This window comes from Rana temporaria, chromosome 1 (assembly GCF_905171775.1).
Source record: "Rana temporaria chromosome 1, aRanTem1.1, whole genome shotgun sequence".
Taxonomy (NCBI): domain Eukaryota; kingdom Metazoa; phylum Chordata; class Amphibia; order Anura; family Ranidae; genus Rana; species Rana temporaria.
In genome coordinates, this window is record NC_053489.1 from 689,662,734 (window position 1) to 689,734,822 (window position 72,089).

General features: G+C 46.4%; 2 protein-coding genes across 2 annotated transcripts; both read left to right on the plus strand.

Annotated features, from left to right (window-relative positions):
• Nucleotides 1-15,046: 15,046 nt before the first annotated feature.
• Nucleotides 15,047-30,253, plus strand: LOC120924746 (E3 ubiquitin-protein ligase TRIM8-like; the record flags this gene model as incomplete). The annotated part of the gene is made up of 2 exons (XM_040335769.1): nt 15,047-15,350; nt 29,759-30,253. Coding segments are annotated over exons 1-2 (759 nt in total), but the record flags the coding sequence as incomplete, so codon positions are not given.
• Nucleotides 30,254-53,932: 23,679 nt separating this feature from the next.
• On the plus strand, nt 53,933-55,424 carry LOC120924747 (probable E3 ubiquitin-protein ligase TRIML1). Its single transcript, XM_040335770.1, has one exon. The coding sequence runs from the start codon at nt 54,019-54,021 to the stop codon at nt 55,126-55,128; it is 1,110 nt and encodes a 369-aa protein (XP_040191704.1). The 5' UTR covers nt 53,933-54,018; the 3' UTR covers nt 55,129-55,424.
• The last annotated feature ends 16,665 nt before the right edge of the window (nt 55,425-72,089 follow it).

Below are 72,089 nucleotides of genomic sequence, written 5' to 3' on the forward strand. Positions count from 1 at the left end.
ATTTTCGCGTTCGCTACGTCGCCGCTAGTCTAGTTTCCCGTCGCAATTTTAGTCGTCGTTTGACCTGCCTTAACTTTACACAGCAATCGTATTGCTGTATAAAGTATGGCCGTCGTTCCCGCGTCGAAATTTAAAAATGAACGTCGTTTGCGTAAGCTGTCCGGGAATACGGAATTAGGCTACGCGCGTCGCCGTTCGAAAAAATTACGTCATGGCGCGCAAAGCACGGCGGGAATTGTGAAACTGATCATGCGCAGTAGGTCCGGCGCCGGAGCACGCCTAATTTAAATGGCACACGCCCATTTGAATTGGCCCGCCTTGCGCCGGAGGCCGCCGGCGTAGTTTTCATCGCAAGTGCTTGGTGAATCAGGCACTTGCGATGAAAACTTGCGGCGGTGTAACGTATCTACGATACGTTACGCCGCCGCTCACCTACGTGAATCTGGCCCATTGTTCTGAATCAGGGACAGTCCCTTGAAATCAGGGACAGTTGGGAGCGATGTATGTGTCCAGCACCAATCAGGAGGATGATGATGTCATAGTTGGTTTTGTAGGTGTAGTAATGGATATGAGCCTGTTGGGCGGCACTGATGAGGATGAAATCAAGGGCCCAGATTCAAGAAGCAATTGCGCCTGTGTAACCATAAGTTACACGGCGCAAGTGCTTACTTGCTCCGGCGTAGCGAATGCTCCTGATTCAGGAACCTCGTTACACCGACTGCAGCCTAAAATCTGCGCGGCATAAGGCTCTTATGCCACGCAGATTTTAGGCTGCATTCTTGTGCTTGCCGCTAGGGGGCGCTCCCATTGTGATCAGCGTGTAGTATGCAAATTGCATACTACCACTGATTCACAAGCTTGCGCGCGCCCTGCGCAAGCCAGGTACGGAGTTTCCGTACGGCTACTTTTAGTGCAAGGCTGCCCCTTCTAATAGTAGGGGCAGCCAATGCTAAAGTATAGTCGGCCTTCCCGCGCCGTGAAATTTGAATTTCACGGCGTTTGCGTAAGTGATTCGTGAATGGCGCTGTGCACGTCGGGAAAGTTTCCAGACGGAGCATGCGCTCTACGCTCGGCGCGGGAGCGCGCCTAATTTAAATGATTCCCGCCCCCGGCGGGATCATTTACATTGCGCGCGCTTACGCCGGGCAATTTTGCCGGCGCGCCCTCGCAAGTTACGGAGCTACTGCTCCGTGAATCGAGGGCAGCGCAAAATATTTGCGGGGGCGCAGGGCAAAATCGTTGCCCTGCTCCCCCGCAAATATCGCGCAATTCTACTTGAATCTGGGCCATTGTTTTTGTTGTATATTTCTCTCCCTATAATACATTAGGGCCAGGAAAGTTGTATGTAGTTGTTGGTGGTCAGCAGACGATCAGAGGACGTGGAAAGTCTGATAATATCTCAGCTGATCTTCCTCTGACTGACTTTCTGTATCTGGAAGATCTGAAGCTGCTCAACGTCTGTCTGTAATCTAGATGAAGAATTCTGAGTAAATCTGGTGATGAATATCCTCCGAGGTCTCAGACATTGTCCTCCTATTATTATTGTCCTTCTATAATTCTCCGATCACCATCCCTGGGGTCTCCCCACACTCAGCACTTCACTAGGGTCACTCCTCCTGATTGGAACTTCCAACCACCACCCGCACCTTATTCAAGGCTGGATGTATTATGCTTAAGACTATGAGAGTTTATTACAATTGCCCTGGGGTCAGGGCCGGTGCTACCACTAGGCAAACTAGGCAGCCGCCTTCTGCCTAGGGGGCGCCCGGCCACTGGTATTCCTACTCTCTTCTCTCTGCAGCAAGTAACTAAGTCTCGGCATCAGCAGGCAGCCACCGCTCCGTTCGCACATAGTGTCAGAGGCGCAACAGCGGCGGAGGCCTGTGTCTGTGTCCCGACTCCCGAATGAATAGAAGCAAGCAAACATCAATGCGCTGGTGAGGCAGCATTTGATGGGCGCTGGCGAGGCTGCATTTGATGGGCCCTGGCGAGGCTGCATTTGATGGGCCCTGGCGAGGCTGCATTTGATGGGCACTGGCGAGGCTGCATTTGATGGGCGCTGGCGAGGCTGCATTTGATGGGCACTGGCGAGGCTGCATTTGATGGGCCCTGGCGAGGCTGCATTTGATGGGCGCTGACGAGGCTGCATTTGATGGGCCCTGGCGAGGCTGCATTTGATGGGCCCTGGCGAGGCTGCATTTGATGGGCCCTGGCGAGGCTGCATTTGATGGGCCCTGGCGAGGCTGCATTTGATGGGCCCTGGCGAGGCTGCATTTGATGGGCCCTGGCGAGGCTGCATTTGATGGGCCCTGGCGAGGCTGCATTTGATGGGCCCTGGCGAGGCTGCATTTGATGGGCGCTGGCGAGGGTGCATTTGATGGGCCCTGGCGAGGCTGCATTTGATGGGCGCTGGCGAGGCTGCATTTGATGGGCCCTGGCGAGGCTGCATTTGATGGGCGCTGGCGAGGCTGCATTTGATGGGCGCTGGCGAGGCTGCATTTGATGGGCCCTGGCGAGGCTGCATTTGATGGGCGCTGGCGAGGCTGCATTTGATGGGCGCTGGTGAGGCTGCATTTGATGGGCGCTGGCGAGGCTGCATTTGATGGGCTCCTCATTAAAAAGGAGCTTACAGTGTCTTCCCAAGGAACCTAAGGACTCAATAGGCTCAGAACTTGATGTGGAGCGGTAACATTGCACAGATCCCACGCTCGGTAGAGTAGAGAATCCTGGATCAAACCACTTAGATCCTTCAAGTGTTAAAAAGCAGTTCCACGCCCATTTACTTCAACTCTGGCCGAGGATAAAAGACACACACTCTCCTCACCCATCTCCCCCTCACCCATCTCCCCCCACCCATCTCCCCCCTCACCTCCTTTTTAGGAGATCCGAGACTCAACCTTGCCTATGGCAACAGGCAGCGCTTTTCTTTTTGGATAGATAGCAATCTCACCACACTTCCCTCACTTTTGCAACAATACCGAGGGAAAAAGGCCTCCCCCTCGCAGAATTAGAAAACTATTGGGTAGATTCAGTAAGATCGCCGCAACTTTGCGGCGGCGTAGCTTAAGGAATTTAAGCTACGCCGCCGTAAGTTAGCGAGGCAAGTACATGATTCACAATGTATTTGCCTGCTAAGTTACGTCGGCGTAGCCTGAATCGGCGGGCGTAAGGGCGCCTAATTCAAATGACTTGGAGGGGGCGTGTTGTATGCTAATAGTGCTTGACCTCACGTTTTTGACGTTTTTTTTTAACTGTGCATGCGCCGGGCGACTACATTTTCTACTGTGCATTGCCGCTAAGTACGTCGCACGGGCCTATTGATTTCGACGTGGACGTAAACGACGTAAATCCCGATTCGCGGACGACTTACGCAAACAACGTAAAAAATTTGAACCTCGCGGCGGAAACGGTGGCCATACTTTAACATTGTTATTCCACCTAATAGATGGAATAACTTTAGGCCTGCTAATGCCTTACGGAAACGGCGTAAATCGACTGCGGCGGCCGGGCGTACGTTCGTGAATCGGCGTATCAACTCATTTACATATTCTACACCGGCCGCAATGGAAGCGCCACCTAGCCGCCATCCAAAATATTGCAATCTAAGATAGGACGGCGCAAGCCATCGTATCTTAGATATGTTTAAGCGTATCTCTGTTTGAGAATACACTTAAACATAAGTCGGCGTAGATTCTGAGTTAGGTCGGCTTATCTACTGATAATCTACTGATAAGTCGGCCTAACTCTACCTGAATCTACCTAAATGAATTAATGAAATCCTTTTATGCCCAACACTTCTCTCTCACCATACCCGCCACGAACACGGTATTTGAAAGAATTTGTCTTCATCCAGAGATAAAGGGATGATCTCCTGCTTGTATGTTTACCTCAACACTCGGAATATACAAGACAAATCTAATCAGAGGCTTCCCTGGGAGGGCGATCTGAATGACACTATTCCTCCAGACACATGGTGCACCATGGCAGAAAACCTCAGAAAATGCAACAAAGCTACAATGAAACTTTATTCCAGATGGTACCTTACCCCCTCCAAACTACATATATTCTACCCTTCAATCTCTCGAACTGCTTTAGCACAGAACCAGGCACATTATTACACACTTTCTGGAGCTGCCCTCTTCTGGACCATATTTGGAGGTCGGCAGTTGCTAGATTCGAGAGGTCCTCAGGCCACAAAATGACCTCCACACCTCAAATATGTGTCTTGTATGCCAAGATACCAGTAGGTAGATTCACAAAGAGTTAGGCCGGCTTATCTGTACTCTGAATCTACGCCGACCTATGTTTAAGTCTATTCTCTAACAGAGATACACTTAAACATACCTAAGAGAGGACGGCTTGCGCCGTTCTATCTAAGATTGCAATGTTTTGGCTTACCGCTAGGTGGCGCTTCCATTGCGGCCGGCGTAGATTATGTAAATTAGCATTTACGACGATTTCGGAACGAACGCGAGCCCGCCGCAGTCGATTAACGTTGTTTCCGTAAGCGATAGGCCGCCTAAAGTTATTCCACCTATGAGGTGGAATAACAATGTTAAGTATGGCCGCCGTTCCCGCCGCAAGGTTCGAATTTTTTACGTCGTTTGCGCAAGTCGTCTGCGAATCGGGATTTACGTTGTTTCCGTCCACATCGAAATCAATGGGCCCGTACGGCGTACTTAGCCGCAATGCGCACTGGGAAATGTAGTCACCCGGCGCATGCGCAGTGTCCAAAAACATCAGAAAACGTGAGGTCAAGCGTCATTTCCATACAACACGCCCCCCTACAAGTCATTTGAATTAGGCGCGCTTACGCCCGCTCGTTTGAGGCTATGCCGCCGTAGATTAGCAGGTAAGTGGTTTGTGAATCACTACTAGCCTAAATAATTTACGGCGGTGTAGCCTAAACAGGCTAGGCTAGGCCATCCTAAAGTTAGGCGCCCCTACGTGAATCTATCTACAGGTGTCCCCATCCATTGCACCAGATTATTCCACTCCCCATGTAGCTCAATTCAGTGGATGGTTGCACTCAGTTGGAGATCCAGTAATATCTCCTGGCCACAGGTCCTTGGGAGAATGGAGACGTTTAAACTTTCGGAAAGAGTTTATCACACACTTAATGATAGCCTACAGGTGTATAACTCTTAGGCCTCGTACACACGACCGAACATGTCTGCTGATATTTGTCCGCGGACCAGTTTCAGCAGACACGTTCGGTCGTGTGTACGGCCGACCGGACAATTTTCCGGCGGATCGGACAGGTTTCCAGCGGACAAATGTTGCTAAGAAACATGTCCGCTGGAAGCCTGTCCGTCGGACATGTTCGGTCGTCAGTACGACTTACCGGACATGTCCGCTCGGCCGAAAGCCCTCGCATGCGTGGAAGCATTGACCTTCCAGGGTCGCGCACGTCGCCGCGTCATCGTCGCGGCGACGGTGCGGCCACGTCACCGCGTATCCTGTTCTCGCGGATTTCGGTTTGATGATGTGTACAACCATCAGACCGAAATCTCAGAGCGGACATGTCCGATGAAAACGGTCCGCGGACCGTTTTCATTGGACATGTCCCCTCGTGTGTACGAGGCCTAAATGGTCAAATTGGACCATTCTTCAACAAGATTAACCTTATTTTATATGTTTTTCATATATCTTTTCTCCCTCATGTACCACTGAGCAACATGTTTACTTTTTTTATTATTACCTAAAGATATGGCATGCAATGTTACCTTACTCTGGACCTCACAGTCCATTCAGCGATACTCTGTTGACTTCTGTACTATGTCAATTTCTTTTTGATAAGTATGTATGTTTTCACTAAAATATTCAATAAACTTTTGTAAACAAAAAAAAAGCAGCTCTACATGTTTCGCGATTTCAAACATATCGCTTCTTCAGGAGCTTCTACATTTTTTTAAGAAATAAACTTAAATTAGAATATATAATGCTATTCTACAAGAAAGAGCTATCAGGTAGCTTGCACTTTAACCCCTTAACCACTTCCCTACCGCCTCATTGTGAAATGACGGCGGCAGGGGCCCCTTCTCGATCCGGGTGGACGTCATATGACGTCCTGCGTTCCCGGCGATCTAGGGTGCGAGCCCGCGGTGACGCTTGTGACCCGGCGCGGGTGCCCGCGATTGCCGGTAATCACGGCAGGAGTGTGGATCTGTGTGTAATGATGGGGTGTAAACACACAGATCCACCTCCTGTCAGCGGTGAGGAGACCAATGTGTATTCCCAGTACAGAGGAACACACATCGGTCTCCTCCCCTTGAGAGTCCCCTCCCCCCTACAGTTATAACACACCTTAGGACACATATTAACCCCTTCCTTGCCCCCTAGTGGTTAACCCCTTCCCTGCCAGTCACATTTGCACAGTAATCAGTGCATATTTATAGCATTAATCGCTGTATAAATGTGAATGGTCCCAAAAACGTGTCAAAAGTGTCCGATGTGTTCGCCGCAATGTCACGGTGACAGTAAAAAAATCGCAAATCGCGGCCAATACTAGTAAAAAAATTAATAAAAATAAAAATGCCATAAATCTATCACCTATTTTGTAGACGCTATAACTTTTGCGCAAACCAATCAATATATGATTATTGCGATTTTTTTTTACCAAAAATATGTAGAAGAATGCGTATCGGCCTAAACTGAGGAAAAAAAAAGTTTTTTTTAAAAAAATTGTGATATTTATTAAATAAAAAAGTAAAAAATATTGTGTTTTTTTTTTAAATTGTCGCTCTTCTTTTGTTTATAGCGCAAAAAATAAAAACCGCAGAGATGATCAAATACCACCAAAATAAATCTCTATTTGTGGGAACAAAATGATAAAAAAAATTGTTTGGGTACAGTGTAGCACGACCGCGCAATTGTCATTCAAAGTACGACAGTGCTGAAAGCTGAAAATTGGCTTGGGCAGGAAGGTGCGTACGTGCCCGGTACGGAAGCGATTAAGGACCCCTTCACGCCAATATACCTCGGCAGAATGGCACGGCTGGGCACAATCACGTACCTGTACGTTTCTCTTTAAGCCCAGCCATGGGGTCGCAAACGCTCGCGACCCGGTCCGAAGCTCCCTGACCGTGCCCACGGGACCCCGTGAACCCGATCGCCGCCAGTGTCCCGCGATCAGTCACCGGAGCTGAAGAACGGGGAGAGGTGAGTGTAAACACAGCTTCCCGTTCTTCACTGTGGCAGTGTCATTGATCGTTTGTTCCCTGATATAGGGAAAGACGATCAATGACGTCACATGTCCAGCCCCGCCCCACTACAGTTAGAAACACATATAAGGTCACGCTTAACCCCTTCAGCGCCCCCTTGTGGTTAACTCCCAAACTGCAATTGTCATTTTCACAGTAATCAGTGCATTTTTATAGCACTTTTCGCTGTGAAAATGACAATGGTCCCAAAAATGTGTCAAAATTGGCCGATGTGTCCGCCACAATGTCGCAGTCATGAAAAAAATTACTGATCGACGCCATTAGTAGTAAAACAAAAAATATTAATAAAAATGCAATAAAACTATCCCCTATTTTGTAAACAATATACATTTAGCGCAAACCAATCGATAAACGCTTATTGCGATTTTTTTACCAAAAATAGGTAGAAGAATAAGTATCGGACTAAACTGAGGGAAAAAAAACGTTTTATATATATTTTTGGGGGTTATTTATTATTTATTTATTATAGCAAAAAGTAAAAAATATTGCATTTTTTTAAAAATTGTCGCTCTATTTTTGTTTATAGCGCAAAAAATAAAAACCGCAGAGGTGATCGAATACCACCAAAAGAAAGCTCTATTTGTGGGAAAAAAAGGACGCCAATTTTGTTTGGGAGCCACGTCGCACGATCGCGCAATTGTCAGTTAAAGCGACGCAGTGCAAAATCGCAAAAAGTGGCAAAGTCCTTAACCTGCATAATGGTCCGGGTCTTAAAGTGGTTAATATGTAAATATAGAAACATAAAATGTATTAATATATAACAACTCACCAAAGATGGTACTATAGATAGGAGATGATGATGGTTGCCCTGATTCACAAGCCAGCCGCTGTCTACAAATCACACCTCCCTCTGGTGGTATTGAGGGAGGTGAAAAATGAATGCCACAGATCCTAGACCACCACGGAATAGTGTGGTACCGTGCAGTGTTAGAGAGTAAGTGGGGGTACACCGGGTAATTCTAGATAAAAATATACAAAGATAATATAAACTTAATGCTATATAAAACCAAGGTGAATAAGTACTATCACCATATTTTTCAGCTTACTCTATTGCTCCTCAAAGAAGAAAAGTCTGGAGGGGAGGCCCCTGGGTGTCTTCCTATAATTTCCCAGTTATAATATATGTAACGGTCACCACCGTTTACGATATTCCCATTCCATCAACCACGACAGCTTATCTGACACTCCAACCATCCAACAGACACGATCCATTCCATTCCCCAGAATAACCGAGACTCACACAGCTCTGGTACTGGTTTCAAAATGTATGAATGCTTTTAATGGTATCCTAGCTTTCTTATATACAGTACAAGCATGTTAAAGTTAATCACAGGGACAAAGAACTCTCCACCCACACATCACACAATGGGGGGGCTTCAATACACCTCTTAGACCAGCGTTTCTCAACTCCAGTCCTCAAGGCGCACCAACAGGTCATGTTTTCAGGATTTCCCTCAATTGAAACAGCTGTGGTAATTACTAAGGCAGTGAAACTGATCGAATCACCTGTGCAAAATAATGGAAAGCCTGAAAACATGACCTGTTGGGGCACCTTGAGGACTGGAGTTGAGAAACACTGTCTTAGACAATGACATCCAGTTGAGCTAATCATTAGTCATCCCCCAGACGTCCTGTCTCCGCAATTAGAGGAGGTAATTACTACAGCTTGACAAGACACATTCCACATACAAAACAGTGTCATTAGCATCACACAATGGAATAAAAATAAAAAAGGTAAAAATTTGTATTAATGTCCATAACGAAGCCAAGGAAAGATGGAAAAATCTCCAAAAGGCCTCAAATTACAGATTAGACATTCTTATAATATGTCAGAAAAAGTTACATTTTATTTCCATCATTTACACTTTCAAAATGACAGAAAACAAAAAAATGGCGTCTGCAAAAGTTTGGGCACCCTGCAGAATTTCTAGCATGCCCCGCCCCCTTTGCAAAGCTGAGACCTGCCAGTGTTATGGATTGTTCTCAATCATCGTCTGGGAAGACCAGGTCATGTCAATCTCAAAGGTTTTATATGCCCAGACTCATCTGACCCTCCCCCAACAATCAGCACCATGGCTTCTTCTAAGCAGTTGTCTAGAAAAGTGAAAGTGAAAATAGTTGTCGCTCACAAAGCTGGAGAAGCTATAAGAAGATAGCAAAGCGTTTTCAGATGTCAATATCCTCTGTTCCTCGGAATGTAATTAAGAAATGGCAGTCATCAGGAACAGTGGAAGGTAAAGCAAGATCTGGAAGACCAAGAAAAATATCAGACAGAACGGCTCGCAGGATTGTGAGAAAAGCAATTCAAACCCCACGTTTGACGGCACGATCCCTCCAGAAAGATCTGGCACACACTGGAGTTGTGGTACACTATTCCACTATAAAGAGATACTTGTACAAATATGGTCTTCATGGAAGAGTCATCAGAAGAAAACCTCTTCTACGTCCTCACCACAAAAATCAGCCTTTGAACTTTCCAAATGAACATATAGACAAGCCTGATGGATTTTGGAAACTGGAAACAAGTTCTGTGGACCGATGTGGTTAAAATATTACTTTTTGGCCGGAATGAGCAAAGGTACGTTTGGAGAAGAAAGGACAAAGAATTGAATGAAAAGAACCTCTGTCCAACTGTGAAGCATGGGGGTGGATCAATGATGCTTTGGGGTTGTATTGCAGCCAGTGGCACAGGGAACATTTCACGAGTAGAAGGAAAAATGGATTCAATAAAATGGCAGCAAATTTTGGATGGTAACTTGATGCCATCTGTGAAAAAGCTGAAGTTTCTAGCCCAGGGCAGTTATTAGAGAGGCGGGACACGTTTCTGAACCCTTTACCCTGCATAGGGGCACTCGTTAGGGGTGCCCATTGTCCCCACTTCTCTTCGCCGTTGCTATTGAGCCCATGGCAGCCTTGATTAGAGCAAACTAGAGGGTGAGAGGCTTACAATATGGGGGGATTCAGGAGAAAATTATGTTGTAGGCCAATGACATCATGCTGCTTTTGGGAGACACTGATGGCTCCTTGAGGGAGGCTATGGAGGTGGTTGGCAGGTTTGGGTCCTACTCCGGCCTTTTGATTAATTGGACCAAGTCTTCGCTACTGTTGCTGGATGATTTTCCGGGCAGTGGTGAACAGACAATACATGGGGTACCGGTGTCCTCTGGTTTTAAGTATCTCGGCATTCAGATTACTTCTGAACCGCGTGATTTTATCTCACTTAACTTAACGCCATTATTGAATAGAATCCAAGATAGAGTTAAAATTTGGTCCTGTCTTAAGATGTCCTTGGTGGGGAGGGTTAATCTTATAAAAATGATTTTCATGCCCCAGCTCCTATAACTCCTATACAACACTCCTCTGGTCATCCCTCTAAAAATGTTTAGAATAATAAATTCTTAGGGCCTTTATATGGCTAGATAAGTCCCCTAGAGTGAAGTTGGAACAGCTTCAAAAGCCCAAGGCAGCGGGTGGCCTTGCCCTCCCTTGGGTATACTACTTGGCAGCTCAGGCGCAGCATATTGCCAGGGCTATGCTAGGTGAGCAGGATCTTGAGGGAGGTACCAGACAGTTGGACCCCATTAGGGCCCTGATGTGTTACGCCACTGGCTTCGACAGGGTACCCACTGGTATGGAGGCCTTGGCGTATGCAAAGTCAAACAAATGGTTTCCCACGTACGTATTGATGCAAAAAATTTGGAATAAATTTCGGCAGTTGCAGGAGGTAGAGGGATTCACTGGTTACAGCCCGATATGGAACTATAGATATTATGAGGAGTTGCTCTCATTGGATTGCGGGGCACGGTGGAGGAGAGATGGGGTCACGCATATGAGTCATAGTTGTGCTCCTTGAACGTGGCCCAGAGGCTGTATATTGTTCTTGGAGTTCATTACACGCCCGGCAGGCTGTTCAGGATGGGCGTGAGACCTGACTCCAGCTGCCCTAGGTGTGCGAGAGATCATGGCGATCTAATCCATTTGTTGTGGCGGTGCCCCAAACTTCATCTATTCTGGTCAGGGGTTTTGGCTAACATTGACATGGCAAAATATGCTGTATGCAGAGCACACCGCCATTTTGCCCTGTGCTAAAAAGCACATACTCCGTCTTAATGAAATAAGCCATGTTAAAGCTAAATAAGTTCACTCACTATCCATTCTCTGCCCATCCATACAAGTCAAGAGACCTCACCAATTGTTCTCATTCCATCCTAGCTCCCAGTCATCACTGGTTTGCCGACGCCCTCACAGGCAGTTTTATTAACACAATAGGCTTCACAGACCACATCTAATTGGAGGAGATCACAGCATGTGACCATAGGAAGTGATGACACAGCATGTGACCTCCTCCATGGGAAGTGATGTCACAGCATGTGGGCTTCTCCATGGGAGAGTGGACGCACCCGGAAGGCGAATATCTGTGCATCACACAGGGGCCCTTTCGCCGGCCGACACCCCCCCTCCAAATCAGGAAGTGTATCTCAACCAGTCTGTCTGCCCCAGTCAGCTTTCTAGAGCGGGCTGAGGGAGAACCAACCATGGGTGACACTATGACAATACATAATAAATACATCTTTAAATTTCCACAACAATCGGACAAACCGATCGTGTGTACAGGGCTTAACAGGCGTGTTTCCCTGAAAATAAGCCCGGGTCTTATATTAAATTTGGCAACAAAAGATCCACTAGGGCTTATTTTTCGGGGTAGGTCTTAATATATTCGCTCTCTCCCTGCCTGTCAGGAATCCCCAGTTTGAACAAACTTAAAATGCCCAAATTCTTTAGTTTACAGTAGCACACAATACAGAATGTGTGTGCCCCTGCAATCCAACAGGGCTAAACACCTCAGCCTTCCTCCACCTCTACCAGCCACCAGCGAGAGCCCCCAACCTTCTGCAATGCTCAAAGCAGGGAAGAGGGCACACCAGCATGTGAGAAAAAAAAACTGTAAATACCTTGTGGAGACCGGAGTGTCCACGCTGCATACCACACACATGTTGATTGCAGAGGCTCCGCACCGTAGATTCAGTGACCTGCCAAAGCTCTGTGAAGGGAGGGGGACCAATCTCCCCGCAGACAGGCAGGAGAAGAGACCGGAGTATCTATGCTGCATACCGCACACATTGATTGCAGAGGCTCTGCACCGTACGGTACTTTCAGTGACCCGCCGAAGATCTGTGAAGGGAGGGGGGGCCAAGATCCCACGCAGACAGGCGGGAGAAGAGGAGACCAGCGGGGAGATCAGCTGAGCGTCACTCTGTATCAAAGGCACCTGAAACCGCTAGAGACACACAGCACACTGCACACCGCCGTAACAGGATTATACCGCGTTTCCTCAAAAATCACACAATCACCTCGAACTAGGTCTTATTTTCAGGGTAGAACTTAGATTGCAGCCCTCCTGGAAAATAGCGCTAGATCTAATTTCTGGGGAAACACGGTATTTATACTTTTTGAATTCCCAGAATTTCAATCGTGAAGTGTTAATGATGTAATGTTGTTTATTCATCAATGTTTTGTTTGTTGCTGATGATCAGATATATTTGCAAAGTTGGGAGGCTGACTATGTGTTTGGGTAAAATGTTCTGTTCGGAGACCCTCGGGTCCACTTGGGTCCCGGGGATAGAAGGAACTAAAGGGGTTTAAGTTTTGTTGAAATCCTGCTGTAATACTGGATTTGAAAGAAAAAATGTTTAGTTAAATATATTGGCCCGGATTCACAAAGCACTTGCGCCAACGTATCTCGAGATACGCCGCGTAAGTGCAAATGTGCGCCGTCGTATCTGTGCGCCTGACTCAGAAACTAAGATACGCCTGAAAATAGGCTTCATCCGATCGACCTAACTTGCCTACGCCGGTGTAGAGTGGGCGCATATTTACGCTGGACGCATTTGGTGTCTGGAACACCTTGAGGGTTAGTCAAATGTCACACGCCCAAGGTCTACGAAATTCCAGTGAGCATCACAAGGGAGAGATCCAGATACGCCAACCCAAAGGCCCAAGTCTAGCCCAATGCATCAGTTCCAGTCTGTAACGAGAGGGTCCGTGGGACCCAGAAGCTCTTACAAAGTATGAGCCAGGAAATAAGGGACATATGTTGGATTGCTTTAACATGGGTCTGTAATCCACAATATATTCAAGAATGTCTGGAAGAACTATTTACAGGAAGTTGATTCTGAACTCTACAGGTTAATTGAAAGAGTGACTCATTCAATGTGGGAACACAGACTGTTAGGTGTTAATGTCGTCTGTTGTGATGTAAATGAATCTTAGTATGGCTCCTAAGAATCTTTCATTGTGCTGTGCTAATGGACACTGTATTGTGTGAGGTTCTATTGATGATAAATGTGAGTTAACACAGTCTAAAGGTCAGATGTCTGACTTATCAGCTATAGTTAATTAGCTAATGTAAATTATGTCTACTAAAGGAATGTGTATTGTATTGAAGGTGTCTATCTTGAAAGGTCATATCTTTGAGTCCCCTTGTCTGGGTAAATTATTAGTTAATTAGCTCATGTAAATTAGATCAAGAGCTGGTGCCAGAAGGTCTACCAAAAAGATGTGTATTTAGCTCCTTGTGTCATGGGGTGGGCAGAGTTGAGTCATTGTTCATTTTTGGTTACTGACTGTATATAAAGAGCCTGAGTTTCTCATTACAGAGTCTATTCGTTTTGAACCAGAGAACAGAGCTGTGTGTCTCGTTTCTGGGGGAATCCGTATGGTTCGTGTTCGCCGGATTGTGGAGTGTGTCTTGGGTTCGGAATGGAATATCTTAAACGGCGTTAACCCCTGTCCCATTTGGGGTTCCGTTACACAGTCTGTCTGTGGATATCGAGTTCTGTCCTTACAAAGAGGTGGGGTTTGGGGTGGAGAATTCATGTCTGTAAATATGGATGAGCCCAGAATCAAACCAAAAGTTTGGGGAAAGGTTTGGGGAAAGGTTTGGGGAAAAGTTTAGGAGAATGAGAATTATAATGTGGACATTTCCCTTTTCTTTCGTTTTTGAAGTTTATGGACATTCAGAAGCCATACAAGAGACTCTTTTTTGTTGTGCTTTTCTTTGGGACTATTTTTTGTTTGGCCTAAAGGCTGTCATGCCCCTCCCACTTGCTTTTATGGACTGCCACGCCCCTTCCCCCTTTGTATTTCATGGACAATTGCTATGCAGCCGGGATTTTGATGTGTTTATTGTTCTCTATTTTTACATGCTTAAGATGGTGGTACATTGATGGGAAAGTAGTCCAGGTGAATTTCGGGGGCATATTGGGGGCAACAGGGTTTGCGATTGTCACGTTTGTGACAATAGAGAGGATTGAAAGGGTCAAGAAAACGCCCCCTTGTGTTTTGTAATCCAATACGCGACCTATATGTTCCTATATTTGGACCTGGTTGGAGGAGATTGTATAGTCATCTGCTGAAATCCCTGATTGAGGTGAGAAATGTTTTCCACTTGTGTTATATGAGAGTGATAGTGAAGGGGGAATGAGGAAGATATAGATGGCCCCTGGAAATCTTCCAGTCCCTAGACACCCCCCTGGGTCACCTTGTGGGTAATCCGGATCTATCCGTATGACTTGTGTTATTGCAGCCAAATCCATCAACTTTGTGTTCCTTTGTCTGTGAAATGTGCTAATGATATGAAGGAGAATTCCCGACACAACGTTTCCTCACCTTATTACATGTCCTTTATTTTCCCCAGATAGGAGATTATTGTCAGGAATCCTCCCGTGTATTATCTGTGTCCTTCCATATAAGAATAAATCTCAGCCTCACCCTGTGTTGGAATGTACCAAATTGGTCACCCTGGTTAATGAGTGTCAGAGACTTTCACCATTGCACTCGTCATTCTCTCTTCCGCTCTCAGCGATGGCGTCTGCTGATCTGAGGAAGGAGCTGGAATGTTCCATCTGTCTGGACTTTTATACGGATCCTGTGACACTGAAATGTGGACACAACTACTGCCGGGACTGTATTGGTCGTGCGTTGGATACACAGGAGGGGTCTGGAGGTTATTCCTGTCCTGAATGTAAACAAAGCTTCCAGAAACGTCCCGTCCTTCAGAGGAATCTGAAACTACGTAACATAGTGGAGAATTTCCTGCCCACCCATCCAGATCAGGAGGAGTCCGGGGTCTTCTGTACTTACTGTATTCACACTCCTGTACCTGCTGTCATATCCTGTCTGATGTGTGAAGCTTCTCTGTGTGACAATCACCTGAGAGTCCACAGCAAGTTACCTGAACACGTTTTATGTAACCCCCCCACCACTTCCCTGGAGAACAGGAAATGCTCCGTCCATAAGAAGATCCTGGAGTATTACTGCACTGAGGACTCCTCCTGTATCTGTATGTCCTGCAGGCTGGATGGAGAACATCGGGGACACCAGGTGGAGACTCTGGATGAGGCCTCTGAGATGAAGAAGAAGAAACTGAGGAATGTTCTGCAGAAACTGATGACAGAGAGAGAGGAGATGGAGAAAAGAGTCCAGAGTCTGCAGCAATGGATCAATCAGCTGGAAATAAAGAAGGACACACTATACAGCAGAATACTTTACATTGAGGAGCTGTGTAACATGACGGATCCACTGACTGTCCTACAGGAATCAGACACAGGTGACTTGTGTGATACTGAGGATGATGAGGAGGACAGAGAGAGACGTGATAATCTCCTCCATGATGGAGGGGATCTGGATGTGGCGGGGATCTCACACACATTACACACAGGTTTATCTGATATCATGTCTGGGGTAAATGTAGAGAAATGTACAGGCACACATGTCTATTCACACTCTACTACAGAGGGCAAAGGTCACACCAATGCTGAACCATCCAGGAGACGTCCCCAACCCTCCCCCACCATACAACCATCAAGGGGATGTCCCCAACCCTCCCCCACCATACAACACTCACACCTCCAGGCTGGAGGACCAAATATTGGGGCTGTACAGCAAACATCGGGGGTGTCGAGGGTTACAGACATATTACTGGATGTGAGGACAGCTGGTAATAATCTCCATATATCAGATGACAGGAAAACTGCATCCTGGTCATCATCGCATCAGAATCGGCCAGAAACACCAGAGAGATTTGAGGATTATCAGGTGATAAGCAGTCAGAGGCTCACCTCAGGGAAACATTACTGGGAAGTGGATGTCGGGGGGGCAGGGTACTGTATAGTTGGGATGTGTTACCCCAGTATAGACAGGAGAGGAGGCCAATCAGTGATTGGATGTAATAAGAAGTCCTGGGGTTTGGAGTGGTGGGGGCGGGGGAATCAGCGCTCAGTGATGCATGACAAGAAGAAGATCCCATTACCCGGCGGTGTCTCCAGTAAGAGAGTCAGGATAGATCTGGATTATGAGGCCGGGCGGATCTCCTTTTATGATCTGTGTGACCCGATCCGACATCTCCACACCTTCACCACCACCTTCACTGAGCCCCTCCATGCTGGGGTATTTGTAGGGGAAGGTTGTATAAAGATATGTGGGGGGAATCAGACGTGAGAGATCTGCCCAGAGACATTACAAGGTGGATTATCTGATTGGTGCAATACTTATCTGTGACGAAGCCTCTGTCCTCAAATATATTTAGGTCCGCCACAAGGTGGATTATCTGATTGGTGATTGGTGCAATACTCATCCAATAGGAGGAAGCAGAGGACAGGAAACATGACTGATTTATCTATAAAGACACAAGGCTTGAGACGCAGATGGTTTACAGGTGAAGAAGGATGATGTCACAGTGACGTCATGCTTCCTCGCCTTCAAACCATCTGCGTCCCAAGCCTCGTCTTGAGGAAACCTCCACTGCGGCCGTCCGATGACCATCAAGCGGTGTCTATAGCGAGCTTTGAGCGCCCACACAGCAAGAACAGACTGACCAAACTGATGATACCCCTATGCTGAGACCAATTGCTTACTATGCCTTCACAAATGTGAGTTTCCTGTGAATTTCTTGCATTAAACTTGTCTTAAAATCGACACCCAGAGGCGCCTCTCCCCTTGTGCTTTGGAACATGGTTTCTGTCCCCCCTTGATGGTAGCCCTGAGTGCGAAATCCCCCTTATCATTACCTATATGGTCCATGGACTTTGTAAATAACCATGACTATAATTATCATGTTATCTTTAATGTGCATAAATGAATATGCCTACACAGCACATCTTTTAATATTATGGGATACCTACTGTTCTAGTTCCCTGCGCCTTTACTTGTATATTGATTTATTTATAAATCTGAAGGTTCCGGGGCCGTCATTTTCCTCCTAAACCTCACTTCAACACTTAGTCTGTCTCTGACCAGGAACAAATGGGGTAAGGGGGGATTTGGGACTTTAAATGAAGCCATGGCCTGGTAAGGTTGTGTGCCTCCATCCCTGTCAATATGAGGAAAAAGGAGCAAGGAGGTGGGACTTTATGTGAAGCAAGTGGTTACAATTGAATAGAATGGTGGGTATTAAAGTATTTAACCACTTAAAGTGGAGTTCCAGCCATTTTTTTTACTTACTGTCTATGGTATCCCCCTTGAGCATGCTTTTCCCAATGGAAGTTCTTTTTTTGTGTGTGTAAATGCCTTTTTAGCAGCACTTCTGACAGCCCCTCGCCTAGGCGATTTAGTCACTAGAAGATTTGCGAGGACGTCATGAATCCCAGGAGTCCTTGCGACAAAATCTCATACTAGCTGTGTTTGTGGCCAAGAGGGTGGCTGAGCGGGAGGGGCATGGTTTATAGGGCAGTGGGTGGGGCTGGGACGGCCTTCAAAACGATACCAGCTTTGTTGAGTGAGTAACTTTTATAGCACTACAAATGTGAACTAAATCGCCTCAGGGCGCTTTTTGCATCCAGTGTCGTCCAGATTCTTCAGAAGAGGTGGGTCTTAAGTTTTTTCCTGAAGGCCCAATGGTTTTCTTCCATGCGGATGTCCGTGGGTAGAGCGTTCCATAGTCCTGGTCCTTGGACTGCAAATCTTTGTTCTCCTTTAGATTTGTAGCGGGTCTTGGGGACGTGGAGGAGGTTTTGGTTAGTTGACCGGAGGGTAGACAGGTAGACAGGAGGGCTAATTGGGAGGGGCATGGCTTGCTAGGCGGTGGGTGGGGCTGGAACGGACTTTAAACATATACCAGCTGTGTTTGTGGCCAAGAAGGCTGAGCGGGAGGGTCGTGGTTTGCAGGGCAGTGGGTGGGGCTGGGACGGCCTTCAAAACGATACCAGCTTTGTTGGTAGACGGGAGGGCTGATTGGGAGGGGCATGGCTTGCTAGGCGGTGGGTGGGGCTAGAACAGATTTTAAACCTATACCAGCTGTGTTTGTGTTCCCAACGAAAAGCTCTCATTGCAGTTTTTCGGTCGTGTGTATGGGGATTGGTTATGTTCTGTAAATAATGTATGACTATATTGTGAATGAATGCAATGAGCATAATGATAAATTAGAAAATGTCTATTCTCTATGCATCTTTATTATACTATAAAGTCTATATTGCTTTTTCATATATACCACTGCTATAATTCTTCCTCACTCAAATCAGTTCCTAAATAACACCCCTCCCACCGAAAACACTGGAGAAGACCAAACATGGCTCTTCCACGCAGCTTTAGGAATGCAGATGTGACGACACATCAGAGGGCCGGCTAAGATCGACACAACATCTTGTACTCTTCTTGTATCTCGGCCAATTAGATGCGCTTTCTAGTTCACATTAACATAATAGTGACTTATCATGCTGTATGTAGAAGTTTGTATTGTCTGCAATAAAACAGAGATAACGGTGTAGTTCAACTAAGACGGTCGTGTCAGTGAGTTATTCCCAGCCATGCATGGGTATTTAAACTTGGAATTTGGAACAGCAGTAGAATCCATTGTTGTAATATTAATATAAATATGTAGGTATTGTAAAATATTGTGGTATATGTAAGGCACAGTATATATGTGTGACATACAGGCATTCAAGGTTACACATCAAAAGGTGTTTGCTGACCAAAAGGGTTAGTGGTCAAACGACACGTATCAAAAGGTACAGAGGACCCTTTGATGTGTTAATCTTATCTAAGACGACCTAGGTGTGTGAGATGGCCTGGTATTTCCTTACAAACATAAGGAAGTATTTATTGATGGTAATTAGACTTGAGGGGGGGTATTCATTCAATGGGAACATTTGGTTGACCCCCCCCCCTCCAGTGTGAGACCAATATTTGAAACACTCAAGCTGGCATTCAGCTAGTCTTGTCAATCTATGATGAATATAGAACATGTCTAGGAAAAGATGGGATTCTGAAATACTCTGTTGGATCTTTGTATCGTCTGTGGACTTTGTTATTAGAAGTCAACCAAATGCACTCTCTGACTTCACTACATTGGATCTTATGGTTCTGTGTTGGATTTCTATATCACTACATTCATATTAACCCCTTTGCGGTTAACGTAACTATCACAAATGTTGCTCAACGTGGGGCTCCAGGTTTTTGACTGAAGGAAGTCCGCAATCTAAAGGCTGAGCTGCCGATCGGGACAGACGAATTCAGGGACTGCGCACCCCTGGTTATCGTGAGTATTTATATATATATTATATATTTACCACTGTACAAACATTTGCTCTGTCTGGATTGGCAATTGACTTGTGTCGGCTTCCTGAAAGTCAACAAAGAGGCAGGTAATTTTTACATCTCGCCTGGGGCTGTTTTAACGAACCTACTATCGGATTTCTACTGACTGTATTTGTTTAATATTTGTATTGTTCGGTGTCTGCTGTCCTTTAAATTTGAAAATTCAGCAAGCTGAAAGTTTTTGCAATTGATGATTACTCTGACCCAGGAGGTAAAAGATGATTTGCCTCTGGGAAGATGGGTAGGTTGTCCAGAAGGCTTGGCCCTTACATGACGGGGAACTTTGTAACAAATGTCTTTTTAGACGAGTGTCTCATGGTTAATGGTTAACTCATGAGGGTGTATCTCAGCTGTTGATGCTTTTGCGACTTGACAGACAGCAGGTGTCATGTTTTGTTCTCATTGTGTTCTGAGATTAAACGTACATTTCCCAGTGAAAGAGGGAATAGGAAAGAAACTTTCGATAGGAGACCCCCCCCCCCCACCCTTGCTTTCTTATTTTAGAAGGAGGGGGGAGGATGGGTTAGAATGTATCGTGGATAGATTCCTGTGTATAATAAATGTTCATCCTTGACTAGATTTGAGATCACTAGTGTAGCATGTGATGAGATGTAAGGAATCAGCAAGGAAATGGTTAAAGAATTTGGAAGTGGAATGCAAGTGGACAGAAGGTTAGAAATATGAACAAGGTCTGTCGGATGTGAAACAAGTACATTGTAAAGAGGACAGAAGTTACTCAAGCGTTGGTTGTTGTAATGAAAGTTTGTGAATTGGAAGACTGCCAGACTGAAGATAAAGGAATTCTAAGTGATAAAAGTTTACTGCAAGTGTCAGAATGTTGGTTTTGTGCAGCAAGAATATTGCACAAAGAGGCGAAGAAAGATGGCGATTGTTTTGTACACCCCCCCCCCTATGGAATTTGGAAGAAAGAAGGACAGGGAAAACCCAGCCCTCCACCTAATGCCCAGTTTCTTCCCACTACCCAAGCTCAAGTACAGCCCAGTGCACTTCCTCCCGGCAGCCATCTTAGAGGACAGGATGTTAAAGATGGCCCAAGAGACTAACATGAGTTGGCCTCTCACCCGGATAGACCCCTCTCACCCAGATAGTCCCCTCTCACCTGGATAGTCCCCTCTCACCCGGATAGTCCCCTCTCATCTGGATAGTCCCCTCTCACCTGGATAGTCCCCTCTCACCCGGATAGTCCCCTCTCACCTGGATAGTCCCCTCTCACCTGGATAGTCCCCTCTCACCCGGATAGTCCCCTCTCACCTGGATAGTCCCCTCTCACCCGGATAGTCCCCTCTTACCCAGATAGTCCACTCTCAGTCGGATAGTCCCCTCTCACCCGGATAGTCCCCTCTCACCCGGATAGTCCCCTCTCACCCAGATAGTCCCCTAACACCCAGATAGTCCCCCTCTCACCCAGATTGTCCCCCTCTCACCCAGATAGTCTCCTCTCACCCAGATAGTCCCCTCTCACCCGGATAGTCCCCTCTCACCCGGATAGCGCCCCCTCACCTGGATAGTCCCCTCTCACCCGGATAGTCCCCTCTCACTTGGCCTAGCAGCCGGGATGAAGCACAAACTAATGTCCAGACAGTCTCTGCCACAGACCTTGGAATGAACTTGGATGTATCCAGGAATCCTCTGCCACAGGATTTCAAAGTCCTGAACCTCCAGCCATGCAGCAAGAGAGCCTTTAAGCCGGAACCTGCAGACTGCAGGGCTTTCATTGTAGTGGATCCCTCTTTGATTGGGTCACCAGGCCTCACCCGAGACACTAGCACTTTGCTGGTCTCCTCCAGGGCAGGTCCTCCCCCGGTTTCCTTCACCAAGATAGCCTCCTCCCTTGTGGATGGACAGCTTGGGATCCCCCTTTAAGATTGTAGGCCCCAGACAGCGTAGCTGGGCCTACTGCACAATAGCATCACTCCGGGCCAATGTGGCCCGAAGTCGGGCACACACACCACCCCTCTCGCCAGGAGGGTCACGAGGAAGAATGAACCGCGATCAATGAAGTCTGTCCCTTAGGTACCCCTCCCAGCATGCACAGCAAGGTCACCACTCCCACTGTACTGCTGCCAAGAAGGGACACCCAACACATCATGGTACACCTGCATTCCAACATAAGGCCAAGATGGCAACACCACCTACACATAACAAGGGAAACTACCAAGCAGTACCACAGCCAGAACAGAGGCGAATGTGTGTTAATCAAACAGGTCTGGGCCCAAGTACTGGCCCAGACTTCCCCTAAATATGAAAATAGCGTCCCCGAGAATTGGGGCGGGCGCTATATATATATATATATATATATATATATATATATATGATAGTGCAGAGTTTAGCTCGGCAGCGGGTGTGTGTGACCCTCTGGATGGTTTCACTAGACCCCCAAAGCATCCTCCCCATGTTGAGGGCATGTGGCCTGGTACGGTTCAGTAGGGGGGCACTCTCTCGTTCCCCCCTTTTCCTGCAGCCTGCCAGGTTGCGTGCTCAGATAAGGGGTCTGGTATGGATTTTTGGGGGGAACCCCACGCCATTTTTTTTTAAATTTTGGTTCCGTGTTCCGCTTAATATTCGTACCAGACCCAAAGGGCCTGGTAATGGACTAGGGGTGGGGGGGGGGCCCATGCGTTTTTTTCAATGACTTTGATCTGTATTGCCAGCATCCGACAATTCATTATAGCCGCAAGTAGTTTTAAATGACTTTTTTACCTTTAGAAATGTAATTTTATGCAGAGACTGTTCTAAAAATTTGCTACTTTACATGTTAGAGTCTGCAAAAGACTTGAGACCGGGGGGGGGGGGGGGGGGTTACCTTCCAGCAGGACAACGACCCTAAAGTACAGCCAGAGCTACAATGGAATGGTTTAGATCAAAGCCTATTCATGTGTTAGAATGGCCCAGTCACAGTCCAGACCTAAATCCCATTGAGAATCTCTGGCAAGACTTGAAAATTGCTGATCACAGACGCTCTCCATCCAATCTGACAGAGCTTGAGATATTTTACAGAGAAGAAGAATGGAGGAGAAATGTCCCTCTCTAGATGTGCAAAGCTGGTAGAGACACCCCCAAAAAGACTTGTAGAGAAAGGGGGTTCTACAAAGTATTGACTCCGGGGGGCGCTATACAAATGTCCCTTCCCCCACACTTTTCACATATTTATTTGTATAATTTTCCTTCCACTTCACAATTATGTGACACTCTGGGGCTGATTTACTATGCTCTGTGCGCTGCGCTGGTTCATGCCTTAATTAGTGCGCCGGGTGAAGCCTTAATTAGGCGCATGAACCAGCGTAGCAGCCGGCGCATTGAAAGTAATATGTAAAGCCGCGCCGAACTCCCTATAGAAGTCTATGGGAGAAATCAAAAGTGTTCATATTAAAGGCTAATCTGCAAGTTTTCTCCTAAAAAGTGTTTGGGGACCTCAGTCCTGTCCCAGGGGACATGTATCAATGATTTTTTTATTTTTTAAAACGGCCGTTTTTTCGGGAGCAGTGAAATTAATAATTCTTAAAGTGAAACAATAAAAGTGAAATATTCCTTTAAATTTCGTACCTAGGGGGGGTGTAATGTCAGCATGTGAAATAGCGCATTTTTCCCGTACATAGAACTGTCCCTGCACAAAATGACATTCTGAAGGAAAAAAGCCATTTAAAATTCACACGCGGCTATAATGAATTGTCGGCTCTGGCAGTTACAGAGAGGATTCATTCATAAAACAAACAAAATGTGTAGGGGTCCCCCAAATAAAATTACCAGGCCCTTCAGGTCTGGAATGGATATTAAGGGGAACCCCGCCGTAAAAAAAAATAAAAAAGATGTGCGGTTCCCGGCAAATATCCATACCAGGCCCTTCAGGTCTGGTGTGGATTTTAAGGGGAACTCCACCCCAAATTTAAAAAAAAAATGGCGTGGAGTCCCCCTAAAAATCCACACCAGACCCTTATCCGAGCACGTTAACCTGGCCGGCCGCAGAAAAGAGGGGGTGACAGAGTGCGGCCCCCCCCCTCTCCTGAAACGCACCAGGCCACATGCCCTCAACATGGGGAGGATGTCCCCATGTTGATGGGGACAAGGGCCTCATCCCCACAACCCTTGCCCGGTGGTTGTGGGGGTCTGCGGGCGGGGGGCTTATCAGAATCTGGAAGACCCCTTTAACAAAGGGGACCCCCAGATCCTGGCCCCCCCCTGTGTGAATGGGGTACATTGTACCTCTACCATTTCACCCCAAAAAAAATGTCAAAGTGTTAAAAATGACAGTAGCCGGTGTTTGACAAATCTTTTAATAAAATCTTCTTTTCTTCGGGTTTCTTCCGCTGCTTCTTTCTTGGGTCTTCTCGTCTGCATCTTGCCCGACGTGTTCTTCTATCTTCTCCGTCCGTCCTTCAGCCTTCTCGTCCACATCTTGCCCGGTGTCTTCTCCTGTCTTCTCCGTCCTTCAGCCTTCTCGTCCACATCTTGCCCGGTGTCTTCTCCTGTCTTCTTCTCGGTCCGCCAGCCTTCTCGTCCACCTCTTTTTCTTCCCCGGACGCAGTGCTTGAAAATGAATTAGCCGCCGTGTTTCGCTCCTGGGACCCGCCCCCCTCTGACGCCACAAGTAAACTCCTTAGAAAGTCATGTGCGTCAGAGGGGGGCGGGGTCACAGAGCGTCACGCGGCAGGGGAATTCAATTTCAAGCGCGCCGTCCGGAGAAGAAGAAGCCGCCGCACTATTCGGACGAGCTTCCAATTGAAGTTCCCCGCCGTGTGACGCTCTGTAACCCCGCCCCCCTCTGACGCACATATGCCACACGCGGACTTTCATATGAGTTTACCTGTGGCGTCAGAGGGGAGCGGGTCCCAGGAGCGGGAACACGGCGGTCAAGAAGATGCGGGACGAGAAGGTCGACGGACAGAGAAGAACATGGGAGAAGACGTCGGGCAAGATATGGACGAGAAGACCCAAGAAAGAAGCAGAGGAAGAAACCCGAATGAAAGAAGAAGAAGGAACCGCGGAAAGAAGATTTTATTAAAGGAATTTCAAAAAACGGCTACTGTCATTTTTCACACTTTTGTCACTTTTTTTTGGTGAAATGGTAGGGGTACAATGTACCCCATTACCATTTCCCATGGGGGGGCGGGATCTGGGGGTCCCCTTTGTTAAAGGGGTCTTCCAGATTCTGATAAGCCCCCCGCCCGCAGACCCCCACTACCACCGGGCAAGGGTTGTGGGGATGAGGCCCTTGTCCCCATCAACATGGGGACATCCTCCCCATGTTGAGGGCATGTGGCCTGGTGCGGTTCAGTAGAGGGGGGGGCCGCACTCTGTCCCCCCCCTCTTTTCTGCGGCCGGCCAGGCTAACGTGCTCGGATAAGGGTCTGGTGTGGATTTTTAGGGGGACTCCACGCCATTTTTTTTTTATTTGGGGCGGAGTTCCCCTTAAAATCCACACCAGACCTGAAGGGCCTGGTATGGATATTTGGGGGGACCCCACGCCATTTTTTTTTGTTTTTTACGGCGGGGTTCCCCTTAATATCCATTCCAGACCTGAAGGGCCTGGTAATTTAATTTGGGGTGACCCCCATACATTTTTTTTAGTTTTAATGAGCAATGACTGTATTCTTTATAGCCATGAGTACTTTAAACTTCCTTTTTTTTGTTTCACTTCAGAAATGACATCTTGTACAGGGACAGTTCTAAGCACGGGAAACATGCGTGTACCCCCCCTCCCCCCCTGTATGAAATTTAAAGGAATATTTCACTTTTATTATTTCACTTTAACCACTTCCATACCGCGCCTATTCTGGCACTTCTCTCCTTCATGTAAAAATTATATTTTGTTCCTGGGAAATTAATCAGGACCCCCAAACATTATATATAATTTTTTAGCAGACACCCTAGGGAATAAAGTGGCGGTCATTTTTTATTTGATTTCCAACGGTATTTGCGCAATAATTTTTCTAACGCCTTTTTTTTTTGGCACAAAAAAAAAAACGGTTCATGAATTAAAAAATAACAAAACAGTAAAGTTAGCCCAATTTTTATGGATAATGTGAAAGATGATGTTACACCGAGTAAATAGATACCTAACTTGTCACACAATCATGGAATGGCGCCAAACTTCGGGACATAAAAATATCCATAGGCGATGCTTGATTTTTTTTACAGGTGACCAGTTCAGAGTTACAGAGAAGGTCTAGGGCTAGAATTATTGCTCTCGCTCTAACGCACGCGTCAATACCTCACATGTGTGGTTTGAATGGTGTTTACATATGTGGGCGGGACTTACATGCATATTCGCTTCTGAGTGCGAGCTTCTAGGGACAGGGACGTTTATTATTATTTTTTTTACCTAATATTTTTCTTTTTGCACTTTTCTGTCCCTTTTTTTTATTTTGGATCACTTTTCTTCCTGATCACCCTGACAAAGAAGCCCGACTGGGCATCCAGAGGCTGCCTGTTGGGGGGGGGCAATGTCAGGGACTCACCTCCTTGCCGTCTTCATCCCTGCAGACGTCCTCCATGCAGTCCTACTCCATGCAGGCTCCCTCCAGGCAGTTGGCGCGCTGCGCGTCCCGCGCGTCAACGGGGCACGCACGCGTCAACGGGGCACGCACGGGAGCGCGCGCGTGCACGTTAGTCGGCTGTGGCGCCAAAAACCCCTTTAAAAGTTCATTGCTGTTTGCAGCACATTGCTGCCTGATCTGCAGTTGTGACTGGATCCATATCTGAGATCTGTTTGTTTGTACATCTGCCTGAAACCCTGATTGAACTCTGAACTCGGCTTGTCTGACCATTCGAACCTCTCCAATCCTGACCCGGCTCTGTTTGACCATCCGCCTGCTTGACTTCTCTGTTGCCAGATTCACCTGCCTGTTTAACCGACCACTCTTCAGCCATCTACCTGCATGCTTACCTGTTATGACCCGGCTTGTCTGACCCTGCTGTTCCAGTACACCCAAACTATTTTACCAGCTTGTGCCGCTGTAGTCGCAACTTCCGTGCGGGTCGCTGACCCATCCTCCGCTTCAGCGTCTCAGCATTTTCTCACCAGAGGTATTCGTCCATCTGTGTCTACTCATCACCACCTCGGCACTCCTACCCCTCTGTGCTCCTAGTCCGCTGTTCTCATATTCAGTGGCTCGCGAACCAGAGCCGTAAGAGACGCTACCCTGCATCAGACTCTGGTAACCAGGTACGTAACACCAACACCTTAGACACTGGCAAAAAAACTGAGGTACTCCCACTATGGGAGGGGTTATATAGAGGGGGACTTCCTGTCTTTTGTATAACCCACATAGTTATTACTATGGTGCTCTGTGTCCGGTGATGTACAGTAAAGAAATAGACCCTGCAGAAATATTACCTCCCAGCATGCTTGTATCCTTTCTCAGCACAAACCCGATAACACAGGAGAAGAACAATTACTGGATGTCCCAGGTGAGGAACAAGGTGTGGTCAGTGATTAACCCCCCCAACCTGCTACAACCCTTCCACTACCCCCCAATTACCTCATGAATCGCAGATACATTCCATCCACCACTGACAGGGCCTGATTGTCACACCACTCAATCACCCGACCACAATCACAGCTCCATCTCCTCATCAGCATGTCCTGTAACATTCCGCTCGTTATCTCTATGACTAAAGATAATTGGACCTGGTTGGTGGGAATGGGATAGACAACTGAGGAAGAAAACATCTATTGGTCAGTGTAACGGTCAACACCGTTTACGATCTTCCACCAACCCATGACAGCTTATTCCGACAGTCCGATAATCCATGCAGACACGATCCATTCCATTCCCCAGAATAACCGAGACACAAGCTCTGGGTTCTGGTTTCAAACGAATGAATACTTTTAATGGTAACTCTCAGTCTTATATACAGTTTTAGACACCAAGTGAACAATGAATCAACTCCACTTCAATACACACTCTCTTAGACAATGACATTCAGATGAGCTAATTATTAGTCATTCCCCAGACGTCCCGACTCTGACAATAAGCTATTCACCTGCATAATGCACATTCCTTTGTAGACGTAATTGACATGCTAATCCAATACACCCGTAAAGAGACGTTTGACCTTTAGAGGGTGCTCAGTCACATTCCACATCTTAAAAAAAGGGGGGGAAACTCTGCGCTAAACCCACTTACAAGTGAGGAAAAATTGATATATGACCTCTAAATAGAGGAAGGAATAAAAAAAATTTTGAAAAATGAATTTAAATAGGGGAGTGCTGCTGCCTATTAAAAGCTCAAATACTTAAACTTCAAAGACATACATACAAAAAAGAAATAAGCGCGCAACTCCAAACATTTAAATGTGCAATCACAAGGGAGTGAAATAATGTTATATCAAAACCATAAAGTGATAAAAAAAAAATGATGTGTTGATACACCCTGTACCAGGTGAACAAAAAAGATATAAATAAACCCAAAATGAATAAAAAAAAGAAGGGGTAATTGAGTGATCAAACTCCTCAAAAAAATATATCAAAGAAAATCCTGACCACCAGATACTTCCAAACAATAGTTCATTAATCGCTGCAGACTTTAACCCCAAATCTTGAAGAAACTTGAATCTTTATATTCAGCTGAAGAAATATAAATACTGACTCTTACCCAATCGTTGGACCCCTTCTTTTTTTTATTCATTTTGGGTTTCTTTATATCTTTTTTGTTCACCTGGTACAGGGTCTATCAACACATCATTTTTTATCACTTTATGGTTTTGATATAACATTATTTCACTCCCTTGTGATTGCACATTTAAATGTTTGGAGTTGCACGCTTATTTCTTTTTTGTATGTACATTCCACATCTTATCATCAATAGTATTTTCACACAAAACAGTGTCATGAGCATCACACAATGAAATATCTAGGAGCAGACTTAATTAACACCTCATAAGCATGTGTCCCCACATTGAATGAAAACATTCCATTGACCGGTTGGAGTCAGACTTTAACAACTTGCAATATTTCAAGATATCCTGCAATACATGAATTATCAGTCCCATCTCATGTAATTATGATATAATTTCTAAGTCACCCTATGCCCCTATCGTCATTGGTGAAGCTGGCACAGGAGTACATCGCATCCTTCAAAAGACTCTGAGTATCACGGGCCATTCCGTTCTAGTCAGGATCTCTGAGCCAAGACTGCAGATCTATTAATTGAGCTGACGTCATCTTCTGCAATCCCTGATTGAGGTGTGAAATGATTTCCACTCGTGTTATCTGAGAGTGATAGTGAAGGGGGAATGAGGAAGATCTAGACGGCCCCTGGAAAGCTTCCAGTCCCTAGGCACCCCCCCCCCCTGGGTCACCTTGTGTGTAAGCCGGCTCTATCTGTATGTGCTAATGATATGAAGGAGAATTCCTGACACAGCGTCCTTTATTTTCCCCAGATAGGAGATTATTGTCAGGAATCCTCCCATGTATTATCTGTGTTCCTCTGTATAAGGATTCCTATGACTCTGTGTCTCAGTCTCAGCCCCTCCCATGTATTATCTGTGTTCCTCTGTATAAGGATTCCTATGACTACGTGTCTCAGTCTCAGCCCCTCCCATGTATTATCTGTGTTCCTCTGTATAAGGATTTCTATGACTCTGTGTTTCAGCCCCTCCCATGTGTAGGAATGTACAGAACTGGTTACTTTCAGTTTCATTTCTCTCTTCTGCTCTCAGCGATGGCGTCTGCTGATCTGAGGAAGGAGCTGGAATGTTCCATCTGTCTGGACTTTTATACGGATCCTGTGACACTGAAATGTGGACATAACTACTGCCGGGACTGTATTGGTCGTGCGTTGGATACACAGGAGGGGTCTGGAGGTTATTCCTGTCCTGAATGTAAACAAAGCTTCCAGAAACGTCCCGTCCTTCAGAGGAATCTGAAACTACGTAACATAGTGGAGAATTTCCTGCCCATCCATCGAGATCAGGAGTCCGGGGTCTTCTGTACTTACTGTATTCACACTCCTGTACCTGCTGTCATATCCTGTCTGCATTGTGAAGCTTCTCTGTGTGACAATCACCTAAGAGTCCACAGCAAGTCACCAGAACACGTCTTATGTGACGTCGCCACCACTTCCCTGGAAAACAGGAAATGCTCCGTCCATAAGAAGATCCTGGAGTATTACTGCAATGAGGACTCCTCCTGTATCTGTATGTCCTGCAGGCTGGATGGAGAACATCGGGGACACCAGGTGGAGACTCTGGATGAGGCCTCTGAGATGAAGAAGAAGAAACTGAGGAATGTTCAGCAGAAACTGATGACAGAGAGAGAGGAGATGGAGAAAAGAGTCCAGAGTCTGCAGCAATGGATCAATCAGCTGGAAATAAAGAAGGACACACTATACAGCAGAATACTTTACATTGAGGAGCTGTGTAACATGACGGATCCACTGACTGTCCTACAGGAATCAGACACAGGTGACTTGTGTGATACTGAGGATGGAGATGATGAGGACAGAGAGAGACGTGATAACCTCCTCCATGATGGAGGGGATCTGGATGTGGCGGGGATCTCACACACATTACACACAGGTTTATCTGATATCATGTCTGGGGGAAATGTAGAGAAATGTACAGGCACACATGTCTATCCACACTCTACAGAGGGCAAAGGTCACACCAATGCTGAACCACCCAGGCCACACCCCCAACCCTCCCCCACCATACAATCATCCAGGCCACACACCCAACCCTCCCCCACCATACAACACTCCCCCGCCATCCAACCATCCAGGCCACACCCCCAACCCTCCCCCACCATACAACACTCACACCCCCAACCCTCCCCCACCATACAACACTCACACTGCCAGGCTGGAGGACCAAATATTGGGGCTGTACAGCAAACATCGTGGGTGTCGGGGGTTACAGACATATTACTGGATGTGAGGACAGCTGGTAATCTTCTACATATATCAGATGACAGGAAAACTGCATCCAAGGAATCATCACATCAGAATCGCCGAGAAACACCAGAGAGATTTCAGTGTAATCAGGTGATGAGCAGTCAGAGGTTCTCCTTATGGAGACATTACTGGGATGTGGATGTCGGGGGGTCAGATTGGTGGACAGTCGGGATGTGTTACCCCAGTATAGACAGGAGAGGAGGTCAGTCAGGAATTGGATATAATAAGAAGTCCTGGGGTTTGGAGAGATTGTTGGGTAATCAGTACTCAGTGATGCATGACAGCAAGAAGATCCCATTACCCGGCAGTGTCTCCAGTAAGAGAGTCAGGATAGATCTGGATTATAAGGCCGGGCGGATCTCCTTTTATGATCTGTGTGACCCGATCCGACATCTCCACACCTTCACCACCACCTTCACTGAGCCCCTCCATGCTGGGGTATATATAGTGAGAGGTTGTATAAAGATATGTGGAGGTGGATTATCTGATTGGTGATTGGTGCAATACTCATCCAATAGGAGGAAGCTGAGGACAGGAAACATGACTGATTTATTTATAAAGCTGCAGGTTCCGGGGCTGTCATCTTCATCCTAAACCTCACGTCACTACCTAGTGTGTCACTGACCAGGAACAAGCATGCAGGAGGTCAGATTGTTCAGCCTTCACTGGCTGCATGCTTGTTCTGGGTCAGTGACACACTACATAGTGTAGAAACCGGGGGGGGGGGCGGCCCTGGAGGCACGCCAATAAAATGTATCTATAGGTAAAATATTTTTTTCCTGGCTTTATATGGAGTGGGGCAAGATCAACACCCCTGTCCTGTTTTTCTGCTATCTGGGGCTCCATTAGAGAGATTTCCCCTCACTTCCTGTCCTGGTGACAACGTTCTACCAGAGGGGAACTCTGCAACAACAACACAGACAGATATAAAAATCATTTTCTTTATTAGAGTAGGGGAAGGGTGAGAACCCCTGTCAGATTTTTATTTCTGTCTGTGTCCCTGTTGTAGATTTTCCTTCATTTCCTGTCTGATACAACGTTGTCCCCAGGGCAGGAAGTGAGGAGAAATCTCTCTAATGGAGCCCTGGGTAGCAGTAAAGACATGACAGGGGTTATAATCCTCCCCCACTCCATCCCAATCTAGAACAATAGGATTTGTCTAGACACACACTTTAATATCCACAATGATAATTCCTACATTTCTGTCCTCACAGGTTCCTTTACATGACCAATCCATGGATCTGTGATTGCTACACCGCCTCCCTGTGATTGGCTGTGATGATTGTCACTATGAATACAGCCAGTGCTAGTCTTGTTCTTATTGGTTATGATGTAGAGGGGGCGGGGATTGTGGACAGGTGATGGGGGGTATACAGTCTCAGTAGGTGGAAATCCTTGGCTCTGTATATGGGACTATTGATCAATGATTGGATATAGATAGAATGATGGGAGGGATTGGACTACAATGACTACAATCACCATTAACCCTTTCAGTCCTGGCACCTCTATGATCCTTATGGAGCCGAGCAATCGTTCCATTTCCTCTATGGCCCTATTCATCTGATAAAGAGAAATAATTCTCATATGATTTGCTAATGATGAAATCACATGACTAAGTGCTTATATGCTAATGTGAGGTTCTTTCTATAATAACAGGTTCTCTGTCTAGAATGACTTTACAGAAAGATGTTATTAGAGGAAATTGTTGTTCTCCGGATCCTTGGAAGGTCTTGTTAGGGAACATAGAGACAGTTGGTCTCCTTCTTCTACAAGGAGGGATTTGGGAGTCTGGAGGAGGGACAAGCTGATAAGGTGTTCAGAGATAACAGAAATGAATGTCTCTTGTGATGAATGGTGTGCTGCTTGTACAAATTCTTCAGTGAATGATTCCATCTGTAAAATGTTGATGTTTGGGATGGTCCTCCATGACAACTGTCCAGGATTGGCCAATTATGGCTCAGGGGGTTAAGTACACACCCCACACTATATAAGGCCGCCTGCATGTCGGCCTTCTGTAGTGTGTTCCGGCGGAGACAGAGATAGAGAGAGAGTTATGTCTCATGTGTCATTTCATTTACTTTGAGCAGGCAGTGGATTCAGTTAGCTGCTGTGTATTTAGTATATATATTGTGACAGAAGCCACTGTCACTGTGTGTTTTGGAAGGGACGGTGGGCGGGCCTCTTAGCCACAGATTATGGCCCAGAAGAGACTGGAGATCTGGGGACGAGCTGGCACTGAGATAATGTAATGCTACATCCCTTCTTACCCACCCCCCCTTGTTGCTGTGTCTAATTGTGTTGGTTCATAACACATAGACAATGGTCTGGACTGGAGACGTCTCTCCGCAGGGGTGTTTGTTGAGAGGCTGCCTGCTTACCATTTTCCCTTTATGTTTATCTGTAGACTGTTTCGTTCCCATTGGTTCTTCCTTGTCCCCTAACCCCCTCCCCTCTATGACAAAGCTAAGGGGAGTGTCCCTAACTGTGTGTAAAACTGTATGTCTTGGAATTTAATAAACAGTTTATGCTCTGCATGTTTAACCCTCAACACCTGTGTGGATTGTCTCGTGATTGAGGGGTTAAGGGCTGGTTATGGCGAATCTGCAGGCTGCGGGTGCATTTGGAGGACAGGAGACACAGGTCTGGCGGATGTGCCCACCTGGGGTATGCGAGATCCGTCACATATATGCATCCCGGTTTTATATATATATATATACACTGTATCCAGTTTAGCTAGATCTCACTGCAGACCGTTCCTGGTGTACTGTTTCTAAAATACACTTTCAGGCAGGCAGGTGATTCAGTGATCTGCAGTGCATAAAATATATACTGTCTCCTACGTATATATATATATCCACTGCATTCTAGTCTAGCCAAGCCTATACCTGACTGCAGGCCATTCCTGGTGTGCGTATTAAAATACACTTTCAGGCAGGCAGGCCAGTCAGGTGATTCAGTGATCTGCAGTGCATAACATATATATATACAGTCTCCTATGTATATATATATATATATATATATATATATCCACTGCATACACTCTAACCAAGTCTATATCTGACTGCTGGCCATTCCTGGTGTACTTTTTCTAGTAAACTTAAGGCAGTGTTTTGCTAGTCTAATTTTACAGTATGTCCGGAAGGCCACCAAGGAGAGGCAGACGCTCACAGGCCACTAAAAGAGGGCAAGCAGGCTCTGTGTCCAGGGCCGCTGATAGGCCAGTACAGCTGGCCCAGTTGTACCGGCAGCCTCGACATAACCAATTAATGTTTTTTTAAAAAAAAAAAAAAACCTCCACAGCCCTGACCGCTAGTCAAACGCCGTCGTACCCCCCCCCCCCCCCCTGCTTTCTACGTTTTTTTTTTAATCGCCGCTCAGTACCTGCCTGCTTGCTCTGTTTGTATGCGGCAGCAGGTAGGGACTATTTCCTCTGTTTCGGGCGCGGAAGAGTATCTCTTCTCTCTCCCGCGCCCGCTCCTCTGCTCTGCTCAGTCTGCTCTGCAGAATCAAGTCCCGGCCAGCTTGTCCTTCCCTGGCGCCGCGGAGTGATTCTTCTCCCTCCGCGGCGCCAGGGAAGAGAGTGAGAGAAGGAAAAGCACCACTGGCAGTGAAGAAAGGAAAAAAAAAATTTTGTGACACTCCGGGCAGCGAATCCAGGAATCCAGGGAGGCAGACAGCACAGCAGCCAGCGCTACTACTACAGTCTATCTACAGTGAAGGAGGAAGTGACTCTGTCCTGGGGCCAGGATAACAGGTATGAATGTACTTGTTTGGGGGGGGGGGGGGGTCAAGATCTACTGTCTGCAGGCTCACTCTAATTATTATTTCAGGCCTGGCTACCCCACTGTAGTTGAAAGTACTGAGTAGTGGTAGCATTTAAAGTGGAGGTTCACCCAAAAAATAAATTTTTAACATTACATTCAGCCGAGTTGTCCTAATGACAATCGGCTGTTTTTTTTCTCGTACATACCGTATTTTACCAGCGCGTCACGAGTTGCCAAAAGAAGCCGAACGTCGGTGCGCAGGCGCCGTATAGAGCCGCACCGATGTTCGGCTTCTTTCGGCAACTCATGATGCGCTGTATGCGACGGTCGGAAGCCTGTCAATCAGATAGGAACGCCCAGTCCCGCAGAAGACATACCCGGAAGCGGCGGTGAAATACGGTATGTACAAAAAAAAAAAAAAAACAGACGATTGTCATTAGGACAACTCGGCTGAATGTAATGTTAAAAATTTATTTTTGGGTGAACCCCCGCTTTAAGGAAAATGTTTCACTGCAAATACATACCTCCCAACCGTCCCGCAATTCCAAGTGTGTCCCGGGGTCCCGCGGACTAGACTAGAGTCCCAGAAAACAGGGCCCCAGGCGCAACCTTTAGGGGGACGACATTCCGTGCCTCCTCCTAATTTTCATTTTCTGTGTCCCTGATCTCACCCGCCATGTTTGGTGTCCGGTGCCCTGTGATTGGGCGTATGGGGGTCATGTGCGGCGTGGGGCTGGCCTGTCTGGGATCGTCTAGAAGTCCCGCCTCCGCACATGACCGCTATACGCCCAATCACAGCGCGACGGGAAATACGGACCATGGTGGCGGGAGACAATCAGAGTGTGAGCCGCAAGAGCTGCGGTCTTCCCCTCCGCCTGTCTCTCTGCTCTGTGTCCCTCGGCGGCAGAGGGGCAGGGCAACTCGGTTCTAAGAGATGGGAGCATGGATGATGGAGGTGCAGTCTTACACCATGGAGCGGGCTGCAGGTGGATGGCGCAGGCGGGGAGTCGGGACAGAGGTAAGGAGGACGGGTTTGAACCGAGCTGTGGGGAGGGGGGTGTGAGTAGTGCAGGAAGTAGGACGCTTACTGTAGGAGTCAGGGGGGTCAGCGTCTCTGTCAGGTGGGGGTCAGCGTCTCTGTCAGGTGGGGGTCAGCGTCTGTGTCAGGTGGGGTGCAACATCTGTGTCAGGTGGGGGTCAGCGTCTGTGTCAGGTGGGGGTCAGCGTCTGTGTCAGGTGGGGGTCAGCGTCTGTGTCAGGTGGGGGTCAGCGTCTGTGTCAGGTGGGGGTCAGCGTCTGTGTCAGGTGGGGGTCAGCGTCTGTGTCAGGTGGGGGTCAGCGTCTGTGTCAGGTGGGGGTCAGCGTAATGTGAGTAGTGCAGAAAGTAGGAGTCAGGTGGATCAGTGTGTGTGTCAGGGGGTCAGATAGATCCCATGTGTTCAAAACATGGAAAGAGTGCAGCGCTATGTGGTTAAAATCATGTGTGAAATAAATTTTATACCTTGAAATGTAAACAAATGATATGTGAAAAATGTATTAAAAGGAAAACTAATACAGAGTCCAAAAAGAACATAACATAGTCTGTGAAGAGTTAATTTCAAAGGCACACTACACAGACCACACTGTGGAATCTAGGAGCCAGCTAAAAAAGTTAGAAGACAGAAAACGCGCCCCGTCCCACCAAGCTCGCGCACAGAAGCGAACACATACGTGAGCAGCGCCCGCATATGAAAGCGGTGTTAAAACCACACATGTGAGGTATCGCCGCGATCGTTAGAGCGAGAGCAATAATTCTAGCACTGGACCTCCTCTGTAACTCAAAACATGCAACCTGTAGATTTTTTTAGACCTTGCCTACGGAGATTTTAAAGGGTAAACGTTTGTTGCCATTCCACGAGCGGGTGCAATTTTTAAGCGTGACATGTGGGGTCAAAATTTACTTGGCGTAACATTATCTTTCACAATATAAATAAAATCACTGCCATCTCCTTCCCTCTAATTAGAACCCCCCAAACATTATATATATTTTTTACTCTAACACCCTAGAGAATAAAATAGCAGTTGTTGCAATACTTTGTCACACAGTATATGCGCAGCGGTCTTACAAGCGACTTTTTTGGGAAAAAATACACTTATTTTTTTACTTAAAAAATAAGACAACAGTAAAGTTAGCCCGATTTTATTTATATTGTGAAAGATAATGTTACGCCAAGTAAATTTTGACCCCACATGTCACGCTTAAAAAATGCTTCCTTGTGTTTTTACTGTTGTCTTATTTTTTAAGTAAAAAAATAAGTGTATTTTTTCCCAAAAAAGTCGCTTGTAAGACCGCTGCGCATATACTGTGTGACAAAGTATTGCAACAACTGCTATTTTATTCTCTAGGGTGTTAGAGTAAAAAATATATATAATGTTTGGGGGGTTCTAATTAGAGGGAAGGAGATGGCAGTGAAAACACAAGGAAGCTCTATTAGCATTGCTAGTTTTATGTCATACCAATGGCCACCACAAGATGGCGCCAGATCACAGAAGGAAGCATAGGCCTGCAGAAGGCCGCAAAGCCGCGGTCTCAATGGCTGGCGCGGCCTGACACAATCGCACATCAGGGGAGGTAGGGGGCACACGGAGACACAGGATGGGGTATCCTGTGCCTCCGTGCGCCCCCGACGCGCGATCGTGTCGGGCTGCGCCGGCTGGTAATTGAGGCCGCAGGTTTGCGGCTTTCTGCAGGCCTATGCTTCTTTCCCCAGGCGCCAGGTCACTAATTCTAGTCGCAATTGCGACCTGGCGCCCAGCTTTCGTTGACCCCTGCTTTAACTGCAGTATATTTACTGCCGCAGGGTGACACACACGTGCAGGCTGGATCACATTTGCGTCATCCATCCTGTTCTGGGTTAGGGACGCACATGAATGCGCCTGCTGCACTGGTTAGTGTATGAGGCTTGAGTTCCTACCACCACTGTTTGTGCTACACAGCATTCCATAGAAGTGCCTATAGCAGACCACTGTGTGTCCCACTCCTAGCTTCTGTAGCCTCCTGGGATCTGTGATGGTTTTATATGAATAAATAAAAGCTCATCAAAAGCTGATCATTGTAAGCACCCTCTCAGTGGTAAATGGTTTGTCATTTCTGTAAACTGATACGTCTGCATTAGAGCTTGTTCTTTTGAAAGACAAAAGACTTAACAGCTAGATCACCATATGAAAATAAATGAAAGAGAGGCTTAAAAAAAAAAACTAATGCAGATAGCACATCTAAGAATTGGTAAGCTGCAATATAATAAAGGTTTGTTTTTGGGTTAAATACTGCTTTAAACATATTTGCTGATTTATAGAAAATAAAATGGTTTACTTTGCTTACAAATAATGCATCATTGCACTACAGCAGTATTACACCTTGTTCATAGTAGTGGCTTGGGGGAGGTGGTAAAACCACGTTGTTAAACCATGCTTTTTAATGCCCTCCAACCCCTCCCCCTTTAGATGCAGAAGCAGTGGCCAGCGTCTACATATGTAGCAGCCATGGCAGGAATTATACCTCGTTTTGCGTCTAACGAGCACAACCACTGGCAGAACACTGTCCATTCAATTGAATTTGAATGCTGTTCAACCATCCTGCAGTGCACCCGGTTGCAGCAAGGCAAAGTGGTGGAGGGTGAGGGGGCACTATGCGTGCCACATTTCTATTCTACCCAAAGGTGTCCCAGGTCTATTTCAATCTATATAGTGTATATTAATAAAACAATTGTCTGTGCGCCGCTAAAGTGTTTGGGTTTGGCTTGAAGAAAAAGTGGCAACCCTAGTGGTGTGGCATTGAGGGGATTCAAATTTCAAATTTCTGTGAATTGCCTCAGAAAAGCAATCTGAGTAAGGATCTATTTTTGAAGGAGCTCCTGGTGTGAACAAGCCCATAGAGTGTTGTCACAAGTTAAAGTGACACTAAACTGTAGTTCTATTCAAGTATGTATTCTTAACTTAAAGTCCCGTCTTCCTCTTACAGCAAAAGTGGATAGGAGAGCTTCGGGAGCTCGCAGAGGACGTTACAAAGAGGCAAAAAACCACAGTAAGAAACAATTTCAGGAAAAATAGATTACAGGCCCATTAAGTAGTGGATATGTATGCTTTTTATTTTGAGCGACCGTGAGTGTTTTTGAGCTGATAGTATCTTAAGACACTGGGCTCCATTCCTGAAACAATATCTACCGCTTTAAGAGCAGTGGTAAAAAATCAATTTCAATTTTTTTTACCATTCTGCAAAAATTGTTAGTAAAACATGGCCTGCGTTATTCCATTCAAATATGCGGTACAAGAAGTCCCCGAGTTACGAACATCCGACTTGCGAACAACTCCTGCTTGCGAACGGGAGGCTGCGTGGCCACTTTTCGGCGGCGGGCACATTCGAATGAACCTTTTTGACTGCGAGCACATTCAACGGAATCTTTTCAATGGCGGGCACATTCGACGGAACATCGGAAAACAACGTATCTGCTGTTCTGCGCATTCGCGGCCACTTTTCAATGGCGGGCACATTCGACGGAACATCGGAAAACAACGTATCTGCTGTTCTGCGCATTCGCGGCCACTTTTCAATGGCGGGCACATTCGACGGAACATCGGAAAACAACGTATCTGCTGTTCTGCGCATTCGCGGCCACTTTTTGATGGCGGGCCCATTCGACGGAACTTCAAAAAACAACGTATCTGCTGTTCTGCGCATGCTTTTCCGACTTACGAACATATTTGACTTAAAAACAAACCTACAGTCCCTAGCCAGTTTGGAACTTGGGGACGGACTGCCTGTATTTATCTCATGAAACCAATTGCTATTTTATTATTGCATGCAATTTTTAGGAAAATGTGTCGTCGCCCAATACCGCATGCAATATGCTTTAGTGAATGGAGCCCATGATCACATTGAGGTGGAGTGAGTGATAAGCGCCTTTGGGCAATCTTACTTAGATATGACCCAAATTTGGGATTCTGGCTGCGTTTGTTCAGAACAAGAATCCTATCTCCCTGTTTCAGGTCAATCCAAAAATGTATCCACACAAGTCTGGATTTCTGAAGCGCAAGGAGAGGAAAGAGCGAGAGGAAGAACAAGAAAAAATAAAGAAGAAAAATCTAATATTTCACTATTTTAAGAAGCCAGAAACTACCCAGGAACCTAATGTTGAACAAGGAGAATCCTCAGAACTAGATATGGATGTTAGGTCAGACACAATTGAGGGCCATTCTCAACATTGTGAGCTGCTCACTATATCTGAAGATTTGCAAGAAGAGGGTATGGCTGCCTTTGAAATTCAAAACTGCTCCACTGAGAGTGTTTTACCTGAGGAAAGTGTGTCCTCATGCACCCAGTCTGATGCAAGTATAGAAGATACCTCCTCCATTGCATATCCCTTTGAAATTTTAAAGCGATTTAGAAACTTCATGCAGCTCCTCTTTTGCCTCAAGTTCTACAGGTCCTGTTACTATGGATTTGTGCAAAGTCGATTGGAAAGATCCAGCACTGTGGCCAGAAAATCTTCAAGACAAAGAAAGAAATCAAATTGTGCTTTCTGGATTGATGACTGAAGAGGATCTGAAAAAAATGGCATATCGTATGACTTTGGACAGCGATGGACGTTCATTTTCGGAGTATCTTTTGCATGCAAAATCCTCAAATGGACGTGAGAAGATTTTAAGAGACTGGCTTCGATGGAGTGATTCCAAACATGTTTTATACTGCATCACTTGCAGAGCTTTTTCTACAAATTATTACCATAGAAAGGATGGGAGTATACTATGTAGGAGCGAAGGCTTTGACCCTTCCAAAAACACATGGCATCGACTTTATACACGATTGCCAGAGCATGAACGTTCTGCTCAACACCGAAAGTACTACCTAAGTTGGCGAGCTTTACAGAGGTCCATAGGCGGACAAGGTGTGGACTTTGAGATGCAAAGAAAATTGACAAGAGAAGCAGAAAAGTTTGCAGCTCTGTTGGAAAGGCTTCTTAACCACTTGACAACTGGGCACTTAAACACCCTTAATAACCAGACCAATTTTCAGCTTTCGGTGCTCTCACGTTTTGAATGACAATAACTCAGTCATACAACACTGTAACCAAATGAAATTTTTGTCCTTTTTTTCCCACAAATAGAGCTTTCTTTTGGTGGTATTTGATCACCTCTGCGTTTTTTTTTTTTTCCCGCTATTAATGAAAAAAGAACGAAAATTTTGTAAAAAAATGAATTTTTCTTCATTTCTATCATATCATTTTGTAAAAAAGTAATTTTCCTCATACATTTGGCCTAAAATGCATACTGCTACATATTTTTGGTAAAAAAAAAAAAAAAATTGGGATATTATTTAGTCTGGGTGAAAGTTATAGGGTCTACAAGCTTTGGTACCAATTTCTGAAAATTGAACAATTTGATCACACCTGAAGTACTGACAGCTTCTCTCATTTCTTGAGACCCTAACAAGCCAATAAAGTACAAATACCCCCCAAATGACCCCTTTTTGGAAAGTAGACATTCCAAGGTAGTTAGTAAGAGTCATAGTTAGTTTTTTGAAGTTGCCATTTTTTCCCACAATTCTTTGCAAAATTAAGATTTTTTTTTTTTTTTTTTTTTTCATACCAATATTGTCATTATAACAGGTTATTTCTCTCACATGGCATGTATATTCCACAAATGACACCCCAAAATATATTCTGCTGCTCCTCCTGAGTATGGCGATACCACATGTGTGAGACTTTTACACAGCGTGGCCACATACAGAGGCCCAACACCGAAGTAGCAACTTCAAGCATTCTAGGAGCATAAATTACACATCTAATCTCTCAACCACCTATTACACTTTTGAAGGCCCTGGAGCACCAGGACAATGGAAACGCCCACAAAGTGACCCCATTTTGGAAAGCTAACACCCCAACGTATAATCTATGAGGCATAATGAGTCTTTTGAACAGTTCATTTTTTTGCAGATGTTTTTGGAAAATGTGGAAAAAAAATGAAAACGCATTTTTTTTACACAAAGTTGTCCATTTATAGGATATTTCCAACACATAGCATGTACATAGCAAAAATTACACCCCAAAATATATTCTGCTGCTCCTCCTGAGTATGGCGATACCACATGTGTGAGACTTTTACACAGCGTGGCCACATACAGAGGCCCAACACCGAAGTAGCAACTTCAAGCATTCTAGGAGCATAAATTACACATCTAATCTCTCAACCACCTATTACACTTTTGAAGGCCCTGGAGCACCAGGACAATGGAAACGCCCACAAAGTGACCCCATTTTGGAAAGCTAACACCCCAACGTATAATCTATGAGGCATAATGAGTCTTTTGAACAGTTTATTTTTTTGCAGATGTTTTTGGAAAATGTGGAAAAAAAATTAAAACGCATTTTTTTTACACAAAGTTGTCCATTTATAGGATATTTCCAACACATAGCATGTACATAGCAAAAATTACACCCCAAAATGTATTCTGCTGCTCCTCCTGAGTATGGCGATACCACATGTGTGAGACTTTTACACAGCGTGGCCACATACAGAGGCCCAACACCGAAGTAGCAACTTCAAGCGTTCTAGGAGCATAAATTACACATCTAATCTCTCAACCACCTATTACACTTTTGAAGGCCCTGGAGCACCAGGACAATGGAAACGCCCACAAAGTGACCCCATTTTGGAAAGCTAACACCCCAACGTATAATCTATGAGGCATAATGAGTCTTTTGAACAGTTCATTTTTTTGCAGATGTTTTTGGAAAATGTGGAAAAAAAATGAAAACGCATTTTTTTTACACAAAGTTGTCCATTTATAGGATATTTCCAACACATAGCATGTACATAGCAAAAATTACACCCCAAAATATATTCTGCTGCTCCTCCTGAGTATGGCGATACCACATGTGTGAGACTTTTACACAGCGTGGCCACATACAGAGGCCCAACACCGAAGTAGCAACTTCAAGCATTCTAGGAGCATAAATTACACATCTAATCTCTCAACCACCTATTACACTTTTGAAGGCCCTGGAGCACCAGGACAATGGAAACGCCCACAAAGTGACCCCATTTTGGAAAGCTAACACCCCAACGTATAATCTATGAGGCATAATGAGTCTTTTGAACAGTTCATTTTTTTGCAGATGTTTTTGGAAAATGTGGAAAAAAAATGAAAACGCATTTTTTTTACACAAAGTTGTCCATTTATAGGATATTTCCAACACATAGCATGTACATAGCAAAAATTACACCCCAAAATATATTCTGCTGCTCCTCCTGAGTATGGCGATACCACATGTGTGAGACTTTTACACAGCCTGGCCACATAGAGACCCAACATCCAAGAAGCACCATCAGGTGTTGTAGGGACACAAATTACACATCCAATTTCCTTACAATCTATCACATTTTTGAAAGCCCTTCATATTTCTAACACAGCATGTACATACCAAGAATTACACCCTAAAATACATTCTGCTGAGTAATGGGTACAAAAAAAAAGGATTACCTGTGTTTTTAGTAGTGCAATTGTCCACAGGAGGAGAGCCCTGATCCAGGCAGCAGGCAGGGACGTGGTCAGCGACAATGAATGGAATTGTCCAGGCAGCAATATTGTTCATAGTCGGTACATAGCCAGCAGTGCCAAAATATTGGTCCTGGTAGTAAGGCCAGGAAAGAATGGGGACAGGGGTAGAGGCTTCTCCCACCCAAATCTCTTTGAAGCCTCCGGGCAACCAGACCCTAATCTGGGAATGAGAAAACTAAAAAATTAGTTTTTTCATCCAGAAAAACAATTCTGGAGCCCCTCACATGTGTGAGACTCCTGTGTTCCCACTAGCATAGCAGGGTAAAAGATCAATCCAAGGGGCAGGCAAAAAACGTGGTCAAACAGTCCAGGGTCAATTCCAGAGCAGGCAGATGTAGGTACAGTTTAGGGTTAGGCAAAAGAGTGGTCGTATAACAAGCCAGGGTCAGTTCCAGAGAAAGCAGAGGTATTTTTAGCATTAGGCAAAATCGTGGTCGTATAAAACAGTCCAGGGTCGGTAACGGAGAAGGCAGAGGTAGGTACAGTGCAGTGGCATAAGGGGTGTGGAGGAAAATGACAGGGAATTTGAATTTTGTTTACCTAATAATTTTCAATAGTGTGGTAACGGCGGAAACATGCACCTAAACAGAGGCCTGGTTGGGAGGGACAATCGGGACAATAAACTGTTGTGTCTCTTCTGACTCCTCCTCTGGCGCACACCCGACATTTCTTCTGACGGGCTGCACCTGTTCGACGGGGGGGGATTTTGTCAGGAAAGTGCCGTTCGTGAAGTCTGCTCACGCAATCAGTGCGAAGAATGTCTGGTGGCATTTCAGGGAACAAAAGGGCGGTGATAACGTCTTCTTGGTAGAGTAGATATGGAACGGGATTCTGTGTTGCTTTTTTGTAGATAACATAAGAGTTATAGAAGGCCAAACTGAAAAAGTAAATGGACACTTTTTTATACCAGTGACGGGATTTTCGGGAGGGAAGATAGGGTTCAATCATCTGGTCATTGAAGTCTACGCCACCCATAAATAAATTGTAGTCGTAGACACAAGATGGTTTCTGCACTGGGCCGCTTCTTTTGGGGACTTCCACGTAGGTGTCATTGTGGATGGTGGTGAGCATGTGGACATCTCGTCTGTCCCTCCACTTGACAGCCAATAGCTCCTGGTTCCGTAAAGACGTCGTCTCTCCTCGTCTCAGCTTCTGATTCACCAATTTTTGGGGGAAGCCCTTTCTGTTTATTCTCACTGTGCCACATGCTGGGGTGTCTCTCCGGTAAAGATTTCTAAACAGGGGCAAGCTAGTATAAAAATTGTCCACGTAAAGGTGGTATCCTTTTCCAAGTAGTGGATAGATGAGCTCCCAGACGACTTTTCCACTTGTTCCGATGTATTCGGGGCATTCGGGGGGATGTAGTTGGGAGTCCTTCCCTTCGTAAACAATGAAGGAGTAGATGTACCCCGTGTCTCGGTCACACAGTTTGTACATCTTCACCCCATATCGGGCCCTTTTGCTTGGGATGAATTGTTTAAAGCCCAGCCTGCCGTGGAATTTTACAAGGGACTCATCTATTGATATATTTTGTTGAGGGGTATATAACTGGGGGAATTTTTCAGAAAAAAAATTTAGAAGTGGCCGAATTTTAAATAATTTGTCAAAAGCAGGGTCATTTCGGGGAGGGCACTGGGTGTTGTCATTATAGTGGAGGAACCGTAGAATCATGAAGTATCGGGATCTGGGCATACGGGATGAGAAGACGGGCATGTGGTGGATGGCTTTGGTAGACCAATAGGCGTACCCTTTGTTTTTTTTTGAGAGACCCATATTGAAGGTCAGGCCTAAGAATATTTTAAACTCCTCTACGGTCAGGTCTCTCCAATGAAAGGGGCGGGCATAGCTGGAATCGGGGTTGCTTAGAATAAATTGCTGAGCGTAGAGATTGCACTGGGCCACAATAGATGACAATAATTCGTCTGTAAAAACTAAATGAAAAAAATCAATCGTGTCAAAATTATCGGTGTTCACCTGTACACCTGGTTGGGCGGTGAAAGGGGGGATACTTGATGCTCCAGAATTCGAAGGCAGCCACAGGGGGTTTTGAAGGCCATAGGGAAGGCTGGCATGGCCCCTATCCCTTTGGGGCAGAGAGGACACCCTACTGGTGCCTGACCTTTGTTGCACTGCTTGCGGGGTGGACGGCACTGCTTGCGGGGTGGACGGCACTGCTTGCGGGGTGGACGGCACTGCTTGCGGGGTGGACGGCACTGCTTGCGAGGTGGACGGCACTGCTCGCGAGGTGGACGGCACTGCTTGCGAGGTGGACGGCACTGCACTAGTAGTAGGCTGCTCCACGCCAGAACGCCTTCTTTTAACGGGCACAGGTTCCTCCTCTGAATCAGTATCAGACCCGCTTCCTGTTACGGGCTCATAGGCCGAATCGGAATCGGACAGAGACTCCTCACAGCTGTCATCAGACGCCCATAGTTTCTGGAAGGCCTGCTCGGTGGTAAAAAAAAATTTTGCCATACTGGTGGCTAGTGAGGCTGGACTGCAGAACACTGGTGGGCACTAGTGGCACTGCAGTGGCGCAGGTGTAACTGATGGGCAAATGTGGCACTGGTGTGGCTCTGGTTGCACTGCTGTGGCTCTGGGGTCACTGATTAGCAGGCGGCACTGGTGGGCACAGGCGTCACTGCAGTGGTGCAGGTGGAACTGGTGTGGCACTGGTGGGGCACAGATGGCACTGGTGGGGCACAGATGGCACTGGTGGGGCGCAGATGGCACTGGTGGGGCGCAGATGAGCACTGGTGGGGTGCAGATGAGCACTGGTGGGGCGCAGGTGAGCACTGGTGGGGTGCAGATGAGCACTGGTGGGGTGCAGATGAGCACTGGTGGGGTGCAGATGAGCACTGATGGGCACAGGTGGCACTGATGGGCACAGGTGGCACTGATGGGCACAGGCGGCACTGATGTGGCTCAGATGACACTGGTGTGGCACTGGTGTGGCTCAGATGACACTGGTGCGGCACTGGTTTGGTACAGGCGGCACTGGTTTGGTACAGGCGGCACTGGTGTGGCACAGGTGGCACTGATGGGCACAGGCGGCACTGATGGGCACAGGTGGCACTGATGGGAACAGGCGGCACTGATGTGGCAAAGATGACACTGGTGTGGCACTGGTGTGGCTCAGATGACACTGGTGCGGCACTGGTTTGGTACAGGCGGCACTGGTTTGGTACAGGCGGCACTGGTGTGGCACAGGTGGCACTGATGGGCACAGGCGGCACTGATGGGCACAGGTGGCACTGATGGGCACAGGCGGCACTGATGTGGTTCAGATGACACTGGTGTGGCTCAGATGACACTGGTGCGGCACTGGTTTGGTACAGGCGGCACTGGTGTGGCACAGGCGGCACTGGTGTGGCACAGGCGGCACTGGTGTGGCACAGGCGGCACTGGTGTGGCACAGGCGGCACTCGTGGGCACAGGCGGCACTCGTGGGCACAGGCGGCACTTGTGGGCACTTATGGGCACAGGTGGCACTTATGGGCACAGGTGGCACTTATGGGCACAGGTGGCAGTGTTGTGGCACTGATGTGGCAGTGTTTTTACTTTTACTTTTTACTTTTGTGGCACTGGTGTTCACTGGTGTAGGACAGGTGGCACTGTTGGGGCACTTGTGGGGCACAGGTGGCACAGATGGCACTAGTGGGGCACAGATGGCACTAGTGGGGCACAGATGGCACTGCCTGGGGCACAGATGGCACTTCCTGGGGGACAGATGGCACTTCCTAGGGGACAGATGGCACTGCTGGGGTAAAGATGGGGCACTGCTGGGCACTGCTGGGCACTGCTGGGCACTGCTGGGGACTGCTGGGGATTGCTGGGCACTGCTGGCACTTACTATTGATTTGAAAAAATCTCTCTCCTCTCCTCTCACGCTGCAACGGTGTGAGGAGAGGAGAGAGATGACCTGCATCTGACCCAGCCGCAGGGTTTGTTTACAAATGTGATCGCGCCGTCATTGGACGGCGCGATCACGTGGTAAGGAGCCGCGTCCATTGGCTCCTTACCGCGAGTGCTGTTGCTGCGGGTCCCGTAGACCCGGCGAGCACCGGCGATCGCGTGTGCGCGCCCGCTCGGGCGCGCACAACGCAGTCTCTGGGAGGACGTACATTGACGCCCTCCTAGAGTACAGTAACCGCTCTGTAGCCGTATTTTGGCTATAGGGCGGTTACCAACTGGTTAATGTTACCTTATTTTTGGCCTCATGGAATCTGGCTTTTAGAGGATGTTCTCAAAGAATTGGAGACATTCAAAATGGTAATTTCCTTGGAACTCTTGAACTTGTTGCCAAATATGATAGTGTACTTAGGGAGCACTTGGAAAAGGTGAAACAAAGCCAGGAAAAAGGAAAGCGTCTACCTGCACATTATCTGTCATCAGCCACACAAAACGAATTAATCGATGTATGTGGAAGACATGTTTTGAATGTCATCCTTTCTGAAAGGCAACAATCTATTTATTTTTCAGTGATCTGTGATGCAACACCAGATGTATCGCATATGGAACAGAATGTTATTATTCTGCGATATGTGCACAGAGATCTTGTGAAAAGAAAATGGGGCATTCAAGAAAGGTTCCTGGAATTCTTTGATTTCTTTGAGAAGACTGGTGAAGAAATTGCTGAAATGCTGCTAACAAGATTGTGTGAGCATGGCATTGATGTCAAAGACTGTAGAGGTCAAGGATATGATAATGGAGCCAACATGTCAGGAAAAATTAAAGGTGTAAGATCCAGGATCCAACAAAAGTATCCCGCAGCGTTGTTTAGTCCATGTGCAGCACACTCATTAAATCTGGTTGGTGTACATGCAGCTTCAAGTTCCCCTGAAATGAAGACCTTCTTTGGGAGTGTAAATAGGCTATATGTTCTATTTAGCAGCAGTCCTGAGAGATGGAGCGCTTTGTTAGATGAAGTTGGTGGTTCTTTACATGGCCTTAGTGACACCAGATGGAGTTCCAGGATTGAAGCAGTAAAGCCAATCGCACAAAAGCTTCCAAGTGTTCTGTAAGCTTTGGAAAGAGTGCTGAAAAGTAAAAAACTGACAAGTGCTGCACACTCTGAAGCGGAAGGGCTGCTAGATTATTTCTCCTCTTTCCGTGCAATTGTTCTGGCTACATTCTGGGTCAAGGTCCTGCAAAGTTTTGAGGAACGGAATAAAATCCTTCAGTCCAGGTCTGTATCTATTGACATAGGTGCAGCCAACATCAGGGCTTTGTCTGAAGAAATGAAGATTCTACGGGATAAGTGGCCAGCTCTACTCTCGGAGTCCAAAGTTGTTGCTGATTCTATGGAGATTCCCAAAGAGCTACTGAATGCTCACCAGCTTCGTAAAAAGAAGGCTGATAAAAATGTTAAAGATCTGGATGTGTAAATTTATTTCAAAGTCAATATGTTCTTCCCAGCAATGGATGTCATAATTTCAGACCTGGATCAAAGATTTAAATCAATGGAAGAAGTCTGCAAGCTCTTTGCTCCCATCTTGAATCTGAGGACTCTTTCAGAAGAAGAACTGAAAACTTCAACAGAAATGCTGATTTCCACATACCGTGATGACTTTACTGAATCCCTACTTACAGAACTACAACTCCTGCGGAAAATCTATGCAGAAACATTTACCAATCAGCTGGGTCCCTTGGAATTATTAAATTCAATTTATGAGCTGCAGCTTGAATGGATTTTTGGAGAGATTTGTATTGCCCTTAGAATTTTTGCTACCCTTCCACTCTCAGTTGCAGAAGGAGAGAGAGCGTTCAGCAAGTTAGCCTTGATAAAAAACTATCTCCGATCGACAATGAGTGAGCAGCGTCTGAACAGTCTGGCTCTTCTGTCCATTGAGCATGAACTTGCAAGACAGCTAAACTTTAAAGACCTTATAAATGAGTTTGCTGAAGCAAAGGTACGAAGAATGTCCACTACAAATTTGTAACACCTTTGGCAAAATGGGAAAGGACTAGTGAAACTGGTCAGTGTTTCACATTGTTTTTGGGTGAAGCCATAAATATGTGCACATATGCAGACTGTGAATGTTCAATTGCACTCTGAACTTGGGTCGTTTGACTCCTGTTGTTTTTGTGCCTGTTGGCGCACTTATGTTTACCCAGTTGTCTACAGTAAACTATCTTTAACGAGACCTGGCTTGTTGTTATTTTTCCACCTTTATCATTTGTTTAATCTTCCTAATTTTTTCAAAATACCACTTCATTTATTCATTAATGTTTTTTTTATTACATATTGATATTAAAGAGGTCTGTTCTCATCTGAAAACAGTATTTATTTTGGATAATAAAACTTATAACTGGCTGGAGAAAAATAAATATCACTTGTAGACAAATCTGCATGTTGTTTCAAGGCGGTGTCTGGGGAGGGGCCAAGGGCGGGGCCAGGGGTGTGGCTGAAGGAGGGATCAGGGGTGGAGCTGAAGGGGGCCCCGTCAGGTATGCTGTACGGGGCCCCATGATTTCTATCAGCGGCCCTGTCTGTGTCTACAGCCAACAGTGCTGGTCATGCACACGGTGCATCCTCAGCATGTGGCTGTGGAGCATGGTTGTCCTTTTTTTCGACAGCTGGCTGTGTTGAGCCACAACATGCAGAAGAGTTTGTAGAGTGGATGACAAAGCCGTCCTCATCCTCTGTCATACCAGGCTCAGAGTACTTTGACTGCCAATGCAGCTGCCAAAACGGCCTCTTCCATCGGCTTAATGTCATCAGTTTCTCCTTCCCTAGCCTCACCATCATGCACGGAGGAGTCCCCAAAACTGTTTGACCACAGTGTTGGATACATGCTGCAAGAGGATGCGCAGCGTTTTGAAGGCTCCGATCATACCCAGCTAGAGGAAGGTAGTACCGTAAACCCAGATAGAGGGGGTGCCAAAGAAGGACATCAAACTAGCAGTCATGTTCCCCCAGCTGCAGCATACTGCCAGGTTTGCTCCAGTGAAGAGGAGAGAGGGGATGATGAGGTCACTGACTCCATCTGGGTGCCTGATAGGAGAGAGGAGGAGGAGGCAGTGGCACATCTCCAACGAGGCAGGATGCCCTCCAGGGGCCAGCTTAAGGGCATCCAACCAACTGCATCACACAGCAGAGCTCGGCATTTGTGCAGGGTGCTGCTGTCTCTTAGCGTTTTTCCAAAAGTTCTTCGGTGTGGGCCTTTTTTGAGACGTGTGCAGCAGATCATACCCTTGCTGGTTGCAACATATGTCGCAAGCGTATCTCGCGTGGCCAAAACAGCAGCCGCTTGGGCACCACATGCTTGTCGACCTTCCATTCAGTCCGTTGGCGACACTACTTAAAAGACCCACACCAAAGAACAAGGCAGACCTCTCCTTGCTCCTAATCAGCTGGGATCTCCAACCCCAGTATACCTTCAGTCTTCTCAGAAACCTGCACTGAGAGGAATGAATGTGTAGAATTAGGTGTGCCAAGTACTTGCGGGCAATCTGCTATCCGTACACCCACATCTGATTGTACCAGGCAAATTTCCCTAAATTTCCATAAATTACTAAAGAAATTCGGTCCCAGCCATCCACATGCTTTACGGCTGAAATGCTAGCTTGGCTAAATTGCTGGCACTCCAACTGCTGCCTTTCCAGTTAGTAGATTCTGCCCCCTTCCATGAATTTGTAGAATGTGCGGTACCTCAGTGGCAGGTTCCAAAATACCAATTTTTTTCACGGAAGGCAATTTCGACTTTCTACCGGTATGTGAAAAGCAATGTCTTAGCCTCGTTGGAGAGGACGGTCAGTGGTAAGGTGCATATTACCACTGACTCATGGTCCAGCAGGCATGGACAGGGACATTAACTTTCTTGCACAGCGCATTGGGTAACACTCATGGCAGCTGGGAAGGATGCAGGACAAGGTACAGTAGTGTTGGAGGTTGTTCCGCCACCACGCCTCCAAAATACTGGTAGTGGTAATTCTCCCACACCTCTCTCCTCCACCCCCTCCTCTTCTTATTTCTCTATGGCCTCTTCCTGTGCAGATTTGTCCTCGGAACCAGCAGTGCTCTGTAGGCGTACGAGGGGCTACGCAAGCACTCAGGCAAAAAGATGCCATGTGGTGCTTGAGTTGGTCTGTTTAGAGGACAGGAGCCACACTGGGGCAAAGATTCTGACAGCTCTGCAGGGGCAGGCTCAGAGGTGGTTGACGCCACGCCAGCTTCAGCCAGCAATGGTGGTTTGCAACAATGGCACCAACCTCCTCTCTGCCCTCCGACAGGGACACTTGACCCATGTGCCTTGTTTGGTTCACATCCTTAATTTGGTGGTGCAGCGGTTCTTGGGCAGGTACCCGGGCTTACAGGATCTCCTGAGGCAGGCCAGAAAAGTCTGTGGGCATTTCCGCCGGTCATATAATGCCAGTGCTCGGCTGGCAGACCTCCAAAAGAAATGCAACCTGCCCAAGAACCGCCTAATCTGTGACATGCCCACCAGGTGGAACTCAACGTTGGCCATGGTGCAGCGGCTTCACACGCAGCAGAGGGCCATCAATGAGTACTTGTGTGAGAATGGCACCAGGACAGGGTCAGGGAAGCTTGACTTTTTTTCCCACACCAGTGGGCCATGATCAGGGATGCATGCACTGTCCTGTCACCATTTGAGGAGGCCACGAGGATGGTGAGCAGTGACAGTGCATGCATCAGTGACACTGTCCCTCTTATTCACATGTTGGAGCACACTCTATGTGGAATAATGGACAGGGCCCTTGAGGCAGAACAGAGGGAGGAAGAGGAGGACTTCCTTACCTCTCAAGGCCCCCTTTATCCAGACAGTGGTCCTGCTTGCCCGCCTATCACACAGGAAGAGGATGAGGAGGAGGAGGATTGTGTCAGCATGGAGGTGGAGGATAACACTCTGCATCTTCTGCAGTCTTCAAGGGATCTGTGAGGCTTTACAGTGTTGTGCCACCACCACCACTACCTAAGCCTCAATTGTTCTGCCCCTGTTTTACAGGGGCGTGTAATTACAATTTTTTAATCGAACAAGAGTAACTGTGAGGGCTTACAGTGTTCTGGTACCACCAACACCTAAGGCCCCGTACTCACGACCAAACATGTCTGCTGAAACTGGTCCGCGATGCTGGCGGTGGGCATTCCTAATTGATGGACAGGCATCCGACCGACGCATACATCGCGTCACGAGATGCCGAAAGAAGCCGAACGTCGGTGCGCATGCGCCGTATAGAGCCGCACCGACGTTCGGCTTCTTTCGGCATCTCGTGACGCGATGTATGCGTCGGTCGGATGCCTGTCCATCAATTAGGAATGCCCACCGCCAGCATCGTACCCGGAAGTGGCGGTGGGAACGAATCTAACAAACGGTATGTACGGAGCTTTTTTTTTTAATAAAACCGGCCGATTCTAATCGTAATTTATTTGGGAAAGGCAATGTTAACATTTTATTTTTAGGGGAACCACCGCTTTAAAAGTATATAGGGCCTGGGGGCCCCACGCCTTTCCTTTTTTTATTTTGGGTGCGGGGTTCCCCTTAATATTCATACAAGACCCAAAGGGGCTGGTATTGGGCTGGGGGGGAGGGAGGGGGTACCCATGCCATTTTTCTCAATGATTTTCATCTATATTGCCGGGACCACACATTACATTATAGCCGCAGGCAGTTTTCAATTACTTTTTTTCCCTTTAGAAATGTCATTTTGTGCAGGGAAATTTCTAAACACGGGAAACATGCGCTACTTTACAGGCTCCCGAAAAAACGTTTTTTTTTGCATTGATACATGTCCCCTGGGGCAGGACCCTGGTACCCAAACCCTTTTTAGGACAATAACTTGCATATTAGCCTTTAAAATTTGCACTTTTGATTTCTCACATTCGGGCCCCATAGACTTTAATGGTGTTTGAATGTTCGCGTGAACTTTTTGTCCTTTATTTTCCCCCAGATAGGAGATTATTGTCAGGAATCCTCCCATGTATTATCTGTGTTCCTGTGTATGGGGACTCCTATGACTACGTGTCTCAGTCTCAGCCCCTCCCATGTATTATCTGTGTTCCTCTGTATAAGGACTCCTATGACTCCGTGTCTCAGTCTCAGCCCCTCCCATGTATTATCTGTGTTCCTCTGTATAAGGACTCCTATGACTCCGTGTCTCAGCCCCTCCCATGTATTATCTGTGTTCCTCTGTATAAGGATTCCTATGACTCTGTGTCTCAGTCTCAGCCCCTCCCATGTATTATCTGTGTTCCTGTGTATAAGGATTCCTATGACTACGTGTCTCAGTCTCAGCCCCTCCCATGTATTATCTGTGTTCCTGTGTATAAGGATTCCTATGACTACGTGTCTCAGTCTCAGCCCCTCCCATGTATTATCTGTGTTCCTGTGTATAAGGATTCCTATGACTACGTGTCTCAGTCTCAGCCCCTCCCATGTATTATCTGTGTTCCTGTGTATAAGGATTCCTATGACTATGTGTCTCAGTCTCAGCCCCTCCCATGTATTATCTGTGTTCCTGTGTATGAGGATTCCTATGACTACGTGTCTCAGTCTCAGCCCCTCCCATGTATTATCTGTGTTCCTGTGTATAAGGATTCCTATGACTACGTGTCTCAGTCTCAGCCCCTCCCATGTATTATCTGTGTTCCTGTGTATAAGGATTCCTATGACTACGTGTCTCAGTCTCAGCCCCTCCCATGTATTATCTGTGTTCCTGTGTATAAGGATTCCTATGACTACGTGTCTCAGTCTCAGCCCCTCCCATGTATTATCTGTGTTCCTGTGTATAAGGATTCCTATGACTACGTGTCTCAGTCTCAGCCCCTCCCATGTATTATCTGTGTTCCTGTGTATGAGGATTCCTATGACTACGTGTCTCAGTCTCAGCCCCTCCCTGTGTAGGAATGTACAGAACTGGTTAATGAGTGTCAGAGACTTTAGTGTCACTTCTCTCTTCTGCTCTCAGCGATGGCGTCTGCTGATCTGAGGAAGGAGCTGGAATGTTCCGTCTGTCTGAACATTTATACAGATCCTGTGACCCTGAAATGTGGTCACAACTTCTGCCGGGACTGTATTGGTCGTGTGTGGGATACACAGGAGGGGTCTGGAGGTTATTCCTGTCCTGAATGTAGAGAAGAGTCCCAAAATCGGCCTGCACTGCACAGGAACATAACACTACGTAACATAGTGGAGAATTTCCTGTCCACCCATCCAGATCAGGAGGAGTCCGGGGTCTTCTGTACTTGCTGTATTCACACTCCTGTACCTGCTGTCATATCCTGTCTGCATTGTGAAGCTTCTCTGTGTGACAATCACCTGAGAGTCCACAGCAAGTCACCAGAACATGTCTTATGTGACCCCCCCACCACTTCCCTGGAGAACAGGAAATGCTCCGTCCATAAGAAGATCCTGGAGTATTACTGCACTGAGGACTCCTCCTGCATCTGTGTGTACTGCGGGTTCATTGGAGATCATCGGGGACACCAGGCTGGAGGACCAAATATTGGGGCTGTACAGCAAACATCGGGGGTGTCGGGGGTTACAGACATATTACTGGATGAGAGGACAGCTTGTAATTATCTACATATATCAGATGACAGGAAAACTGTATCGGTATCATCATCACATCAGAATCACCCAGAAACACCAGAGAGATTTCAGTATTCTCAGGTGATGAGCAGTCAGAGATTTTCTTCTGGGAGACATTACTGGGAAGTGGATGTCGGGGGGGCACAGAACTGTAGAGTCGGGATGTGTTACCCCAGTATAGACAGGACAGGGGATCAGTCAGTAATTGGATGTAATAAGAAGTCCTGGAGTTTAGAGGGGTGGGGGCCGGGTAATGAGTACTCGGTGAGATATGACAAGAATAAGATCCGATTACCCGGCAGTGTCTCCAGTAAGAGAGTCAGGATAGATCTGGATTATGAGGCCGGGCGGATCTCCTTTTATGATCTGTGTGACCCGATCCGACATCTCCACACCTTCACCACCACCTTCACTGAGCCCCTCCATGCTGGGGTATATATAGTGGGAGGTTGTATAAAGATATGTGGAGGTGGATTATCTGATTGGTGATTGGTGCAACACTCATCCAATAGGAGGAAGCAGAGGACAGGAAACATGACTGATTTATTTATAAAGCTGCAGGTTTCGGGGCCGTCATCTTCATCCTAAACCTCACTTCACTACCTAGTGTGTCACTGACCAGGAACAAGCATGCAGGAGGTCAGATTGTTCAGCCTTCACTGGCTGCATGCTTGTTCTGGGTCAGTGACACACTACATAGTGTAGCCAGGATCAGGGTGATGGCCCTGGGGTCTCTACCATCACTGTGTATCTATAGAAAAACTCCATCTAAAAATTAAGAGTAAGAGTGGGTGAGGATTAGAACCTCTGGCAGATTTTTTACTGCTATCTGGGGCTCCATTAGATAGATTTTGCCTCACTTCCTTTCCGGCTGACAACATTTCACCAGACAGGAAGTGAGGGGAACTCTCCAACAACAACACAGACAGATATAAAAATCCATTTCTTTAGTAGAGAAGGGGAAGGATTTGAACCCCTGTCAGATCTGGTGTAGATTTTAATTTATTTCCTGCCTGATAAAGTGTTGTCACCAGGACAGGAAGTGAGGAGAAATCTCTCTAATGGAGCTCAAGATAGCAGTAAAAACCTGACAGGGGTTCTAATCCTCCCCCACTCCATCCAAATCTAAAACAATAGGATTTGTCTAGACACACACTTTAATATCCACAATGAGAAATCCTACATTTCTGTCCTCACAGGTTCCTTTACATGACCAATCCATGGATCTGTGATTGCTCCTCCCCTCACTGTGATTGGCTGTGATGATTGTCACTATGAATACAGCCAGTGCTAGTCTTGTTCCTATTGGTTATGATGTAGAGGGGCGGGGATTGTGGTGTGGGTGTGGTAGTGTGGACAGGTGACGGGGGAGGGGTATACAGTCTCAGGAAGTGGAAATCCCCGGCTCTGTATATGGGAATTGTCGTGGCAAAAAGCTGGGCTGTACGCAGAGCATACCGCCATTTTGCCCTGTGCTATTAAGCACAGAATCCATCTTAATGAAATAATCCATAATTAAGCTAAATAGATTCACTCACCATCATTCTCTGCCATTCATACAAGCAAGAGACCTCACACCAGCATGTTCTCATTCCATTCAGCTCTCAGTCATCATCTCTTCTGACCTCAAGCTCCTTTTCTCTTTATTTATGTCAATTTGAGTAACAAAAGAAGGTGGTGGCTTTACAAAACAGCCAATCAGACATGGTGTATACATTCAAAAGAACCAATCACAGACATGTGATTCAAACAATGCTAGTAGTGATGTATAAAAATGGCTGCGGGCAGTCGCCATGTGCAGACTGCCAATGTTGCAAACCATACTTAAATCATGGATCAGATAACCATAATTTTCATATAGTTATCCTACAGTTTCCAGGTACGCAGATCTGTCCACTTGGGGTCATTTAATGCAGTCGGCAAGAAGTGGCCAGTTCCTTGCTGAAGCATAAATTAACGTCCCTAAAAGGAGCGTGCAGATCTGCTGTTTCCATGGAAAGGTGTTTGCCCCAATGGCCTTCCACCAACGTCTGTATGCGTGTATTCGCTCACCTGAGCGCACTACAGCAAAACCGACACTGGGGGGACATCTGACAACATACATTTATAGAATTTTCCACAACAGTCCTCCCTTTTTTGTCATATTCTCCCAAGTGTCCCGCGATGATCTTGATAGTCTTCTTACACCTAGAAACTAAATCAGTCTTTACAGTCCATAAAAAGGAAAACACGGCTTGACATGTAGACTCTGTTCTTCAGGAGACATGACTTATAAGGAGGGCACAACTTGGTGAGCTGTAGTAATCGATCGGTCTGGGGTCCTCTGTGTCTTGTAAATGGGTCCGGCTTCGGGGCGTCTTCATCAAGGAAAATGTGGTCATCTGCTCCGGCTCTGGTCACACGTCCAATCAGGCAACAGGAGCGCCTCATCACGACATAGAAAGAATAGAAATAAAAACCACATGAGTATATATATTCCCATTTCCATCAACCACGATCCGCTCTAAAATAAAAATTAAATCCCCAAAGATTCCCAGACCCTTCAAAAGGACTCCCAACCTTCACTTAGCTACAGCTCTGGCTCTGCCTTGCAGGGATCCAAACCTTATCCATATGGGCCTGAACTCCAATTCCCAGTATCCCCGATCCAGGTATAACAATCTTTACTTGTAAATTCCCAGAAACCGCCCTTGGACCGTGAGAACTTCCTTGTAGCTTCAGCAGTCACATGAAACATTCCATCCTCAATAGGTGTGAATTGTTCAATCGTATCATAAGCTCAAGCCCCCCCCACCTTGTACATGCAGGAAACCATGCCCAGACCTGGTCCGGGTTGGTGAACAATTCCCGTCTTGCTGTCCCTGCCATTCCTACTTTCTCTTGCGCCATCAGATCCTCGCGATCGGCCGCGATATAGGATGCTGGGACAGCTTCACCACCACACATGAACCTCTTGCATTGGGGGAATTTCCTTAATAAGCTATAGATACCCAACCAACAAGAGGCAGAGCCATAAAAACGAAAAACAATTCTACCCTCTAAAGACATCTCATTAAATTCTATTGCCAAGTGTCTGTCCGGAGTCCTCACTAGTTTGTCAATAATCCTCATACCAATCATAACATCATAAATAGCATGTACCGATGTCATCGCTGGGCACTAAAGCTTGGTGGAGACTCAGAACAGACCCCGCAATCCATCCCGTTCAATTTCTTAATTAGTCATAGAATAGACTTTAAATAATAACTTGGGATGTATTTCATCGTTACCTCTGCTAAAATTTACTAAACAAACAAATACAAAATAAACGAAGATACTACTCATTTCTTTGATGTGGAGGAGCCGCTTCTTGCAGTGGCTGGCGTGGTCTCATCCATCAAGTTTCTTTACAAACGACCCAGTCACCTGGTTGGGAAAAATGAAAACCAATTACAGTGTCGGGGTCCAGGAGAGACTCTCCTGAACCCCTTTGAAGTTCATGTTACAGTGATCGCACTCACCCCATCACCTGACAATAGACGTGACAGCTGACGAGGGGAGTACGACCCTGGTTTCCGTTGACCTCCAAACAAACCTTATGACAATAACCCCGACCTCGGGACTGTTCACTGCACAATCTGTGCGTGTCTCCCCGTCGCCTGTAATCGCTTACCATCTCCTGTAATACCTGGAACCATTGGGAGGTTCATCTAAGATGGGAACCTACTTCACCAGACTGCTGCTTGCCGATTCAAATTCCATCAAAGAAAGACAGTCTTGGCACAAACTTGATTAGAATTAGAAAGATTAGTGTTATTAGTTCGAAAAACTGTCACTTTTACATTTATTTATCCCCCCATTTTCTTCCTCATTACAGACTGGAGGAAGAAGAAACAATGAAATAGCCTATGATCCTTTAAACCTCCTTAGACTCGTATTTATCCATGTGTACAGCTGTCTATATACACATGCTCTCTATGTACAGACACTTCCAGAAACTTCTTGGACCTGAAAAATACTTAAGCAGAAATCATTACTCCATCCCACATATTTATCCTGCAGAGAATGGCAAACAAAAATGACATTCCTGTAAATTTTCAATGACATTCTTTCAAAAACCGATTCAAACGAAATTCTGTGTAACTCTTACTTTCCCCGTTTCTACAAAAATACTACAGCCGCGACGCATCGGAGGATCGCCGCGGTAAATTCGAACATATTCACGTTACTACACACAAACATTCATATACAAATGTGGGGGAGATATTCATAGTATCCAAAACAAAAATGAAAAAAAACAAAAACCCGCTGGAAATCTGCCTTCACTTTCAGCAATAGAAGAAAATACAATGGGAAAATATGAGAACAGCGTGAGAGCCTTGCATAGACCCGCTATGTATAGCTCTCCTTTGAGGGTCACCAAAGCGTGTACCACGCCTCCATCCACACTCATCATTACAGATTTCTGAAGCCATATCTGAACTACATTCAAGGTATCTTTATTCTGAGGTCTCATACCTCCAGCCAGAATACCTTCCAAAGGAGTACACCTTACTGTACCCTCTGACCACCTATGTCATTCTTTAAGGTAGGGTTGTCCCGATACCACTTTTTTAGGACCGAGTACAAGTACCGATACTTTTTTTCAAGTAGTCGCCGATACCGAATACCGATACTTTTTTTAAATGTGTCCCCAAATGCAGCCATGTCCCCCCCATATGCAGCCATGTCCCCCACATATGCAGCCATGTCCCTCTAGCCATGTCCCTCACATATGCAGCCATGTCCCTCTAGCCATGTCCATCACATATGCAGCCATGTCCCTCTAGCCATGTCCCTCACATATGCAGCCATGTCCCTCTAGCCATGTCCCTCACATATGCAGCCATGTCCCTCTAGCCATGTCCCTCACATATGCAGCAATGTCCCTCTAGCCATGTCCCTCACATATGCAGCAATGTCCCTCTAGCCATGTCCCTCACATATGCAGCAATGTCCCTCTAGCCATGTCCCTCACATATGCAGCAATGTCCCTCTAGCCATGTCCCTCACATATGCAGCCATGTCCCTCTAGCCATGTCCCTCACATATGCAGCCATGTCCCTCACATATGCAGCAATGTCCCTCTAGCCATGTCCCTCACATATGCAGCAATGTCCCTCTAGCCATGTCCCTTGATGCGGCGATGCGGCGGCAGCGGCGGGGGGGGGAAAGGGGGGGGGAAAGTATTCTATTTAGGTATCGGGGGTATTTGCGCGAGTACGAGTACTCCCGCAAATACTCGGTATCGGTCCCGATACCGATACTGGTATCGGTATCTGGACAACCCTACTTTAAGGGGTCTCATGTCCGGAGCCCCAAACCCAGACTTCATGTGCGTGCAGCTGTCTGACTGGTGCACTGCATGGGCGGCACATCCCATGACGATTAATCGCTTTTTTCGGCAAGCTCTGCGTCCAGAACAGCCTGCGCTTATTTTCGGAGCGGTTATGGCTTGCGCCTTTAAAATCTTAACCGATCCCTGCATTCCGATTATTCTACACGGCCTTAGCAGGGCAATTAGCGTACTACTCCTCACATTTATGCTAATACAATCGCGCACAGGATTTCCGATTATTGTACATGGCCGACCTGTCTCACGATATAAAGCCTCCTAAAATGTGTTCGTCACACAAACTACAACGCACCATGAAATCCTCCACTTTTCAAAAACAATATTATGGCTTCTTTCTACCTGCATCTAGATGTCACAACAATAATGGTGACGCCCTCCTGTTTCGCTCTCGCATACCCAAAACTGTATTTACAGTATAACACTTCACAAAAACCTTTAAAAACGCCAAAATATTTTCCGTTGTCCTTTCAGGACACAAATACCATTGCTAATCTTTCAGAAGACTTCAAAAAGCTCCTCCCACTGACTTCCTGCTTATATATAAATGCTGAAAAAGGACTTTCTGCTGTATGCTCAGCTCGTAAAACCCAATTCTGGTTTATTTACATAATGACAGGAAGAGGGAGGGGAAGTCTATCTTCATCAAGAAAAAACTCCATGGACCACAAATATCCCCTGGAAGTATTATCCAATAGTAAACAAAGCCAGAACTGACTCTCTTCTGCCTTTCTCCTTTTAAAACAAAATTCTTTTGGTTCAGGAAAGGTAAAACAATCTCCTCCCATCTGCAGAATAGGAGTTGACCCTACGATCTTCAAAAACAAAACGCACATCGCTGTGCACAAAAATGCATTCAAAGCCAGTTCCACAATCCATCAAAATTCAGTGCATGCAAAGCAGTCTTTTCACCCAAAAACGAAATTCTACACAAAAGCCTCCACTCTTATACTGCAAAGTCAGCCGGTAGGTTAGTCAGATCTTTTATATAAATTAGCCCTAGCACGCAAGCACAATTCAAAAGATAGCGCTTAAACTGTATCTCAAAAATGGCCAGCAACAATGGCGCCATTTACGCTTGAAAAAAACAATTTAACTGCGCCTCGAAATCACCCTAAACATCAAAATCTGCCCCAAAGGCTGCAAAAATTCCACTGCTCAGTCACATGGTATCACACCCAAAAGATGACCCAGGATGACCCACAGAGCAAACAGACTGCACCTCACAAAATGGCCGCCAACGACCATAGCAAACAAGATGGCTGCCAAATGCAGCCCCCAAAAATCTGCCTAGAATCTCTCCACAAAGACAACACATGGAACATCAAAAACGAACACCAAAAACATTTTCTAAAAACAACCAACCAACAAGGCACACATTTTAGGCTCCTTCAAATCGGACCTTTTCATGGTGTGAACCCCTCATAATGAGCGCAGGGATGGTGGGAACCCCTCATAATGAGCGCAGCACAGGGATGGTGGGAACCCCTCACACTGAGCACAGGGATGGTGGGAACCCCTCACACTGAGCACAGGGATGGTGGGAACCCCTCACACTGAGCACAGCACAGGGATGGTGGGAACCCCTCACAATGAGCGCAGGGATGGTGGGAACCCCTCACACTGAGCACAGGGATGGTGGGAACCCCTCACACTGAGCACAGGGATGGTGGGAACCCCTCACACTGAGCACAGGGATGGTGGGAACCCCTCACACTGAGCACAGGGATGGTGGGAAACCCCCTCCCCCCAGAGCCGCATTTGAGGCTGCTTCAAATCGGACCTTTTGCCAACACAGCACATTCAAAAAATTTCAGATACATGCGCAACATTAAAACAAAAACACTTTTCTCAAAGTTCATGTACACACCATGGCATCACCTTTCATAACAAGCCATTTAAGAAATTCACAGTGAGGTCACATTTAAAATCTTAAAAAAATCTTTTCATGCTTATGTAACAAGCCATTCAAAAAATATACTTAGGTCACATCATTTAAAATGCCTGCTATTGTTTACCAACTTTGACTCAGTGATGGGACAGCCATGCTGGTTGCCCATCCCCCCCCCGAGCCTCATGGCACACCAAACAAATCACCCCTCCCCCACTAAAGCACATGGCATAATGCTGCTGTCTTACACAATAGCTTTTCCAAACAGCGTTACTGTATACCATGGGCACATAACTTCAATCTGTTCAATCATACAGCATCCAGGCATACACACATAATTCATACATACATGTACAATCAAATCCACTCGATTTCGCAAACGCACGCAATCATACACATATCCAATCCTAAACACACACACACATCCAAATCAAACTTTTAGTCCATGACAAAATCATACATGCACACACGTCCAATCGCACACGCACACCCGTGTCCAATCGCTCGCACACACACGTCCAATCGCACAAGCATTATTTCATTAAAACATCAAATTTATTCTTTCGCAGAGAAGAGTCCCCCCACGCATCGGAACATAACCGATACCCAAAGGGGCCCAGTCTGCTCCTACCTGGCTCGCCAATTAACTGTCGTGGCAAAAAGCTGGGCTGTACGCAGAGCATACCGCCATTTTGCCCTGTGCTATTAAGCACAGAATCCATCTTAATGAAATAATCCATAATTAAGCTAAATATATTCACTCACCATCATTCTCTGCCATTCATACAAGCAAGAGACCTCACACCAGCATGTTCTCATTCCATTCAGCTCTCAGTCATCATCTCTTCTGACCTCAAGCCCCTTTTCCCTTTATTTATGTCAATTTGAGTAACAAAAGAAGGTGGTGGCTTTACAAAACAGCCAATCAGACATGGTGTATACATTCAAAAGAACCAATCACAGACATGTGATTCAAACAATGCTAGTAGTGATGTATACAAATGGCTGCGGGCAGTGGCCATGCTCTGTGAGACACAAAGGAATCAGATAGCATGGCCACTGCACACAGAGCCATGTGCAGACTGCCAATGTTGCAAACCATACTTAAATCATGGATCAGATAACCATAATTTTCATATAGTTATCCTACAGTTTCCAGGTACGCAGATCTGTCCACTTGGGGTCATTTAATGCAGTCGGCAAGAAGTGGCCAGTTCCTTGCTGAGGCATAAATTAACGTCCCTAAAAGGAGCGTGCAGATCTGCTGTTTCCATGGAAAGGTGTTTGCCCCAATGGCCTTCCACCAACGTCTGTATGCGTGTATTCGCTCACCTGAGCGCATTACAGCAAAACCGACACTGGGGGGACATCTGACAACATACATTTATAGAATTTTCCACAACAGAATATTGATCAATGATTGGATATAGATAAAATGATGGGAGGGATTGGATGATGACTACAATCACCATTAACCCCTTCAGTCCTGGAACCTCTATGATCCTCATAGAGCCGAGCAATCGTTCCATTTCCTCTATGGCCCTATTCATCTGATAAAGAGAAATAATTCTCATATGATTTGCTAATGATGAAATCACATGACTAAGTGCTTATATGCTAATGTGAGGTTCTTTCTATAATAACAGCTTCTCTGTCTAGAATGACTTTACAGAAAGATGTTATTAGAGGAAATTGTTGTTCTCCGGATCCTTGGAAGGTCTTGTTGGGGAACATAGAGACAGTTGGTCTCCTTCTTCTACAAGGAGGGATTTGGGAGTCTGGAGGAGGGACAAGCTGATAAGGTGTTCAGAGATAACAGAAATGAATGTCTCTTGTAATGAATGATGTGCTGCTTGTACAAATTCTTCAGTGAATGATTCCATCTGTAAAATGTTGATGTTTGGGCCGGTCCTCCATGACAACTGTCCAGGATTGGGGGGTAAAATCCCTTTGTTTGATGAAGAGGTCGGATCCTTGGTCCACCTGCCATGTCTAAGGATCTCCACACACCTTCATCTCTCTACTTTCTAATCTTTACTTTTACTTTGTAACTCTTCTCTTCCAAATAAACTTCCAGAACCTTCACCGGGATCCAAGGTCGTTATTTCCTCATCACATTCCACAAGAACTTTGTAAATAGATCTCCTTTGTTTGGTATGACCGGTGTCCATGTTACTGGAGATAAAAGATTGATATTTTCACCCATGGTCTGTGAACCCTCTTCCCCCTCCCCCATGTTCCAATAGATCCCCCAGAACAAAGACAAAGAGGAATGAAATATATGCAAAGAAGACAACCAGTCCCAGAGTTATGTAACAAGCCCCTCCCACTGAGAGAGGAGGAATGTTCGCGGCTCCTCGCAACTAATTTGGTGGAAAGGCCATCAGTTGCCCCTCAGCTGTACAGACATATTGGGGTTGGTTTAGTAAAGGAAAATGGACTGAGGACTCTGCAAGGGAACTTTAGGAAATGTGGCGCTGATTAGCGATGGTCCCGATGTTCGAATCGAACGCAAGTTTGACTTGAACATTGGTGTTCATTTGTTCACAAACAAACCAAACACATGGGGCGTTCACAGCAAATTTAATTGCAGCGGAACTCCCTATAATGCACTGCGAGATCGCAGCACATTGATGGCTCCTGATTGGCCATAGCATGCACTTGACCTGCATGCTTTGACCAATCACAGCATGATCTGTTGTGACTACACTGTGTGTATATATATAAGTAGCACAACCCCCGGAGGAGCTGCTGGTTAAATTTTGGGTTTGCACGTTACCTTTGTAGCTCCGGTGTCAGGGTGGGAAAGTCCATAAGAAATGCAAAGTCCAGACAGATCCAAAACCTCCAACAGTCAGGTTTTATTTTCACTGCAGGGTAACTTGAAATAGAGAAAGTAGGAGGGAGGAGAAGAGCGGGGGAAGGTTCAGGCACACGGTACAGAATCAATCACTCTCCACTCTCAGCTATTGAGTGGGTATTGCTCACCCGGATAGTCCCCTCTCACCTGGATAGACCCCTCTCACCCGGATAGTCCCCTCTCACCCAGATAGTCCCCTCTCACCTGGATAGTCCCCTCTCACCCGGATAGCCCCCTCTTACCCAGATAGTCCCCTCACACTTGGCCTAGCAGCCGGGATGAAGCACAAACTAATGTCCAGACGGTCTCTGCCACAGACCTTGGATGCGTGCAGGAATCCTCTGCCATAGGATTTCAAAGTCCCGAACCTCCAGCCGAGCAGCAAGAGATTGGGTCACCAGGCCTCACCCGAGACGCTAGCACTTTGCTGGTCTCCTCCAGGGCAGGTCCTCCCCCGGTTTCCTTCACCAAGATAGCCTCCTCCCTTGTGGACGGTACGCTTAGGATCCCCCTTTAAGATTGTAGGCCCCAGACAGCGTAGCTGGGCCTACTCCAAAATAGCATCACTCCGGGCCAACGTGGCCCGAAATCGGGCACACACACCACCCCTTGCGCCAGGACGGCCACGAGGCGAGGAAGAATGAACCCCGATCAATGTAATCTGTCCCTTAAGTACCCCTCCCCAGCATGCACAGCGGGATCACCACTCCCACTGTACCACTGCCGAGAAGGGACACCCAACACATCATGGTACACCTGTGTTCCAACATAGGGACAGGATGGCAACACCACCTGCAGGCAACAAGGGAAACTACCAAGCAGTACCACAGCCAGAACAGAGGCGAATGTGTGTTAATCAAACAGGTCTGGGCTCAAGTACTGGCCCAGACTTCCCCTAAATATGAAAATAGCGTCCTCCAGAATTGGGGTGGTGCTACATATATATATATGATAGTGCAGAGTTTAGCTCGGCAGCGGGTGTGTGTGACCCTCTGGATGGTTTCACTAGACCCCCAAAGCATCCTCCCCATGTTGAGGGCATGTGGCCTGGTACGGTTCAGGAGGGGGCGCTCTCTTGTCCCCCCTTTTCCTGCGGCCTGCCAGGTTGCGTGCTCGGATAAGGGGTCTGGTATGGATTTTTGGGGGGAACCCCACGCCATTTTTTTTTTATTTTGGTTCCGGGTTCCGCTTAATATTCGTACCAGACCCAAAGGGCCTGGTAATGGGCTGGGGGGGGGGGGACCCATGCGTTTTTTTCAATGACTTTGATCTGTATTCCCGACACCCGACAATTCATTATAGCCGCGAGTGGTTTTAAATGACTTTTTTCCTTTAGAAATATCATTTTGTGCAGAGACTGTTTTAAAAATTCGCTACTTTACATGTTAGAATCTGCAAAAGACTTGAGACCGGGGTAGGGGGGTTACCTTCCAGCAGGACTATGACCCTAAAGTACAGCCAAAGCTACAATGGAATGGTTTAGATCAAAGCCTATTCATGTGTTAGAATGGCCCAGTCACAGTCCAGACCTAAATCCCATTGAGAATCTGTGGCAAGACTTGAAAATTGCTGATCACAGACGCTCTCCATCCAATCTGACAGAGACAGAGATATTTTACAGAGAAGAAGAATGGAGGAGAAATGTCCCTCTCTAGATGTGCAAAGCTGGTAGAGACACCCCCAAAAAGACTTGTAGAGAAAGGGGGTTCTACAAAGTATTGACTCCGGGGGGCGCCATACAAATGCCCCCCCCCCCCCCACACTTTTCACATATTTATTTGTATCATTTTTCTTCCTCTTCACAATTATGTGACACTTTGTGTTGGTCTCTCACATAAAATCCCAATAAAATACATTTACGTTTTTGGGTGTAACATGAGAACATGTGGGGAATTTCAAGGGGTATGAATACTTTTTTCAGTCTCTGTATATAGAGTATAGAGGGGTGTGAATACTTTTTCCAGGCACTGTATTTTTATAGTTATATTTTTTTACCACTAGGTGTCGCTGAACCCTTCTTTTTTGGATGTACGAATTGACATGGCTTTTGGTGTTTTTTATTTTTTTTCGATGATCGTGTCATTTTTTTTATTCCACCACTAGATGTCTCCCTAATGTGACCTCTTTGGGGAACGTCTATTATTATAATCCTGTCCATTTACTATAAAAACTGGAAAATTAAGTCAAAGTTGATTTATTGATCATATTAAAGAGTTCCTGTCTATTAAAAGTCAGCAGGTACAAATCCGGTACGAATCCTGGAGCTGCTGACTTTTAATATAAGGACACTTACCTGTCCTGGAATCCCGCGATGTCGGCACCCCTAGGTGATTCGTCGATCGGCTTTGAGTGCAGGCGTCGGCACCTTGTAGTAAGGGTAACCGGAAGTAAAGCCCATAAGTTGGGGTGTGGTGGAAATGAAAGGGCCCCCTGTGGAGTTCACCAGGAGCCCAGCGGGGGACACTCTGGAGCTGTAGACTCCGCCAGATGCAAATCCAAATCAGGACGCACCCTGTCCACCAAAGTATCCGCAAGGACCCGCGACACAGTCTGGCCCTGAAGATCCTCAGAAGTGGAGTCCTGTACCTGACCCTCTTTGGGAAGGAGAGAGAGGGAAGTGCATGGACCTTCCCATTATGTACCTTCAATGCATGGACCTTCCGATTATGTACCTTCAATGCATGGACCTTCCGATTATGGACCTTCAATGCATGGACCTTCCGATTATAGACCTTCAATGGATGGACCTTCCGATTATGGACCTTCAATGCATGGACCTTCCGATTATAGACCTTCAATGGATGGACCTTCCCATTATGTACCTTCAGTGCATGGACCTTCCGATTATGGACCTTGAGTGCATGGACCTTCTGATTATGGACCTTCAGTGCATGGACCTTCCCATTATAGACCTTCAGTGCATAAACCTTCCCATTATAGACCTTCAGTGCATAAACCTTCCGATTATGGACCTTCAATGCATGGACCTTCCCATTATGTACCTTCAGTGCATGGACCTTCTGATTATGGACCTTCAGTGCATGGACCTTCCAATTATGGACCTTCAGTGCATGGACCTTCCGATTATGGACCTTCAGTGCATGGACCTTCCCATTATAGACCTTCAATGCATGGACCTTCAGTGCATGGACCTTCTGATTATGGACCTTTAGTGCATGGACCTTCCCATTATGGACCTTCAGTGCATGGACCTTCTGATTATGGACCTTTAGTGCATGGACCTTCCCATTATGTACCTTCAATGCATGGACCTTCCCATGATGTACCTTCAGTGCATGGACCTTCCCATTATGGACCTTCAGTGCATGGACCTTCTGATTATGGACCTTCACTGCATGGACCTTCCGATTATAGACCTTCAGTGCATGGACCTTCCCATTATAGACCTTCAATGGATGGACCTTCCGATTTTCATCATGAAAATTTTTTTTTCATGATGAAAAACGACCGTGTGACCGCCATAGAGAATACCTCTATAGGGCTTCCGCTAAAAAAATACATATAATGGGCCAGATTCACATAGGTTAGCGGATCTTTAGATCCGCGTGATCTATGTGGTTTAAGATCCGCCGCCGCAAGTTTTTGAGGCAAGTAGGTAATTCACAAAACACTTACCTTAAAACTTGCGGCGGCGTATCGTAAATCCCCTGGCGGAATTCAAATTCCGCGGCTAGGGGGAGTGTACTATTCAAATCAGGCACGTCCCCGCGCCGATCGAATAGCGCATGCGCCGTCCGTAAATTTTCCCGGCATGCATTGCTTCCAATGACGTTGCTAGGACGTCATTGGTTTCGGCGTGAGCGTAACTTGCGTCCAGCGGGTTTGTGAATCGACGTACGCAAACGACGTAAAAGTTTGACGCGGGAACGACGGCCATACTTAACATTGGCTGCGCCTCATAGAAGCAGGGGTAACTATACGCCGGGAAAACCCTTACGTAAACGGCGTAAATTGACTGCGTCAGGCCCGCGTACGTTCGTGAATTGGCGTATCTCGCTGATTTACATATTTCTCAACAAAAACGCCCCCAGCGACCATTTTAAAAATGCAGTTAAGATCCGACGGTGTAACACACTTAGGCCCCGTTCACACCTAGGCGTATATACGCCTGTAGTGTGAACGCCGCTGCCACCCCGACACGCCAGAGGGATGCTTTAGCATTGCCCTCTATGGAGATGGTTCACATCTCCACGCCGAACGCCGGACGCCTGACGCCTGCCGCCTGAAAAAAGGTCCCGGACCTTTTTTTCAGGCGTCTTTCGGCGTTCGGCTAGGAGATGTGAACCATCTCCATAGAGGGGGTCACAGGCTGCATTCACAATCGCGGCGTTTTGTCGCCGCGAATCGCGGTACAAAACGCCGCTATTTGCCGCCGCAATTTGCGGGACAAAACGCCGCGATTCAGTACGCTATAGTGTGAATGCAGCCTTACACCTGTCGGATCTTAGGGAGATCTATGCGGAACTGATTCTATGAATAAGTCACATAGATACGACCGACGAAACTCAGAGATACAAAGGCGTATCAGGAGATCCACCGTCGTATCTCTTTGTGAATCTGGCCCATAGTGTTTTGGGGGTTTTGTGTAAAAAAAAAACGAAACCAGTAAAGTTAGCCCAATTTTTTTTTGTATAATGTAAAATATTTTACGCCGCGAGAATCGTGATTCTCATTTTGGCCAGAATCGTGCCTCTCTACTACATATTCATTCTCCTTTGTTTTCTGTCCTTTTGTTTTTTATTTTTCCATTTTTTGTTTTTTGCCTTACAAAGTTTACTTTATGGATCGGCGTTGTTCGTCCGCCGGGTTTGAGTGGAATATAGACGCCCGCCCACTGAATGGAGCCTGCCAGCTCCCGCTTCGTCATCCACCGTCGAGCCGCAATGCACTAGGGATCCCGTGATTCCGGGCTCTTGGCGCATGCGCAGTGGTTCCTGTGCGCTCCTGCTCAATCGATGACGTCAGACGCCGATTGAGCAGCGCATGTACATATATAGAGGGCCACTCTTGTCAGCCATTGCTGTATCAAGAATGATCCCTTCTGCTGTTAAAGACTTTGGCCCGGATTCACAAAGCACTTACGCTGACGTATCTCGAGATACACCGTGTAAGTGTAAATATGCGCCGTCGTATCTATGCGCCGGACTCTTGAAACCGAGATACGCCTGAAAATAGGCTTCATCCGACCGACATAACTTTCCTACGCCGGCGAATCCTGGGCGCATATTTACGCTGGGCGCATTTGGCGCTCCCATTGATTTCCTATGCACATATGGAAATGAGGGAGATACGTCGATTCATGAACGTACTTGCGCCCGACGCATCATATTTGCGGTTTGCGTAAGTCGTACGTCCGGCGTAAAGTTATTCCCCATATAGGAGGTGCAACTCATGCTGAGGTATAGACCAGGGAACACAAGCTGTCGTATTTTACGTAGTACGTGAATAGGGCTGGGCGTAGGTTACGTCGTAGGCAGTGATCCGGCGTATCTTAGGGAGTAGTTCCGACGTGATTCTGAGCATGCGCACTGGTATACGTCCACGGGACGGCGCATGCGCCGTTCGTTTTAAGTACTTGTATGCCACTCAGCCCATCATTTGCATGGGGTCACGCCTCATTAGCATGACTCACGCCCACTTTCACCTGCGCCGGCTTACGCCGAAGGAACCCAGCGCAGTTTGGGAGGCAAGTGCTTTGTGAATTCGGTGCTTGCCTCTCTGTGCTGCTTCGGCGTAGCATATATTAGATACCCTACGCCGGCATAAAAATGCGCCAATGTATGTGATTCCGGGCCCTTGTCAGGTAAATCCTCCGTCAAGGTGTAAACTCTTCATATTCCAGTATTTTGTGCTTCGATTTGTTTGTTATTTTTCTCTAGTGAGGCCCGGAGCCAACTGCAAGTCAGCGTAGGGCCGGCCATGACAGGGTTAACAGAACCCTGGTAGCTGGGGGGGAGGAGGAGCAGGAGCGGTGGGAGGGGAGATTATATATATCTCCCACCTTCCAGTTTCCCGGGCAAGTCAGGCGTGGGGAGCGAAGTTCCCACCCACCCTCCCTAGATTTTTGGTTTAGGAAATATGGACTGATGGTATTGGATAATTTGGTATGTGTTTTGTGGTGGCAAAAAGCTGGGCTGTACGCAGAGCACAGCGCCATTTTTCCCTGTGCTATTAAGCACAGAATCCATCTTAATGAAATAATCCATAATTAAACTAAATATATTCACTCACCATCATTCTCTGCCATTCATACAAGCAAGAGACCTCACACCAGCATGTTCTCATTCCATTCAGCTCTCAGTCATCATCTCTTCTGACTTCAAGCCCCTTTTCTCTTTATTTATGTCAATTTGAGTAACAAAAGAAGGTGTGGCTTTACAAAACAGCCAATCAGACATGATGTATACATTCAAAAGAACCAATCACAGACATGTGATTCAAACAATGCTAGTAGTGATGTATACAAATGGCTGCGGGCAGTCGCCATGTGCAGACTGCCATTGTTGCAAACCATACTTAAATCATGGATCAGATAACCATAATTTTCATATAGTTATCCTACAGTTTCCAGGTACGCAGATCTGTCCACTTGGGGTCATTTAATGCAGTCGGCAAGAAGTGGCCAGTTCCTTGCTGAGGCATAAATTAACGTCCCTAAAAGGAGCGTGCAGATCTGCTGTTTCCATGGAAAGGTGTTTGCCCCAATGGCCTTCCACCAACGTCTGTATGCGTGTATTCGCTCACCTGAGCGCACTACAGCAAAACCGACACTGGGGGGACATCTGACAACATACATTTATAGAATTTTCCACAACAGTTTGGGTGCTGTTTTTGTGTTTGTTTCTTTGCAGGTTGAGGATTACATCGTCATGGCAGTGGCGGGTGTTTCGGACTTTGCAGGAGAAGATATTACCCCAAAGAGGGACGCCAGTACCCGGCGGTGGGAGGGGTTCTGAAGGGGTTTCTAGTTGCCAGTCTACTAATGTAGCTGGAAGGTTGGTGAATGGGGGCACTGCGGTCCACGGTCGTCTTTGAGCCAGCTTCGGCTTGAGGCCTATGACCAGAGGTTAGGACACCGCAGTGCCAAAAAAGTGTTACATAGTTACAAAGTTAAAGTGTGAATAAGTTTAGTGGTTATTGGGTCCTGCAAAGTCTAACACCATTTAGGAGAGGTATTATCTCAGGAATTTACGTGTTTGTTGTTATGTTATTGGTTATTTATTATTTAAAGAGTATTTAAAATAAAGGAGGCTGCTACGGCCAGTTTTTACTCCAACACTAAGTAGTGGTCTCATTATTTATTAAGG

Coding starts and splice junctions, on each gene's coding strand:
- LOC120924747 (XM_040335770.1), top strand. CDS start 54,019: ATGGCGTCTGCTGATCTGAGGAAGGAGCTGGAATGTTCCGTCTGTCTG.